General features: G+C 34.0%; 5 protein-coding genes across 9 annotated transcripts in view; 3 read left to right on the forward strand and 2 right to left on the reverse strand.

Moving 5' to 3' along the window:
- Positions 1-735, forward strand: part of LOC120070819 (malate dehydrogenase-like) — a 3,565-nt gene extending 2,830 nt beyond the window's left edge. For all 3 annotated transcript variants that reach the window (XM_039022707.1, XM_039022722.1, XM_039022714.1), the window contains 2 exons: positions 1-56; positions 428-735. The exon at positions 1-56 is cut by the window's left edge and continues 56 nt beyond it. In XM_039022707.1, the coding sequence (XP_038878635.1) occupies positions 1-56; positions 428-522 (151 nt within the window). In that variant the 3' untranslated portion in view covers positions 523-735. The remainder of the gene's footprint in view (positions 57-427) is intronic.
- Positions 736-21,194: 20,459 nt separating this feature from the next.
- Positions 21,195-24,745, forward strand: LOC120082900. 2 transcript variants are annotated; one of them, XM_039038313.1, is made up of 4 exons: positions 21,195-21,528; positions 23,009-23,117; positions 23,315-23,582; positions 24,239-24,745. In XM_039038313.1, exons 2-4 carry the CDS (start codon positions 23,034-23,036, stop codon positions 24,385-24,387), a joined length of 501 nt encoding a protein of 166 aa, XP_038894241.1. In that variant the 5' UTR covers positions 21,195-21,528; positions 23,009-23,033; the 3' UTR covers positions 24,388-24,745. The 2 variants fall into 2 exon arrangements, with proteins under 2 accessions (XP_038894241.1, XP_038894232.1); XM_039038304.1 differs by having other exon boundaries at positions 21,198-21,528; positions 23,023-23,117.
- Positions 24,746-26,138: 1,393 nt separating this feature from the next.
- LOC120067462 (squamosa promoter-binding-like protein 5) lies at positions 26,139-29,337 on the reverse strand. Of its 2 annotated transcripts, none has more exons than XM_039019023.1 (3): positions 28,402-29,333; positions 28,153-28,274; positions 26,139-26,697 (listed from the first exon to the last, which is right to left on the reverse strand). In XM_039019023.1, the coding sequence occupies exons 1-3, from the start codon at positions 28,929-28,931 to the stop codon at positions 26,228-26,230; spliced, it is 1,122 nt and encodes a 373-aa protein (XP_038874951.1). In that variant the 5' UTR covers positions 28,932-29,333; the 3' UTR covers positions 26,139-26,227. The 2 variants fall into 2 exon arrangements, with proteins under 2 accessions (XP_038874951.1, XP_038874955.1); XM_039019027.1 differs by having other exon boundaries at positions 26,555-27,626; positions 28,402-29,337.
- Positions 29,338-39,571: 10,234 nt separating this feature from the next.
- On the forward strand, positions 39,572-40,518 carry LOC120090417 (metalloendoproteinase 4-MMP-like). Its single transcript, XM_039048061.1, has one exon. The coding sequence runs from the start codon at positions 39,657-39,659 to the stop codon at positions 40,494-40,496; it is 840 nt and encodes a 279-aa protein (XP_038903989.1). The 5' UTR covers positions 39,572-39,656; the 3' UTR covers positions 40,497-40,518.
- A 137-nt stretch (positions 40,519-40,655) lies between these two features.
- Positions 40,656-41,363, reverse strand: LOC120090420. The gene is made up of 2 exons (XM_039048075.1): positions 41,133-41,363; positions 40,656-41,040 (listed from the first exon to the last, which is right to left on the reverse strand). The coding sequence occupies exons 1-2, from the start codon at positions 41,228-41,230 to the stop codon at positions 40,812-40,814; spliced, it is 327 nt and encodes a 108-aa protein (XP_038904003.1). The 5' UTR covers positions 41,231-41,363; the 3' UTR covers positions 40,656-40,811.
- Between the last annotated feature and the right edge of the window lie 22,072 nt (positions 41,364-63,435).

A 63,435-nucleotide genomic window follows, 5' to 3' on the forward strand; every position in this document is an offset into this window, starting at 1 on the left:
CCTTATCTACTCCTTTCCAGTCACATGTGAGAAAGGAGAATGGTCAATCGTCCAGGGTAAGCTTTCTTTCTTTCTGGATCAATGGTCAAGGGAGCTGCGAAATAGATTGACGCGATATTTTGATTTCTAAACTTCCATCCTTACTCTTTTTTCGCTCTTCATAGTTTCAAAGTTATGTTTTCGTGCCCAAAATTTACAATACATTTTACATAGATCGTGTATGCTCATATCTGAACTTTAGAAATTGGCGACTCAAGAGTTGTCTGGTCATTTAACGTGGAATATGAAGGATAAAAGTTAGAAGGAATGAGAATATGCTATAAATCTTTATAACATTAGAAATTTCGCTTACGGATTAAACTGGTCTATCTCAATCCAAATCCAGAATGGAACTGGATGTTGAAGGCTTTCTCTATTGCATTTGCAGGGCTCAAGATTGATGAGTTTTCAAGAGCCAAGATGGATGCGACAGCAAAAGAGCTGATTGAGGAGAAAGCTCTGGCTTATTCATGCCTTGGTTGATATGGAGTTGTGCTATTTGAGTCATGGCTTAGCTTCAATAAATCTTTTAGAGTTTTATTAATTGGGTTCCTTTCTTTAATAATTTCTGGAAATCGTACAGAAATTATGGGTAGTTCATTATTTTATGTGACTTAAACATAATAGCAATAAACTGAATATATTATGGTAGTAACGCTCTACTAAGCTGCTACTAGAAAATTCTTTACTTCCTAAGTTATATTCACATTGGTTGAATTGTTTGCGACATATATTCTCACCTCAGTGTGAATATCGTTGGCTTCAACTAAGTTTTCACTCACTTTGTCGTACGAGTGTCATTATTTGAATTGCATGGTGGATGAAAATGTTAAGACCCTCTGTCCTAACTTCGACCTATTCCTCAGATACACTCCCACAGAAACAGAAAATCGAACGAAAGAAGAATGAATAAGCAGATAATGTGAATACTTACTTCCTTAGAACAAAAGTACCCAGTGGGAATTTGAGAGAGCTGAGAAATCTCTCCATGAATTCTCTCTTCCTTATTTTTCTTCACCCCCTTCGGTTTCCGGATGTCCTATTTAACCAGCTCCTAGTGGTCCCTGCCTCAACCGAAATTCTCTCCCACTATTCCTCCTGAAACCGTATTCGTCCCTCCCACTGCCTCCATAACCGAATTTCCTTGCCCATTTCCTTTTTTAGCTTTCAGAAAATAATTGCATGAATGAGAAATTACTGAATTTTAAACATCGTTTTGAAATATGGCCAAGTATCTTTACAAATTAATTGAGGCAATGCAATTAATTATTTCTTATCAAATTAGTCCATATGATTATGAGTTGAAATTTAGGGTTACATTTTGGTAACACCTTAGTTTAATAAAACTTTTCTAAACAATTGATTAATTATAAGGCGATGATTTTAACTTTTAAATAAATCAAATTCCAAGCTTAAAAGTATATCTAAAGCTAGAAGATGAAGGGAAAAAAAAAAAAAACTAAAAATTGAATATTTTTTCAACATTGTCCATTTTTTTCGGTGAAGGCTTCTAGTTCAATTGTTTTAACTTCCTCTGTTTTTATGGTTTGTAGAGTGGAAAAGAGACACTGAAATGACCTCTGTCTAAGGATACAATCGCCAAAATGAAAAATTTTGCATTTAGCTTTTAAGATTGAAAATAAATAAAGTAAAAGTTTTGAATCGAAGATTGCCATTTTTATGTATTTGTAATTTGTAGAAAAATTAGGGTGTATGGCAACATTCTAAGGTTTCATTTGGATAGTTAAGGAATATAGCAAACTCTGGCATCCTTGAAATGAGTTAATTTTAAAATAAAATAAAAAGGTAAAGGAAACAAAATTTTAATAAAATAATAATAAACACTGTTTGCGAAAACTAATATCGAATTCGGGAGTCGTTTGTGTATGAGAAGGTATTGACACCCCATAACAATTGTTTAGAAAACGGTTACCGAATTTTAAAATCTTGAATTGAAAATATTCTTTAAAAAAAAATCATTTTTTGAACAATGAGTCAATGAACAAGATAAAGTATCATCTGACTACCATTCTAAACGAGTTACAGATTTTTTAGTTCCTTATGAAAGGTAATAGACTAGTAGAGAGGTAAATGATGCCTATTTCAGAAAGTTCCACAAGAGTTCATCCTTCTGTTGGGATTGATGTCCTAAATCTCTCTTGTATTCTCGTAGTTTGTAAACTATGTATAAACAAATTGTTATTATTAAAATATTTGTTATTTTATGAGCATAAACTCAATCCAATAAACAAAGATCATAGGTTATTTTATATAATTTAAAGATGTATGTAGAGACATACAGGTGGATCATGTTTAAATGATAACCTAAATGGTCTGTAGTAGATGGATAAGGTTAGGTACCTGATCTTGGTGACACTACGGATACGGTACCTGATCTTGGTGACACTACGGATACGACCCATTTTGTAGTTGCTACAAAGTGTTGTAAAGTACTACAAATGATCTAATCCTGATCATTCATGTAAAGACATATGAGCGAGAGTATCCTATACAAAGAGTTTGTATAAGACCGGACCACGAAATGAATAGTCTCATTATGTAACGTCATTAATAGTAGAGACTTACATTTCATTAGGATGACCATAGGTAGTGTGAACTCTTGCTTATAAAGGCAGTCCTTTGATTTGTATTGGTGAGAGTGGTCAGTTCGCCGACTCAATATATTTACTATTTTGGGAATTTGTCTGATTGAGGAGATGGGACACAGCTACACAAGACGAAATTCACTCATTCCCTTAAGTAGATAAATTGCTCCCTTGAGGGCTGATTCTGGGGTTTGAACACTTGGTTTGAGAAAGGTTTGGTCATAGTTGGACTATGACTTATTGTTTATTAGAGGGATCAATGGTACTTAAAGAGTTAGATGTAACTATAGGGGCAAAAAGGTAATTTTGATCTAGTTGTACTTACGATCCAATGGACATAGAAATATATTTGTAGTGTAAAGAGTGCAATTGCCAGTCTTTAGTAGAGTGACCAACAGTTAATGGATGTTAAATAATTTAATTAAGGTTTCAATCTACATGTCCATAAGATCCCCTGTAATTCAACTGGGATTATTGAGAATTGATTTTTTATTAATTTTAATTGTTCAAATTAATTAAGAGATTAATTATATATGATATAATTAATTAAAATTAATTATATGTGATATAGTTAGTATAATGTATTTTATACATTATAATATAAAGTTTATTTGAGAGGAATTAAATATTTGAATATGATTCAAATATTAATTGTATGCATTAGATTCATATAAATAAATTTATATAGATTTGATTATATTAAATACCAGGATTGATTGAGAAAATTCAAACTACAGATTATATTGTATTTGATACAATTTAAAAATTATAGGTTATGTGTTATATTCGATAGAACATATAGTTTAATATATAATATATGATAAAGCTGGTTATTGCATATATATAAATTTTATTTATTCAATTATTTGAATTTAATAAATAATTTAATTAAGGAGGGAGTTAGTCCCGTTAGAACTCCCTCCCCCTATTTTCTCTCACTTCCATATACGCCTTTTCTCCTTAAATTTCCTAAGTTTTAATCTCATCCCTCTTCGACTCTTTTCTAACTATTTTCTTTAAAAACAGTTTTTTTAAAATAATAATAATAAATAAATAAAATAAAAATAAGGAAGCCTTATTCCTCCACCATGGTATGTTGCTTTCTGCTCTATTTTTCTTACACATAGTTTAGCTTTTTTATTTGTGAATAAAGCAAGAAAGTAAAGAAACTATAGAGGATGAAACATAAATAACAATAAATCAAACAATAACAGTAGATCTTAAAAAAGGATACGCATTTGGAAATAGATAAATATCATATAATGATAATAAAATATATAATAAAAAAAATAAATAATAACAATAAAAGCAAATTTTCTTGGATCTTTTATTTGCATATTGTAGATTTGATAGGAAAATATGGTTGTTTTAAAACTAATTAGAGAATTGTGGTAGTTTTATGTGTTCGAGGCGTTTGTCGAGGGTTGAGAATTTGACATGTGTAGATGTCGAGGGTTGAGAATTCGACGAAGGTAGATGTCAAGGTTTAGAACTCGACGATGGTGGATGTCGAGGATTGAGAACTCGACGAGCGATGGAGACTTGTCGAGTGTTGAACATTCGACCTACATAAGTCGAAAGTTCAAACCCTCAATAAGCTTATGTCTCGTACCATCCACCACTGCCAACCTGTGCTGCTTGATCGAATATGGGCAGCTTTAAACGTCTGTCGTGCTGTCATGCCTCCCAACTACTGCTTTCAATTTTCAACTCTCGTGGGTCGAGTGGTCAACATTTGACCTATGTGATTTTAAACAGCTCCCCTCCTATTCTCAGATCACATCTTTGTCTTTGCCTTTGCCATCCTCACATTTTTGAAAATCCTCTGCCTTCTTCCTCCTCGCGGATCAGAAACTAAATTCCATCTCCTCCCATTTTTTACCTCTTTCCATTTCCATTTCTCTTTTCTATTTCGTTGATACAAATTATTCCCACATTTCTCCCTTGATCACAAACTATATTTGTTTGTTATTCTACTATTTTTATTTTTAAGAATAAATATAATTTTTATTTTTGTTCTTATATTATTTTTTTCTTTAGATTCTAATATATATATATATATATATATATATATATATATATATATATATATATAATATATATATATATATTTTGTAGTTGTTGCCGGATAACAAATAACAGGAAAAAATGGGAAATGTTGTCACTTTGAAGGAAAAAAAGAAACTACCGTCAAATTTATGATTCAAATTTAACTTTTATTTATTAGTAGATTTTTGTTTTTAATATAAAATATATCATTTTTATTCCTTATATTGATGTCTACCATGATAATGTTAATTTTTTAATATTATTTTTTAATTGAAGATCAAGAAGTAATTTTATTTATTTGTCTTTTTTTAATGATATTCTATATTTTATTATTGTTTTTTAGTTAACAAGTTTAGTATAGTTTAAAAAGTTTAGTTTATTGTTATGTTTAAAAAGCTGGTATTTATCATTTAATACAAAATTATTGTGATTTTTTAAATAAATTTCTTATGATATTTGATTTCTTTAGTATTAACTTTGTTGTTTATAGTGTTAAAAATTTTAGTTTTTTGTTATGTTTAAAAATTTGATGTTTATAGTTTAAAAGCTTTAGTATTTTAGTTTAATACAAATTTATTGTGATTTTTTAAATATAATTCTTATTATGTTTGATTTTTTTAGTATTAACTTTGAAAAAATAGTTTTAAAATCTTTAATTTATTGTTATGTTTAAAAAGTTTATCTTCATAAACCTTAATATTTTTAGTTTAATAAAAAATTATTGTTATATCTAACAATAGTTATAAAAAGTATAATTTATTGTTATGTTTAAAAATAATTTTAAAAATTTTAATTTATTGGTATGTTTAAAAATAATTTTTTTAGTATTAACTTTGAAAAATAATTTGGCTATAGTTTTAAAAAGTTTAATTTATTGTTATGTCTAAAAATAGTTCTGAAATGTTTAATTTATTGTTATGTCTAAAAATAGTTCTGAAATGTTTAATTTATTGTTATGTTTAAAAATAGTTTTAAAAATTTTAATTTATTGTTATGTCTAAAAATAGTTATAAAAAGTTTAATTTATTGTTATGTTTAAAAATAGTTTAAAATTTTTTAATTTATTGTTAGGTTTAAAAATAGTTTTTTTAGTATTAACTTTGAAAAAATAATTTGACTATAGTTTTAAAAAGTTTAATTTATTGTTGTCTAAAAATAGTTATGAAAAGTTTAATTTATTGTCATGTTTAAAAATAGTTTTACAAAATTTAATTTATTGTTATGTTTACAAATAGTTTTAAAAAATTTAATTTATTATTATGTTTAAAAATAGTTTTAAAAAATTTAATTTATTGTTATGTTTTATTGTGATTTTTTAAATATATTTCTTATTGTGATTTTTATTGTGATTTGTTTTTGTTTAAGTTTGATAATTAGTAGAACAATTAGTAATATATGTTTGTCTTTTGGACAAATATTTGGGATTTATGTTATTTACAAATGGTAATATGATTGATGGTATTGATGGAGTTGATTATGACCAACCACCAAGTGGGGTTTTAGCACAATTATATTTGAACAATTCATTGAAATGGTTGGGATGTCACCTAGTGTAGATATGAGAACAAATCAGCTATAAATAATATATAAACATCCTGACCTAGAACCATGAGTTTATGTCATTCCTTATTCCGAATGCACAAGCTATGAACTTGATATTCTCAATCGCGATGTCAATGTCGAATTTAGTGCATTTGTATGTAAATGTAAATAGGATAGAGCTTGATATAAACTTGAATGCACCATTTAGTCTGTTTGAAGATCCAACTCAATGTATTGATCCTGATCCGGAGTCAGTTGCATCGCCATGTGATAATGAAGATATGGCGGCTAACAATCAGTATAGAGATTTCAGAACAGAAACGGACGATGAATTTGAAGAGTTGGATTTTTATGGTCGTGAACATGAGTTACCTTCAGATACATTCAACAATTTGAATATGAATGTACTAGATAACATTCAAGAACATGACCCAATTGTAGCCCATGTGGACGTTAACAATACTCAGTTGTATAAAGGGATGGTTTGTCAAGATAAAGAAATGCTACAACACGCGGTCAAATGTTTTGCTATTAAATGTCATGTACCATATGAGGTTGTGGAATCGATACCGACGATTTGGACAATTCGGTGTAAGAAGTGGGAAAGAAGGTTGCAAATGGAGACTTCGTGCAATAAAGAAAAAATCGCATGACTTGTTCGAGATTACTAAGTATGATGAGCAACATGCATGTTTTTATTCATAACTGAGTCAAAGTCATGTGCAATTAGATTCATCAATGATTGCACTAGAGTTCTGTGATGCTGTAAGAGAAAAACCATTTATCAGCGTGGCATCCAACATCCAATCAAAGTTTGGATATCATGTTCCTTACCATAGGGTATGGGAGGGCAAAAGAAAAACGTTGGCTACCTAGGTGGTTGTATATGGTTAAGCAGACCAATCCCAGAACACGTGTAGAATGGAGAGTGAAAAAAACGCTTACTGAAGGCCATGTTATCCTATTTTCGGCATTTGGTCCTTGTATAGAAAATTTTAATAAATGTTGACCGATAATCCAGATAGATTGTACCCACTTATATGGAAAATAACGAGAAAAATTGTTGATTGCTACATCAGTTGATTCAAACGGGCATCTTCTTCCACTTGCATTTGCCATTGCAGATGAAAAGTCTGCAGACTCATGGAGATGGTTCCTAAAACACTTGAGAGAAATTGTAATACATGAAGAGGTTTGTTTAATTTGAGATCAACATGCTGGCATAATCGCAGCAGTGAACAATCCAGCAAATGGTTGGACGGAACTAAAATGTCACCATCGTTTCTGCTTACAACATATCGTCAGCATCTTTAATAAAAAGTACAAATTTAATACATTGAAAAATTATGTTTATCGTGCCGAGTGTTAGTTTCAAATTCAAAAGTTTAATAAAGCAATTGAAGATATCAAAGGAATAAATCGGAGCTGTCTGAGTTTTTTTTTACGACATTGGTATAGAGCAATAGACTCAAGCACTGATGGAGGATTCAGATATGGATGGATGACGACAAACCTATCAGTGTGCATAAATGGCGTCCTCAAAGGAGCTCGAATGTTGCCGATAAATGCTCTTGCTCAAATAACATTCTTCAAGTACGTGAATTATTTCAAGAAAAGAAGAGAAGAAATAAGGGATTCTTTGGAGCGTCAAGATAAATACACCCGGTAATATTATATATATATATATATTATTACCAATTTGTTTCAAGCATATTTTATAATAAAGTGAAGTAAAAATTCATGTATGCACATGGAAAAATAAATAAATGGGCTGCAAGATCTAGTAAACATGAAGTACAATCATACGATCGATATGAAGGTGTGTTTCATGTGAAGACTGGACGTCATAGTCTCAATGCTAAAGGAGGAAATATTCAAATATTGAGGCTAAACAGGTCCGAGCGGTACTGTTCATGTAACAAGTGGCAAACGTTCGGTGTTCCATGCTCGCATTTTATGGTAGTTTGCTCACGTTTTAACATGAACTACGAAGACTTTCTCGAGGACTACTCTAAATTATCAACGTATGCTGAATGTTACTCTCCTCAATTTGAACCTGTATCGCATGAAGATTACTGGATCACGCACCCTAATATGCCCGTCTTATATGCTGATCCATTATTGTTGAGAAAACCTGGTAGACCAAAAAGTTCACGTTATCATATCGAGATGGATTGGACAGAACCAGTCACTTGACAATGATGTGGATTTTGTAACCAGTTAGGCCATAATCGAAAGATGTGTCCTTAGTTACTAAGACGGGCTCCAGACAGTTAGGGATTGAGGAATAATTTTTTTTTCATGTATATTTAATTAAGTGTAGATGATACACATTTATTGTATATTCAATTTTTTTATTATAATTTATAAAGTTGTACATTATTCTTTTAATTGAGAAATAAATACTTTTTTTTATCATGTATATTTAATTAAGTGTAGATATTTTTATTGTATAATCAATTTTTTTATTATAATTCATAAAGTTGTACATCATTCTTTTAATTAAGTTGTACATTATTTAATTGAGAAATAAATATTTTTTTTCCTTTTAGATCATGGCTTTAAACCCAGGACCTATTGATCCCGATGTTTTGTACGACCAATCCATTCATCGATCATCTTTTGTATGGCGAGATCGTACTACTGGAGAAATATCTTGTAGGTGTCGAGAGGCAGTTGTCCAACCCACTATCCCACTCCACCCTCGAATACTATCGCTACTCTGTATATCTGGATTCTATGGGATTGCTAGATTGGGATTTATTCAGTTGGACTGACATCTGATCACAACCTTGATCGAGAGATGGAAATCTAAGACACATACATTTCATATGTTTGTTGAAGAGTGCACTATCACTCTACAAGACATACAAGTGTTGTTGGGGTTACCTGTTAACGGTGAGCCGGTCACCGGAGTGATGTATGATGACTGGTCACAAGTTTGTCAACGGTACCTCGGTGTGACCCTATACTGACAAAATTAAATGATCAAGGTTAAGTTTGATATGGTTAGGAACACAATTCCGTGAGCTCACAGATGATGCAAACGAGAAAACCGTCATAAGATATGCGCGAGCATATATACTACAAATGATGAGTCATTTTGTTCACTTGATGTTCCTGCCACTATTAGCTAACCTCTATGATGCAGGGCGGTATTCCTGGGGTAGATTATGTTTGGCATGGTTGTATAGACAACTATGCAAAACAACAAGACCTGAAGTTCGTGAGATAGCTGGCCTCTAATACTTTTGCAACTATGGGCTTGGGAGCGATTTCCAAGAATGGCTCCATAGCTACAACATGTAAATGTCGTTCAGTTAGCTGGACGAGTCTACAGTTCTCGGTATGTTATTTTAGTTCAATCTAATTTTTATATGAATGATCTAGTTAATTTAGAATCTAAATTATCAATTTAAAAATTTAGGTGGAGAGACAAATTTTGTGTGACTAGGACAACTACACATAAAGTCAGCCAGTACAGATACATATTTGATCTTCTTCAACTTAATCAGGTACATTAACATTGAACCAAATTGATTATTTTATACACATTTTTATTGTATTTGTCTTTAATGTTTTCCAATATAATATTTTGTGTTTCAGGTTATTTGGGAGCCCTATAAAATTATTATACACCTTTTGTCCAATTTCGGTACGAATGGTCAAAACATATGGCGGACGATGAGTCCTCTCATATGTCCCATCGCCTTGTAATACTGAACCCTACTACATATTGAGTTAAGGACTGGAGATTGGTCTGAAAAAGTTGCACATTTGGTAGTGCGATTTAAAAATTGCGCCTAGTTGTGAATTTCAAAAAAATTTATTTTCTATCGTGCAAGGTTTATTGCAGTGGGGGTTTCTATTGAACAGTTTGACAGGGATGTCACTCAAGACTACATTCAATGGTATAATAATATCACAAGGCGCTACGTCACTCGTCCGTAGCAACTGTGGGTCATCTGGTAAATGAATGAATATTATCTAATTATTTTTAATTTAAATTTATTTTAAATATAATCTAATTGTTTTATAATTCACAGAGATCAAATAAGACTCCGTGATGTTGCGAATGATCCGAACCAGGTTCTTGCTATATGTAGTGACAACCAGAGCTATATGAAGAAGATACATTATACGTACAATATACCTATTGTTCCTCCACCAACTCCTAGACGTAAAGGACCTGTTCGGGAAGAGGATGAGTTCGATGAGGTTGCCCACAATGTGGAAGAGTTGCCCCTGTGATGCAGATACAGAGTCAAATTGATTATGTTAGTCCGATGATGATGATGCCGACATTTGGTTCAGGACATTATGACTCAGAGGCTGGTCCTTCGTCTTCATACGTGCATGGACATGGTTGGGGTCGTGGAGAGCATAATGAATATTTATATTATGAAGCGCTTGTAGAGGTACCAGAGCAACATCAAGTTTAAAGTCGACGACGACAACCAACTTGAAATTGACGACGTCCGCCTTGTGGAACACATTGATTTTTGTAATTATTTTTATATAAATGAGATATTTTAATTTACACTTTATTATTTTTATGAGCTATTATTTTTTTAATTTGTTCTTTTTAGAGTTAAATTAAGATGGTTTAAAAATAATAAAAACATAAAAAAAAAATGTAAAATGGAATATACTAAATAATAACATAATAGAAAATTTAAAAAAAAAAAAAGAAAAAATGGAGGTCGAATTAATGAAAAATAATAATAATAAAAAAATAAAGGTCGAATCTAATTCGACCTTTGGTTGGTCGAATTTTGAAGACTCGACAACATAAAAAAAATACAATATTTTTATAAATAGTTTGAAAACAACGCTATTTTTATAAATAGTTTTTAAAACAACAATATTACTCTAATTTACCCAATTTTCCTTATAACTTTTTCTTTCTCTCTATTTTTTTTAGATGTTTAAGAGTGGAGAAAAATATTGAAGGTTAGGATCCAGATCAGGAAGCAGCTCATTGTTTGAGGTGTGGATCCTTGGAACAAAACGCCCTAGCAAGAGCAACCTCCAACGAAACTAGACTTTTTGCATTATGGAATTTTGATTTTTTTAGAAGATTTTCGGGTTGATTTTTGTGTGTGAAACTCACATATTTTCTCTTTGTTTCCCTAGGGTTTTTTCCTTTGTTTTTTTTTTTTTGTTTTTTTTGTTTTTTTCTGTAAATCTAAAGGGTTCTCTCTAGGTTTCTTCTTCAAATTTTGCTCACTGTTCCCCCCTCTGTTTTTTTTTTTAATTATTATTATTATTAAGTAAAAATCCTCCCTGAAGAAGAAGATAGTTTTTATAGCCAAAATTGCTTCCCCAAATAGCCTAAAATTCTACTGGCAATATTTTGAAATTTGAAAACAATATCAAACTTGACTTAAACCTAAAGGGGAAATGGATTTTTGGCAACCAAAACTTAATTCAAAAAATTACCTTTTTAGTTTTTTTTTCCTAAAAAATTAATTACTCTAACTAACCAATTTAGTTATTCTAACCATACTAACCACAAAAGTTTTTTTTTAAAAAAAAGTAGTAAAAATGTGTATAAAAAAAGGTGGATAACCATCCAAATTAAATTAGCAAATTTAAGGTGAACTTAATCTAAAAACATAGTTAATTAAAATAGATCCGAATAAAAATATGTGGCTACAGCCTCAACCAAATATTTAGTGTAACTAATTTAATCCTGTTGATTTAAATTTTAGACTATCTTTTCAGTTATGTGTGGATGATCGTACTAATCAGAATTTGTCAAAATCTAAGGAAAAAATTATGTCGAAGTCATTTGCAAAGTGGTAGCTGCAAAGAACCAATATATACAAAGATTCATGACTATGAGTACACATCAAACAAAGTAAAATTCGATACCAATATTGATATTTAGTTTACTTTGTCTCTTAAAGAGGTAGGTTGATATACTGACAAATCTATCAACATATCGCAAGATACAAAGGGTACATTAAGAGTTTATTAGGAGTTGTCACTTTCCCTTCCCAGTGATAAGCTAATGCATGGTATATACGAATAAAAATTGATTTCATGTAACACTCAATATTTTGTTGGTTTTTTCCTTTCTTACTGAAATATAGTGTATTTTGTTGTAAAATTGAAGAATACAATGAGATACAATCGAAAAATATAATATAATATATTAAAATAAAAGAAAACAATAAAACAACAAAATTCTATGGATATTAGGAAATTTTCTCCGAGCTTTTTGGATTTTTCACCAATCTTTAATCTACAAAGACCACAAATGGTCACCATTTATAAAGATTTTGGCAATTAGAATATAGCATATTTAGACACTAATCATGTATAATTTTATGACACATAGGGACATTTGGGGCAAGGAGTTGGTTATTATAGTTAGGTTATAATAGTTTATGTTTGGGTTATGGATTACTTTAGTTTGAGTTATAATAATATGTGTTTGAGGTATAAACTATTTTAGTTTAAGAAAAAAATAATAAACACTATAGCAAAGATTAAAAAATTGAAGAATATAAAACAGTAAAAACTGTAATAAAAAATAAATACTATAACAAATCAAGATTTTAAAATAGTGTTGACAATAGGTAATTGGAAAATACAAAAGAGTATTTATTGTAGCAAGAGGTGGTTACTATAGTCTTATGATAGTTCTGCCCCAAACACACCCATAGTCTACACATGAGGTAGTTGGCAAATGCCACATGGTCTTTTGACACTAAGCATGGCCCATTGGTATCTACATTACACATATATTATGATATTTATAATATTCTCTCACATATTATGATCTAAGTGTGAGGTGGATGATTGGACCTCTAATCTCGAAGTCGATAATAGAAGCACTATGCTAGTTGAACTACGTTTATGTTGATAAATGTTGTGGTACATTTGAATTTGAATATTCAAATTGAGGTGGTTGACTTTGTTGTGCATCATCTATTTTATTATAATGGAAAAATCATGAGATGCTCTTGTAATGGTGTGTTTCAACAAAGTATATAGTGGTATTTATTGAAATTGGTAGATGGATTTTGAATTCTTGTGTGAGTCCACTGTACAATAACGGACAATATTACAAGCATTAGGTATGGTTCATACATTTCCACCAATAATAAAAGTAGCTAAAATGTTCAACAACAATTTTTATATTATTCGTGTACAATTGAATTCTTAATGTATGCAATTTGGTTACATCTGCCACATTTATATAATATAGGAGCTTGAAGATTGACGAAATTCTCTTTTATTTTTTTGGTGACCAACTTTTGCTTCCTACAAAAATAAAAAAGAAAGAAATTAAACTTCAACAATCTATAAAATATCTTGCAACATCTCACATATATAAATCAGAACCTACAATTATATCGTAAAGCTTGCTAAAACGGGTGTAAACCACCCAAAATCATCTCAACACAACTATAAAAATGATTTCAAGTTGGTGGATTTCAAGTTTAGAAGATGAAAGATAGTTGTGAGGTATTGCGAGATAAAGAAAATAGTGCCTAAGAAACTATCTAAAACATGTCGAAACCAATTATAACACATATAAGAATGATCTGGAGTTGGACATTTTAAATTTAGAAATTGGAAAGTTGTTGAGAGATATTATGATATGTTGCAAGATAAAAAAACGATGAATAAAAAACTATCTAAAACATGTCAAAATCGATTCTAAAACACATAAAAATGGTTTTGGTTGGACATTTCAAGTTTGGAAGTTGAAAAAGTTGTTACGAGATATTGCGAGATAAAAAATCTAGAAAAACTATCTACAAACATGTCTAAATCTATCCTAAGTCATCTAAAACATATATAAAAATGATTTTGGATTAGGTATTTCAAGTTTGAAAGTTGGAAAGTTGTTACGAGATATTGCAAGATGTTGCGAGAATAAAAAAAAAAATCATGCCTAGAAAACTATCTAAAACTGATTCTAAAACACCTAAAACACATGTAAAATTGATTTGGGATTGGACAATTAGAATTTGAAAGTTGGAAAGTTGTTGCGAGGTATTGTGAGATGTAACATTATGGATACAATCCACTTTATAATTGTTACTAATGTGGTAAATATTACAGATGGTTTGATCTAAATCGTTTATGTAAATACATTCGAGTGGAGGTATTCTATATAATGAGTTTGTATAAAATTGGACTGCAATATATTTAATCTCTCATTTTAACACCGTTGATCGAATAGATTAATATTTCATAGGATAATCATGTAACTCGATCTCAATCTTGAGTGAGTTATGGAATTCTGTCCATGAGGACAATCATTTGATTTATATGGGTGAGAGTGGCCCAAGTCGCTGACTCAATAAGTCTACCATTTTAGGATATGTCCAAGTAGGGAGCTGAGAATATAACTACACAAGATGGAATTCACTCCTTCCCACCTTTAGGGTAAGTAGATGAGTAATTCCCTTAACTGTTGATTTCAAGTATTGAACAAAGGGTACCCGTCCCTCTCACTGGCTCGAGAGGGACTCGGTTTATGGTAAGACCATAAATAGATTGTTCATTAGAGAGATCTGTAGTACTTAAAGAGTAAAAGGTAATTACAGAGGCAAAACGGTAATTTCTTCCAGTTGTAATTACGAATTGCTTGCGAATGATTTTTTGGGAATGTCCTAAAACTCGCAATTTGTATTTTTGCACATATTCTATTTTGCAATAAAAGTGTTATTGAAATTACATTATGTTATAAAATCCAATATAAATGAACCCATGACTATAGTATGAATACTTTAACTTTATGTAGATACATAAAAGAGGATCAAGTTTTAGTTTATAGCCAAAAAGGTCTAAAGTATATTGATGAGATTGGGTACCTCATCTTGGGGACACTATGGATGTAGCCTACTTTGTATATTGATACAAACGATGTGATCCCGAAATCGTCATGTGGAGACATGCGAGTGAGGGCATCTTATGCAAAAGATTTTTGCATAAGACCGGACCACGAAATGTCACCTTTCTTTTAATAATCGTTTACTGTTAAAATTGATTATTTCAAATTGATGGCCTAAGGTAACTTAATCTTAATCTTGAGCTAACTATGAACTCATGTTTATTTAGAATTATCCTTTGATCTGCATAGGTGAGAATGGTTCAACGCTCATAAGCCTCCTATTTTGGGGATAAAATCAGATAAATAGCTGGGGACATAGTCCTCAAAATGGAATTGACTCATACCCAACTTAGGGTTAGCAGATAGATTGTTCCCTTAAGTATTGATTCCTAGTCTTGAACAAAGGGACCTCACCTTCTCAGGACAGAGAGGGATATGGTTTATTAGTTGGACTATAAACTAATTATTCAATAGAGGATCAATGGAGACTTAAGGAGCAAGATGTATTTGTAGGGGTAAAATAGTAATTTTGATCTAGTTGAAAATACGAACGACTTGTGAAGAAGCGACTTACTAATTATGGTTAAATCAAGTGGATAAAAATATATCTACAGTGAGGAGAATGCAACTATTAAGCTATAGTTGTAAACCCCGTACTCTACTTTTCCTACATAAGTGAGTAACAAGTGTGTTAAGTAAAATTATAAAAGGAGGTAAAGGAAGTAGGCAGATGGAGGAAGAAAATTCTAAGTGTTAGAAATACTTAGTCAAAGGTGAGTTTTAGATAATATAACAAGTGAAAATTTGGCTAAATGTAAGGTAAAAAAGGACCCATGTGTTAAGTGTTAGAAGACATTAACGCATAAGATGAGAACGCAACCATGCGTCTGTAAGGTTAGACGCATGATTGGCCGAAGTATTGGCAAGAAGCGTTGTCAAGAGTTGCTCATGCGTTGGGTATGTGTGAGCAAGAGCGGAGAAAGAGAGATTGAGCGCAAGGCGATGGGGCAGACGATCGTATAGTAAGTGTGCGGCGCTACACAATGAGATAGGCGATCGTATAGGCAGACGCTGGACGATCGCATAGTAGAGCGGGAGCTACACAATGAGGTAAGCGATCGTATAGGTGGGCACTGGGCAATGATGCAAACGATTAGAGGATACATTAGACGTTAAGGCATCAACACTAAACGACGGAGGTAAACGATGCTCGCAGTAGCTAGACGATAGACGTTAGGCGCTAGACGATAGGTGCTGGGCATTAAACGATGGAGTATGCGATGCACGCTAAATTTATATTATGAAGGAAGGGAAGGAAAAAATAAATTACTTGAAGAAACTCACTAATGGGAATTGGCCGGAAGCACTAAGTGATGGATGAGGTGGCAGTTTAACCATTAAACAGGGAAGGTGGAAGGAGGTATAAAAGGAAAAGGAATTTCAGAAGCTCGGTTTTGGAAAATGACTTGAGTAAATTAAGTGAGATCGGTGCCGTTCGAAAGCTGAGAGAATCTAGTTTTTAAGGTTGTTTTACCGAAGAAAGATCTCATGCGAAAAATAGTAAAAAGTGAAGAATTTACAGAAGAGACAGATTCTCGGATTAATCAGAGCCCGGAGTGAAGATTGGAAGCTCCATGACAAACTACAAGAAATTTTCAGCTGATATTTTAAAAGTAAGAAAGTTCACTCAATTCTAAACAAGTTTTCAGAAGGAAGTTTCTTAAAAAGAATTCTGGATTTTGAGTTAAGAATTTTTGAAATTGGAACAGGGAATCGGTGCGTAAGCAGGCAGCTGCTTGGGAAGATTAAGCAGGCAGCTCACCACAGTGAGCGAGAGCAAGCGAGAGATAAGAAAATTAGCGAGAGTGAGCGAGAGATAAGCAAGAGGAGGATCTCTCTAAGGATGAAGATCTCACTAGAAGTGGTAAATCTCGCTCATAATGATCATCTTACTAGTAATGTTGTTTTGTTGGTGAAAGTTTCATCAATAAGTGAGCTACCTCAAGCTTTTTGCTAAGAATTCTAAGGAATCTAACCAGGGATTATGTCATTTCAGACCGAGAAGAGCTAAAAGAGGCATATAAACCATTTAAGAGCCCTGATGAGCTGTGAGTGATGGTTATTTTACAAGAAGTTCCAAGCAACACATTTCTCTATAGTTTATAAACGCATGCTAGTTACAAAGTTTATGAAATATGCTTTGGTACAATGGTTGAACCATGATAATCTTCAAAAGGAGATTCTATGACATGTTTATGTTACAAGTATTTGTATTATGTTTTAAAGCATATGTGCTCTTAATGTTGTTGAGCATGCGTTAGGGTTAAAGATAAGGTTGAATGAAGCTTGATGTACTATGTTTTAAATACCTAAGGTTATCAAAGTATATGTGTTGGTATTCCTAAACACAATGAAAAAGATATTGAAGGTAGGGAAGGTATCCTAAAGAGATTTCTATGTTATATTTGAAACTATTCTTTTTAATGCTCTTCGAGAACTTGATAGCTTAAGTGAGCCGGATACTAAAGGTAAGGAAGGTATCTGAGTAAATGTATCTAAGGTGTTGATGGTACTTAGAAAACTCCACATGCACATAGATAGTTCAATAAAGAGATCGACGTAGGGGTCTCTCCTAGCCATAGTTCAGAGGTCAAAGTAGGGGTCTCTTCTGGCCATGGCTTGACGTTAGGAATTAGAGCGATGGATGTTCATTCTCAACTAAGATTCAGGTTTCAGATACAATGATTTTAAAAGTTTTATGTACATATTTGCTTGGCATATTTTAGTTCCAGTATTATGTTTTCGAGTTTTCAGTTTAAGCATGATATTAATGTTTTTATTAAGTTACTCACTGGGTGAGTAGCTCATTCTTTCAAATGTTTTTCTTTTCCCATGTAGTGGTCATCTCCCTAGAGGTTAGTTGTTATCCTGCTCTGCCACTCAGGGACTCCGGTTAAAAGTCCAAAGTCTAGAAAGAAGTTTTATGTGTTTACTCTGTAAATGTACTCTGTATATATGTGTTGCTCATATTAGGGACTAGTAAAGTATATTGAGACCGCTGAACTCTGTATGTGTTAATATGATGTAATTATGTTGTTGTTGATCCCTGATGTACTGAGGTTATTTTTAAAGTTTCATTAGTTTGGTGAATGTTATATATGTATTCCAGAGATCTAAGTAGGTTAAGGATGTTAGTTAAGCAGTAAGTGCCACAAAAAGGTTGGTAACTACTATCGTCACATTCACTTCTGGATTAAGAAGGGTAATCTGGGAGGGGTGTGACAATAGTAGTATGTCTCGGTAGTTAACGAATATTGATTAATTAGTTTAGCCAATTAAATCTCAAATAGTTGAAGCTCATGATCTGTAGGTTCATAAGATCCCTCTACTAGCTCGTAAAAGATTAAACCTTGAGTTAAAATATTGAGTGAATTTGAAATGTTCAAATTCAGTTTTAGAGTTTGGATAATTATACTCGATATAATTAATGTTTAAATTTATTGAAATTAAATGTATTTGGAGAGTTTAATATATTTAAATGATGATTTAAATATTGATTACATGAATAAGATTCATGTTTGAATTAGGTGTTTTATTAATTTAATATTTGATATTAAATTATTATTATTAATTAATTAATTAATTAAATTTATTTAATTATTTATTTAAAATCAAATCAAATTTCAATTTCAAACTCAATTTCAGAAAGTGGTTTTTAAATTATGTTTCATTTAATTATAAATTAAATGTAATTGAAAATTGAAAATGATTTTTGATTTTTTGTGGATTCATCCATTTTCTGGATTTCTTAGTGGATTTCACCCTAAATCAACACATAGGCCACTTTGATAATACATTTTGAAGTGTCAAGATGATGTAATTGATTAAATGCTTCAAACTTTCTGAGATTAAGAGGATGCATGCTGAATTTTTTGGAAATTCTGCTAAACTTTTTTTTTTTCCTCTCAAACCCTCTCCAAAAGCCACCAAAATTCTCTCCCAACTAGAGTTCCACCACTCAATCCAAGACTGAGATTAGTGGAGAAGATTCTCTTTTAGGATTGATTTACTGTTGTGGTTAAATTCATGGATGCATAAATATTCCACAGTCAATGAATGTTTATTAACATAATTAAAGAGTTTAACTAGTTAATGTCGAATCATTTGAGATTCCAATATGTAGATCTATTATGTCTCTCTATTAGCTTAGAACCGATAAACAAGAACCAAGAGTTTTTTAAAGAATTTGAATGGCTCAAATTAAATAAAAGAATAACATTAATTGTACATGATATAATTAATATAATGTATAAAAACATTATGTATAAAATTAATTGTGAATATATTTCAAAATTAAAATTTATAATAAAAAGAGATTTAACATATTCATATGATTCAAATATTAAAATAATATGAATTAGATTCATATTAAAACTATTGGTTAAAATTTAATATGAAAGAGATTCATATTAAAACTATATGTTACAAGAGAGATGCATTTGAATGTGATTTAAATGTACATTTAATTAAATATGAGATATTTAATTAAAATATTAATTAATTATTTATTTATTTTAACTAAATAAGTTATATTTCATATAATTAAAATTAAAAGAACTCGAAGTTATTTCAAATTAATTTCCACTTCACGTATTAAGAGGTGGGAAGTTTATTTACGAGTGTCGTTATTGTAGAAAAGTATTTCTCCCTCTCAATTCTCTCAAGAAAATGTAATATTCCCTATGTCTTTTAAAAAGTCGGTTCCCACAAACCAGTCAAGAGAATAGTTGGGAATATTCGATGGTGGCATCTTCGTACTAAAATTCGATGGTGGCATCTTCGTACTGTCCATGGAAGATCAGTTCGTTGAGGAAGAAGAAGATGCAATTTTTTTTTAAAGAAACACTTGTTCAAAGGTGAATTCTTTCTTCTTTTCTGTAAAATTAACTTTTATTCTTTCTTCTTTTCGGTAAAATTAACTTTTATTCTTTATTCTTTTCGGTAAAATTAACTTTTATTTCATGTTTAACCTTTACTGCATCGTGGATGCATGTTGTGTTTTATGTTATATGTTAAAAATTCTAAAACAAAAACCAAAAGCAAGATATTTACACCAAAACAATCATGAATTAAGAAAAAATTAAATCTGATTTTTTTTTTCTGGGAAAAACCACACTTTTCAATACTTTCAATCTAAACTAAGAATCTTGGAAGAATAAACATTGACTAATAAAATTATACAAAACCAGAACCAAAACATTAAAAAAAAATTGCAAAAATTCATTTTATCCCAATCAAGAGAATTTAGAACCAATAATCCTTCTAACAAAAGTTAACTATTCAAATAAAGGGAAAGGGTTTACGTTTTTTTTTTTTCTTTCTCGGAGGAAAAACTTAGACTACGTCCTTTTTTTTTTCTTTTTGTCGTGAAAGACCACTAAAAAATAGAGTTAAGGTTAAGTGATCTTTATAAAGAAATCATGGTCTAAACCCTAAAGGCTCTTTGTTTTATTTTTTTAAAAAAAAACTAATTAATTAAATAAAAAGAATTTTTTATCCTCTTTTTAAACAAATCTATGAGTGTTAAATGAAATCTTTTAAATTAAAAAAAAATATATGATAAATATATATATATATATCTTTAAAAAACCAATTGTTACCATAAATATATAATTTATCTGGAGTTCAACATTTGAATTTTGAGAGTTGTGAGATATTTGCAAGATGTTGCATGATGAAAAAACAATAATTAAAAAACTTCCCTAAAATATGTGTAAAACCATCATAAAACCTCAAACTAATATATAAATGATTTGGGACTAAACATTTGAAGTTTGGAAGATACGTAAGATTAAAAAAATAAAAAAAACTAAAAAATTTGCTATAAAACCATTATAAATCACTTAAAATAAATATAAAATTAATTTAGGGTTATAGATTTCGAGATTGGACATTGAGGAAATTAATAAAATGATTTTTTGTTTTCATTTAAGGATAATATGGTCCATTCACATCTAATTTGTCCCAAAACTAATTTTTAAAAAGGGTCCCAAAAATCCTTAACACCCTTATTTTTAAAATTTAAAAAAAAAAAAAAAAAAAAAATCTATTTTTAGCAATTTCCCCTTCATCTTCAACGTGAAAGGCAAAGGGGGAAGAAGAAGGGCAGCCGCAGAAGATAGAGATAGAGGAAAAAACAAAAAACCACTCAGCAACCAGAAGAGAAGAAAATTGCAGCGGGTCACCGGGTTTAGAAGCTGAATCGCGACTTTGTGGGACTCTGCGTAGAGGACCATTGTGGGTATCAAGTCACTGACGTTTCCCTTCAACTTTTTTTCTGCTTCACGCCTTCTTCCCCTCTCTTTCAGCAGCTCACTGTCGCTGCTGCATCTCCCCTGTTCAGTGCTTCTGGCTTTGCCCCTTTTATTGTTACTGGTATTCTCTCAATCTCTATCCATGTCTTCCTTCTCACTTGAAAAACACAAATTAGGACTGGTCTAACGCAAAAATGGAGGAGTCCGACGACATTCTGGCTAATTGAGCCTTTTCGAACTGCTTTTTGATTTTTTGCATGTCTTTCAAATGATGAGGCTTTGATCATTTGTATATCTCTTTCGTATTCGCAAAAAAATGCCTTATTTATGCGATTGTGAATTTTCCAGCTTCTCCCTTCTTCTTTACTTCTCTACAATCAGTTGAAGTGTAATCCTTGCCTTATGAAATTCTCTTTAATACCTAGTTTATAGGAGTTATTTTGATTGACTGAACAACCTTAACCATATTCGTATTTGTGGGTTTTAGTTGGAAGAAGACAATGAGTATTTTTTGAAAAGTAAAAATCTTGAACAATACAATTACCAATGATACTTTGATTGTATCTGAAATAGGAGCCGTCTATATGGTTTTTACTTGATGGGCTTGATTTAGAAAGGTGTAGAAAATATTTAGAAGTGGAAGGGTGAAAGAGACCTAAAAATTCATTCATCTCTTAAAGCCATTTTTATAGATAGTATGGATATAGATATGGATGTAGATTATAGATATAGTCATAAAGAAAAGAAAAACGATTTTCTCTATACACAGTTGAAGAAAAAACCAAATTGATTTATATTCAGTAACTGGTTAAATTTATGACAGAAAATTTCTGTTTGATCCCTTTCTAGGTTTCTCTTTAGTTCCTTCCTCCATCTTGTATTGTTGGATGGTTGAGGGATTCTTCTGAATAACTGCGCCAAATGTTCTTCCTCCTTCGAAATTTATTCTTGGAGTTTGGATGTAACTGTAGAATAATTAAATTAACCAAGCCAAGCAAGCAAAGTCTAGCAGAGGACGCATTCTGCTTGATGCTGTACAAGTGCAACACTGATCAAAATCTACGAATATTTTCGAAGAGACAAAGTGGTTTTCCTTTGGTTTACCTTTCTTTGTTCTTTCCAATTTTGACTGGTTTTTTTAGTAATTTTGCGCAAGAGCGATTAAGAAGAGTGGTTGTTACCTAAATTTGCAAGCCCTCTTTAGGTAATGGCACGAGCTATCATTAGTGAAGTCGGTGATTCTTGTTTGTCTATGTGAACTTTTGTGAACTTTTTTCTTCTTAATAATAATAAACAATTTCATTGATGCATGGAATTTACAAAATTAAAGTATGATCCATGATGGTTGCAAAAATCTTTCCCGATTGGAAGAAAGAGTAGCATAACTACTATAGGAAGCAAAGATGTTAGATAATTTACACCATAAAATAGCATAATAAATAACCAGACCAAAGAACACTACAAAGATATGTACGTCCATAAGAATGCTCGGTTGATGTGTACCCATAGTAAATAACTTTCATTTTTTTCATATTTGCTTTTGGAGTCTGAAAGATTATCTCTTTGTATTTCATGTTTAGACGTTATTGATGATGTCTCAGAGTGAACTATTTAGGTTGGAATAAAATGAATGAGACAATGAGACAATTTCAACAGAGTTTAATAGAGCTAGAAGCTGAAGCAGAGCATCTCCTCCTAGCCCGCAACGAAGTAAGCTTATATATATTAGAAGTTTGGCAACTTGGCTTACAAGATTACATGTAGTTCCTACTTGCAATATACTTTCTTCGTGGTGAAAATTGGAATTGCAGTGTCACAATTTGTCTATCATTGAAATGAAATTGTTCTGTAACTTTGAGACGTAAAAAGGTAAAGTGACCATCGTTGTTTTGGCATCAAAATGTCAGTTGGTTGAAAATGATAGAGTGAGAAATGGGAATAGAGAAGCATTGACTGCTTTGAGGAGGCAAGCGAGAACAACAAAGTCTAGTGTTCCATCACCTTTTGAGTCAATAATGAAGGAGGTGGGGGGTTCTGAATCGAGGCCACTGGTGAAGGAGATTTGCACTACCTGTGGGAATCATGATTCTAATGAGCGCACTTGGATGATGTTCCCAGGAACTGATTTGTTCGCCAGGGTACCATTTCATGCTTCTCATACAATCCTGGAGACAGGTTACTGCTGGGACACATTTTTTTTTTTCTTTTTCTTTTTCTTTTTCTTTTTTTTTTTGTCTAATGCTGTTAATTTTATGTCATTTATTAGTGCATGGCTCTTTAAGAAATAATCCATTAAAATTCGTTAAAACATATGCAGTTCCATGTTTGTTTACTTAACCTGTTAATGGCTAAAGTTAAATCCTCGGAGCTTCGGGTTGAATAATTTCGTGGAAGCTGTTTGTCATTATAATCTGCAGTGGCCAAAGGGCTTCTCTTAAGTTGAATGGGGACATGGCAAGGGTGGTGTATACTGTTTGTGGTTTTTGTGGAGATTTCCCTTGTGTTCAAAAACAAGATGGATTGAAACAGAGAATTCTCATTTTTCAAATTGATTGAATTTTTTTTGTTTTTGATGAATGATTTAGTAGTTATGAGAAGCATATATGCATCTCTCATTTTGAACTAATGAAGCTCCTCTCCCATTTTTAAGTGCTATACATGTGGGTTTCTTAAATTCATTTTATTGTTATTATTTTTTTCTTAAAGAATACAATATTCAGTACCATTTTCTACCGGTAACATTGATTTCATCCACTTGGAGTTTGTAGAGCTTTCACTTTATTTTGACAGTTGAATTATTGTTTCTGGTGTGTATCCCTTTCACATGGCAGATCAGTCGAAACTCGATTTTGAGGCAAAGAAATTACAGAGTTACGTAAAAGATCAGTCCCTTCTGATTTCAGAAAAAGGTGCCCTAGCTGACAAGATCAGTCCAGGGGTGCTCAAGTCATTGGTGACATTGACAGACAAACCAAAATGATTTTCCCATTCCTACTCCAATGTGAATGATGAGGAGGTGGGAATTGTGTTCATCCAGGAGCCTTGTTGCTGATGGAGCACTGGTTCTCCTTCAAGTGTCAAAATGAACCCAAGTACATTCTTTTTCACTTGTTACTGTATTCTATTGACTATTCAAGTTGTGCATGCTGGGTAGCCTTAGAATGGATAATATCTCCAAGTCTTGTTTGTGTGACAGTTTTGAATATTACATCCAGCTCTGCATTGGTGCTAGCAGAACTAGACTAGTAGCATGTAAGAATTTAGTCTGAACTGATGGGATTCTGGACTTGTCTGATTGTCTTATAATGATACATTTGCTCTCTAAATTATTCTGCCTACTGGATTGATGTGTAGTAATCTGCGTTACAATTTTGGCCTAGCCCAAAAATTTTAGCATTGCAAGCTCGATGATTATATTAATTCCATGGTTTGATTTTATGGGGGCAAAGATGGAACCTACTGTCAGACTTTGCAGCATGTTTATGTCAATTTTACTGCAATATTAATATAATTAATCAAGTCAGTTGAGTTTGTTAAAATTTAAATGCCAGTGAGATTGTATGTTTGTAATGTAGATATGCTTCTTTAAGAAAAGAATAGTTCCATGTGTCGATGTTGCGTAAATATATTTTGGACCTGTCTCATGTTTTAGAATCACAACCATTGTAACTTAAGGAAAATCTGTCATATGAGGAAGAACTTGTACAAATCTTAGACGGGAAGGAGTAAGTATTGAGAAACAAGACGATTCCACTAGTCAAAGTATTATGGAGAGACCATGCAGTGTAAGAAGCAACCGGGGAAAGCGAACAATAGATGAGAGCCAAATATTCTCAGTTTTTCTCTGATGATTTTTAGCTAAATTTTGAGGACGAAATTCATAAAAAGGGGTACGGACTTGTAAGTCCTCGTCCCTTTTCCTCTTGTTTATGTTTAAGATTAACCTAAATAAGTGAGTTTAGTATGTACATAAATGGATTACTTGGATTGTATGACCTAAGAAAGTTTTGATGCTAAATGTTGAAGTTAAAGTTGGAAATTATTTGACAAATGCAAGTTCTTTTAGAAACATATTAATGCTTGTTATTGTTGGAGCAACTTATCATGATTGGCACTTTGACTGGTGAATAGAAGTTGTGTTTGGCTAAGTGTTACAAGGAAAGAAAGAACAAATTTTGTGGGAAATACAAGTTGGTCGAGACGGAGTTAGACTAATTTGGCTTGGAAAATCATTTTTGAATTAATTTCCTAAAATCTAAAATTAATTTAGTTTAATAGGTTATTTAAGGCTCCAAAGGATAAGGAAAAATGAATAAAAGTCACTTAGTAGGTTAAGTAAGCAGCTGGTTGGATGGTTTTGATTGGAGGAAAAAGTGTGCAACTTAAGAAGATTAGTTCTCCTAAATCATTTGTGCAAAAGCTTCCATTTTTTAACGAAATTAAAGCTAACCTCATACAATCATGAAGATTCCTACACCTGTATAGTTCACTAATAAATTATTAGTTCAAAAATCTTATATTAGCCTCATAAGGATGTGTTCGGTCCAATGAATTAGAGTCTGGAAGTTGAGTGGTTAACTCTACTTATTATCTAAGGACTTCATAGGTTCTACGATTTAAAAACATTAATTAATTAGTGTTTACAACTAGTCAACTTTTAATCAATTCAAACATAATTATGTGGATGAATGAAAAATAAAAGAGTAGAAAAATGGGTGGGAAAGAAAAGAATTGATGCGAGTGATGAAGAAAGAATTATAGAACTTCGAAATGTTAATGATTCCAGAGCATATACATTTATAATTAATTATAACATAATTTTAAACAACATGAGAGTCGTGGTCGTTGAAGGAGTTCCATAACTCGCAACATTCTTCATCTTCTTCCTTCGATTTCCCTCTCATAGACAGCAGCCCAAACGCCGTGCTCGGCGCCTGCATCAGATCCAGCGTCACGTGCGAACCGCCATTTTCATCCATCCTCTCCCAGCTCTGTTGCTGCTGCTGCTGGCAATACAACCCCTGCTGCTGATGGAATCCAACGCCTCCGCCTCCAAAATCATCCGCCGCCGCCGCCGCCGCGTGGTTTGAGTGCCAATCTCTGTCAAGAATCAACTGCCGAGCGAGGATGGCGGCGCGATTCTCCGCTATCAGTTCCCGGAGCGCTGCGCTCGACCTCAGAGAAAGCTCCGATGAGTTGGTCCATGAATCGTTCTTCGATGACAGAAGAGAGAGAGCACGTCCCGTCGGGGATGGTGTGTATGCAATTCCACCTGTCATCGACTTGTTTTCTGCAATTTCCCCCCCGTTTTTAAGGGCAGAATCAATTTCATTTCCGTTATAATCCCATTAAAACCTTTCTTTTCCCCCCTTTGAGTGCCCCATTGTACTCGAAGGAAATTTCTAAAAAATAAAAATAAAAATAAAAATAAAAAAACAAACAATCAAACCCAAAAAATAAAACCCAAATATTAAAGGCCTCTTTCGGTATCATTTGGATTTTGCTTATTTTTCTTATTATAAACACTACTAAACGTAGTCTACATTTTAAAAATGTTTTCAGAATCTAAAATTTGAATTTTTTAAAATAAAAAAATCCAAATATTTGCATTGGAAATAAAAATTCGAGTAAGAAAATGCTGAGAAAGAAGCACAATTTACAAAAAATTAAAGACTAAAGACATGTTTATTAATCATTTTGTTTCTTATAAATTAAGTTTATAGACAGTATTTTCATCTCTAAATTTCTTCTTTTGTTATCTAGTTTTAGTTTAGAAAACTAAGTCAATTTTTAAGACTAAAAAAATAGCTTTTAGATTTGGCTAAAAATTCAAACATGATAATTAAGAAGAAATGAAAAGAAAATAGATTTAATTTTCAAAAACTAAAAAGCAAAAAACGAAATAGTTATCGGACAGAGTGTCATCTTCAGGGTCGAACACGGGCTCTAAATAATTACTAAAAAGACTCTAAAATAAAAGATTTGGTTTGTTTCCTTCCAAAGTTTTCACATAAACACTTTTTGAAACTTGTAAAACTAAAAAATTTGTTTAGACACAAGTTTAGAAGTGTTGGATTAAGGCTGCAATTTAAAGCTCATAAAAAGTAATTTGAAAAATATGAAGAGCAGTCCTTTTCTATCGCTTTCAGACTTTAAAAGTTTGATGTTGAAGCAGAAGGAAACTAAAAAATCATCTTTCTTCTTCCTTTCCTTTATTCCCTGTTGTACAAAAGAACAAAAGATAATAATTGGGATTGGGGAACCATTCTTCTTTAAAGCCATGATTAATTGCGTTTCTTCTTCAATCATTATTCATCAGCATGCTTTACTATTTCAACAAATGAACTTCAAATTCCATATTCTTTACTCATTCTCTTTACTTTTTTTGTTTGCCTTTGTACTTCCATTACCAACCACTTTTATAAAATACTTACATAGAACCTGAAATTAAGATAAAAGCCTTTTTAGACCATATTCGATAATCATTTACTTTATGTTTTTCCGTTTTTGAAAATTAAGTATGTTTATATAGAAAAAAAATCACGAATAAGAAAATTCGAGAAAATAATCACAATTATCAAAAACCAAAAACAAAAAATGATATGGTCATCGGACATAGTCTTAAAAATTAACGATTCTCAAGACATTTTTTGTTTTTCCTTTAGATATTGAGAGTTTATGGTCAATTAGATTATTGTTGAACTATATTCACGTTAGCGAAGTGAAAAATAAAGGAGATTGGTACCTTGGGTAGAGTTCCTAGCTGCAACAGATTCATGAGAGCTCTTTCTTCTTCTTTCATTGTGGCCTGCTAGTCTCCTCCTACAGCTCCTCTTGGAATCATCAAACTCAGAAATCACATGAAACCTAAAATTGTCCAATTGTTGTTATTTAGCTGGTATTAATAAATCAAATTTAATTATATTATTATTGTTGTTATTATTATTATTATTATGTAAAAACTAACAACAAAATGAATTGAGGGGAAGAGGACCTGCTACACTGCTGGCAGAACCTCTGCTCTAAGCCAACAACCACAACTTTGGGAGCCTTTGAGTGCATCTCGCAAACCCTATGCCTACGATGGTAGTCCTTAGCATTCACGAGCGCCACGTGGCAGCCCTCCACTTGGCACCGTGGTACGGTCATCGGAACTGGGCCGTAACCCCCTCCATCGGTGGCGTATAACGCCTTCCCTCTCTTCCCCACGGCGGAGAAACCTCCCACGACAGAGGGAGCGTTGGCGTCCTCGAAGTAGTGCCTCTTGCCGAGCTTCAAGCACATCAAGTGAGGGTCCGGGTGGAAATGGCCGGGCTGATGTTCTCCGGGGTAGAGAAACTGGCGGTGGTCGGCCTCGTGGGGTTGGAGCCAAAGGGCGTGAGGAGAGGAGGAGATGGGTTCGGAATTGAGCTCCCAAATGTTGGTATTATTATTGGACCAAGAAAGATTAGTGGCGGCGTCGGGATTGTGGTCTCTGGTGGGATTGGAGTGTCCCATCAAGTTGCCGCAAATCTCCATCTCCATTTTAGGGAACTGCAAAAAAGGATGAAGGAAGAAGAAGGAAAAGAGAATAGTGAATGATAATGGTGGGGTTTAAGTTTTTGAAATGGGGATTGAGTGGTATGGTTGGTGACAGAAGAAAGAGGGAGATGGGGTTGGGGAATTTATACCAAAAGAGGGAAAGAAGAGGTTGATGTCGGGAAAAACAGAGTCAGAGAGAGAGAAAGAGAGAAGCAGTGAAGAGTCTTCTTCTCTGATATAATTGTAAATCCCCAATGGGAAGGGTTAAAGTGGGTGCAAGAAAAGCTGCTGCTGCACCATTGCACACAGACAGAGTAGAGGCCAGTAGAGGGGGAAACAACTAATGCCTTACCACTAACAAATATCCTCAATATGTGACTTCCTTTCAATTTTTCTCAAATGTGGGTCTAAAAATTCTATATGTTTTCTAATCAACCTTAAATATAAATTTAAAATATTTTCAACTTTTCTCAACAATCACGATAAACGATAGTGATTTGAAACTCGTATTACAGTAGTTAATCGTACATTACAATAGTTGGTTGTAATTGGAAGTCCAAATAATCGATGGATTATTCTACCTAATTAAGATAGATTAATTAATTATAGTGGATGGATTATCTTATTATCAATAAATTTCAAAACAAATCTAAATTATCTAATAATATACCTCTAATAAATGTTAAAAACTGTATCAAAATAAATATATATTAATTGATATAGTGTTATATTAATAATCTAAAAATAAAAGGTTCCATTGTCCATTTTTTTTATAAAAAAAAAAAAAAATACATTATAGATTGAAGGGAGGTTTTCAAATAATTGCTATCTAATGGCAGAGTGTGGCACGTGAGGCTACTGTGTTGGCTGTTGGTACGCACGTGGCAATAGTTAAAGTGGACCATCCTTTTGTATTAGGATTGGAACAGTCCCAACCAACTCAGCTAAGAGAGAGGAAAAAAAAAGTTGAAAAGACTGGATAAGCTGCTCAGACATGTCTTAGTATTAGTACAAGAGAGAGACTAATACTAAGTTTTTAATTCTACTAAATATCGATATGTATAGATATTTCTAAAAAAAATTATAAAAACAAATCAATCTAAATTAATAAATAAATCTTTTATGATTAAACGAGTTAATATATCTACTATAATTTATATTAATGTATTTTATAGGTTAACTTTTATGTTTTGTGAATTTTTCTACGATATAATATAAATTTTGGTTCACCTCTCATGTCGATATCAAATCTATAGAAACGTGGAAATATCAATATGTCGACGATAATATAATATTATGAATTGTACTTTACACTATGAAAATTTATTACTTACTGATAGTTTTTCATTTTTTTATACATATATGAGAGATAACGACTTCAATCTTTTTTTCTCATACTTATTGGAAGTTTAAAGAATTTGAATCCATCTATAACGATTATTATGAAATAGTCACATTGGGAAGACTTTATCAAATAAATCAACCAACTATATTAGTGACATTTAATAAATTCAAAATACTTTGAAATTTCCAACATGACGTGAAATGAACCTTATATCCTCACCTTCTTTCTTGACTTGACTTGGGTGACCAAGTGACGATATTTCCACACAAGGTATGCCTAATTCTCTTGTGTGCCATTAGCCATCTCTTCCAATAACTCTCTCATATTTTTTCTTCAAATTAGAAAATTAAGATAAAACATTCTAAATAGGTAAATTCCTTCCTTTTCATGTTTAGATATATATAATTTATTTTCATCTATCAAGTTAAGTTTCGAGTCAGTCATCAAAATGAGCATAAAATAATTGGTATAATGCTTGTAGTATCAGCTTTAAAGTTAGAAGTTCAATTTTCTCATCCTACGTATTAAAGAAATGAAAGAAAATGTTAAAGTTATTCGATTATTTAGAATGATGTCAAAGCATATGATGAAGGTAAATGAAGCTTAGATTTTTTAAATATTATTAAATAAATTTGTTTAATTAGTCAATCAAAATAAAAGCAAATTATTGCTATTATTACATTAAAACGACAATTTTATATTTTCTAATCGTGTTTGGTTTGTTACCATTTCATTTACAATGTGTCCATTTTCTATTAATGTTTTTTAAATTTAATTTCTAAAACTAAAAATTAAAATCAAATAGTTATTAATTTGTGAGAGAGAAAAAAAAAAGTGTAAAATAGTTGTTTGGAATAGGTTCATTAAATGCGAGGTGAGAGAAAGAGAGTAAAGTGGAGAGAGAAAATAGTGAAAAGGATATAGGCCATACACGTGTTAAAGTTGGGGCCCACCTGAAGATCTTCCCAAAAACAGCAAAGATTGACCCAGAGTGGCTGATTGTGACCACTCCTCACCATTCTCTTTGAAGCCCCCCCTCAATTCCTTTTCTTCATTTTTATACATGTGAAATTATTATTATTATTATATATTTTTTTTAAAAAAAAAACCTTCATAGAGTCTCCAAAGTCAAGATGATCCAAAATTTTATTAGAAAAATTGAAGACCCTATGCGTCTCGTGAACTTTTGAATTAGAAGAAACAAAATAATCAATAAAAATCCAGTAGCGGATCAGATTACACAATTAACACATCGATTTCAAACAAGGTATAAAGGGGAGACTAAACATAAATTCCTCATCAAGAGTCAATCTCTTTTAAGTGCATTCTTTCCCTCAACGAAGTAAGGCAAGTAGTTGTTAATCAAATTAATCACTTTTTAATAATTAGATTCAACCAAAAATGACAGTGGAGAGGGAAAACGAAGAGACGAGAATGCGTGATTTACTTTTAGGACAACCATTATTTGAGGCTCTTTGATTTTAATAGTAATATTCATTTGACATATAGTGAAAATTCAAACTCCAGTGCTAATAAAAATAAATGATATATTAGCCACTAAACAACGTTGAGGTGATTAAAGGTGTTTATGGGTTGGATTTGGTTGAGTTGAAAGATTTTTTAGACCAAACTCAATTATTAGATTGTAAATTTCTTCAATCCAAATAACCCTTATTAAAAAATGAACCCAACCTAACCCAATCATGAAATATTTGGGTTGGGTTGGTTCGGGTTAATCGGGTCCTTTACTTAAAATTTTGTTATAAAAAGAAGCAAAACATAAACATGTAAAAATCCAATTTAATTATTTTCATATATTGAATTAAGATTAACAACTCAATTTCAATTTATATAGTGAAAAAAATGCAAATAAACTACTTTTAAGAGTTCTTGAAAAATAAATTATTAAAAAAATATTTGAATTAAATAAAACTAAAATCAATGTAGGTATAAATAATAAACAAAATGTGTATTTTTAAAATTAATAATAAATTCAAGTTGATTTAGATTATATTAGGTGAACCCATGAACCAATCCAATACATAAAGTTAATAATACATATATTAGATTATCAGATTTTTTTGACTACCCTACCGGTGATAACTAAGGTTAGCGTAACATAATCTATAAATAGATTAGATGGCCCAATAAAAATGAAATATAAATTAAAAACTGAGCAAAGGGGACCTAAAAGGTCTGATTAAGCAAAATGAAAAGAAGAGAAATGGGACCCAGAGAAGAGACATGAAGTCTGATAGGATTCTGCCACGTGTACGGCGGGAAAGCAGCAAAGACAAGTATATCTTGAGAGTACATGTCCAAAGATCTCTCCAATCTGATTTGCATAACAAAAAATGTCAAAGTTGTTTGTGTAGTAAAGGGGGGAAATCGTAATTTTGTTTTGGGAATGAGTTAAAGTGGGTGTTTGACACGTGTACCCCTTTTTCTTTTTTATTTCCTTATTTATATATATTATAACCCAAAAAAAAAAAAAAAAAACAAACAAACAAACTGCAAATGTACTCCAAAACCCAGATTGGTGTATGATGAGATTAGGTTGTTTCTTTTAATGAAACAGATGAGATAGATTTGGATTTCGCAAACTCTCATATAATCTTTTTTTTTAATTTATTTTTTATTTATATTTTCTGCCCTCCATATTTGAAAGAGGGGACCGTTAATCTCTCCAAACTTATTTTTACTGTCTTGTGATTTAAAAAAAAAAAAAAAAAGATAAAAAGATAAACCAATGGTAAAAATTAACTCTAAAGTAAGGCGTTAATTGTAATTATACCCACAAAATTTTAAAATTTATAGAATGTTAAAATTGAGCTATCAAACTTACATAATGATAAAAATTGTAACAATTATATAAGTATGATGGCTCAATTTTTACAACTATTGAAGTTTGAAAGTTCAATTTTAACCTTTAATTTTTTCAATTAAAAGTTTGAGGGTGTAATTGCAATGGTCACTATAAGGTGGCTTTGACATTTTTTTTTTTAAAAAAAAAAACTCCTAAATTGTAAGTTGGTTGAAACCACTACAAAATTAAAACATATTAACAATAAAATTTTACTGAGTACCCAAAAATTAAAGGCTTGATTGGTAAGTTCATCCATGAAATGTAAAAGAAAAAGTATTAAAATAAAATAAAAATGATGAGTTTAGGGTAAAATTTACATTAATTTTGTAAAACTATAGATGGGTGGGGGGGTGTGTGTTAGGGTTCCATCAAGCTGAGTCAAGATGGGCCCCTAAATTTTGGTTTGTGATGGGTGAAGTCATAAAAAGGAAGGAGGGTGGGTCCTGATTCTCTGCCAAACTATTTACTCTTATCTCTCTCAGCCTTTGCCTTTGCCTTTGCAGTTCAACTCCAAATTCTCTCTCTCTTCTCAATTATTTGCTTACCCTCGTCTATGTCTCTCCCCCACCCATTTATTTTCCATTTCTATCTCTACCTTTCCAACCAACAACAATTCACTTCACTTCCCTTCCAATCCAAAAACAACTTTTACCCACTCATAAAATCATATATATATATATATATATATATATATATATATATATATCCAACTACTATCATCACATGGGTGGAAAATAATAACTTAATACACTAGCATATCCTCAACTAGAAACAATACGCTCAGTATATAATATTCAAACTCAAACGTAAGTCATATGGTGTAGCAATGCTTAGACATGGAAATAACAAAAGAAAATTGAAAATATCTCAAAATTTTTGGAGATTCAAAACACAATCAAGACATGCTTCTGATAAGCATTGTCTTTAATATAATTATTCGCTCTGCATGGGCTACAAGCAGACTATAACGACTGTCTCAACATCATACAACAACTAATTTTGGTAGAACTGCAACCTCGAACTACTCGGATCTTGCAGATTTTTTGGATAATTGCTCTCAACTCAACATCAAAATAAATAAATAAAAGAGAGAACTCTTAGATTTGGAATGTGATGTTAAGAATGAAAAACCAAGTTGTTATTTATAGGCCAACAACTTTATATGTTTTTTTAAACAACTTTCATATATGTTAAGTTTACACATGAAACATTATCTAGTTTGAAATTTCAATCCAATTTGAAAGTTTCTACTTTTGAATTTAATCTACATAATTAAATTTAACTGTTCATGTTTCAATATTCAAACGTTTCAGTTTCTTTTGTTATAAATATCCAACACATACAACCAAATAGAGCGCATCTTCACTGACATGTGGTATGTCTCGATGATCAAGAGGTATACGGTTCAAATTTCTCTAATACTATTCTTGAATGAGAAATTTTGGACCAATCACAAGTTGTCACGTCATTTACTAAATTAATGACGAAATTCCAAATCATTAAATTTGAGATCAATTAGGAGTTGACATATGTCAGACAAATTTCGATGACGCCACGTGTTTTTATCATGACCATTGAATCATATAAGATTAATTTGGCCCAATTTGATATTATTATTTGGGTCAAAGTCCAACTAAGCCCAAAAATAAGTTGAATTTGACCCAAATGTCAAATCAGGCCTAAATCCGATTAATTGGGACCAAAGGCTAGACCCATGAACCAATTAAGCTCAAGTCCAACTAATTGGGCCCAAAGGCTAGGCCCATAGATCAACCGAGCCCAAACCCATCTATAAACTCTATAAATAGAGAAGCTCTCCTCATTTGGAGAGGTCAGCAATTCCATACTCGAGAGAGTTTATAGGGAATTCTCTATAATCAGAAGACCCTTTGACTCTTGAAGCTGACCATGCTTGAAGACTGAAGTCCTTTGGAGATACAAGCATTCTGAAGACTGAAGTCCTTTGAAGATACAAGCATTATGAAGATTGAAGTTCTTTGAAGATACAAGCATTCTTACCACGTTTGAAAACTGAAGTCCTTTGAAGATACAAACATTCTTCCAAGACTCGAAGCTTAAAACATCCACATGCCCCACTTCTAAACATCAAGCATACACATTCATCCGAGAGAGAATCAGAGGATCAAGTACTAGAGATCGAACCACATCGCATCAAATCAACATCAACACCAACTTAAGTTAACTCCATGAAAGTTTTTACAGAAGCCTTGTGTGAACACCTTAAAGAAGATCAACAAGCCCAAAGAGTAGATCATCCAAGAAGATCAACAAGCCCAAAGGCCGATCATCCAAGAAGATCAACAAGCCCGAAGGCAGATCATCTAAGAAGTTCAAAAAGCCCAAAGGCCGATCATCCAAAAAGATCAATAAGACCAAAGACCAATCATCCAAGAAGATCAACAAGCGCAAAGGTCGATCATCCAAGAAGATCAACAAGCCCAAAGGCCGATAAGATCAACAAGACCAAGGATGATCATCCAACAAGCCCAAAAGCCGATCCTCCAAGAAGATCAACAAGTCCAAAGGTCAATCATCCAAGAAGATCAAGAAGATCAACAAGCCCAAAGGCCGATCATTCAAGAAAATCAACCAACTTAAAAGATTATAGTTTATTTTGAAAGCATCCTATGTATTAGAGATTGTATTCACTTTCTACAAATTAATACAAATACAAAGTTCAAATTCCACGAAATAAATTTTTCGTGCGAACAACTATTATATTAAAAGAAAAAAAAAACTACCCAACGATAAAGTATATAAGATCCGATTCCTTTTTTCTCTATGACGATGTAGAATTTAGGAGGGTGGACAAATAGGATCGATTATGATGTATATAAGTTTGAGATAAATTCAAGTATTATAATATTTATTTAAATGACGAACTTGTAAATAGTTTTGGTAAATGGTAGTAGAATAGGCCTACGGAAGTTCTCAAGAAAAGGAAAAAAGGCATAAAATGTTAGGGACGCATTACTCATGCTTCAACTGAATTATTGTATGTTCAACTCCAACATGGTTCGACTAGTTAAAAATATATACTATTTGACTAAAAGAGGTTGAAGATCTAAAATATTGGTTGAAACAATACAAAAGATAAAATACCAATCTACCTTATTATATAATCCAAAAGCCTGACACATTCAACCGAGAGAGAATCAGAGGATCAAGTACTAGAGATCGAACCACATCGCATCAAATCAACATCAACACCAATTAAGTTCAACTCCACGAAGGTTTCTAACGGAAGCCTTGTGCGAACACCTTAAAGAAGATTAACAAGCCCGAAGGGTCGATCATCCAAAAGATCAACAAGCCCAAAGGCCGATTATCTAAGAAGATCAACAAACTGAAGACCGATCATCCAAGAAGATCAACAAGCCCGAAGGCGGATCATCCAAGAAAGTTCAAAAAGCCCAAAGGCCGATCATCCAAAAAGATCAATAAGACCAAAGACCGAAAGTTCAACAAGCCCAAAGGCCGATCATCTAAGAAGATCAACAAGCCCAAAGGCCATCTAAGAAGATCAACAAGTTCGAAGGTCGATCATCCAAGAAGATCAACAAGCCTGAAGGCGGATCATCCAAGAAGTTCAAAAAGCCTAAAGGCCGATCATCCAAAAAGATCGACCAAAGACACGAAAGATCAACAAGCCCAAAGGTCATCCAAAAAGATCGACCAAAGAACCGAAAGAACAAGCCCAAAGGTCGATCATCCAAGAATCTACAAGCCCAAAGACCAAGAAGATCAACAAGCCCCGATCGTTCAAAAATTAACCAACTTAAAGATTATAGTTTATTTTGAAAGCATCGAAATACTAGAGATTGTATTCACTTTCCAACAAATTAATACAAATACAAAGTTCAAATTCCACGAAATAAATTTTTCGTGCGAACAACTATTATATTAAAAGAAAAAAAAAACTACCACAACGATAAAGTATATAAGATCCAATTCCTTTTTTCTATGACAATGGTAGAATTTAGAGGGTGGACAAATAGGATCGATTAGGATGTATATAAGATTAGAGATAAATTCAAGTATTAGAATATTTATTTAATGACGAACTTGTAAATAGTTTTGGTAAATGGTAGTAGAATAGGCCTACGGAAGTTCTCAAGAAAAGGAAAAAGGCATAAAATGTTAGGGACACATTACTCATGCTCCAACTGAAATATGGTCCGACTAGTTAAAATATATACTATTTGATCAAAAGAGGTTGAAGATCAAAATATTGTTGAACAATACAAAAGATAAAATAACCAATCTTACCTTATTATATAATCCAAAAGCCTGACCCTTTTGTTTATCCCATATGAACTATTTATACTATTAGTTAAATATAGCAATTAGACTCGGAGTGTTATCAAATCTAACACAATGCAAAAAAAAAAATACAAATATAGCAAAAATTTAGATTCAATTCTCATAATCTATTAGGAGTCTATCAATAATAGATTCTATCACCAATAGATTTTTATTATAATTAAAATTCCTTTAAAAAAATGTTACTATGTAATTAATTATTAGCCTTAATAGGGTTTATTATCCGTGACAATTTTTTATTTTTCTAAGGATTTTCAAGGCTTTCAAATGGACTCGGTCAAGGAGAGACTACATGTGCAAACAACCCAAATTAGTGTAATGGGCCGAATAGAGCGGCCCAGTATAGTGTTGCATTTTCCCTAAAACACCCCTATCGGGTGGGGAGAGTTGGGAGAGACTTTTCCAATAAATATTGTTAATTCAGACCCAAAATCGACCATTTATATCTTTTAAACGATGAAGCCTTAAGTTTAATTTTGAAACCTATGCACTAAATTTGACACAAAATCTCAAACTTTGTAGATAAAATGTATAATTCATCCAAAATTCACAAGTTTGAGATAACCGTTTTAAAAAGACTTACATAGCTAAGGTGTTGAAAGCACCATTATTTATTTGTTTTTGTTGTATATTTTTCTTTAGAATGTTTTCACAATACAAACCAAATGATGAACACCACAAAGTAGTTTTATTTTTATTTTTTTTAAATGATTGTATAATTTTAAAATTTTGGTTAATAATTCCAAATCTTTAATTATGAAATATCAAAACTATTATGGATAACCATTTAAAAAACAAAATGACTATGAAACAAAGTAAAAAATAATATAAATATTTTAAAACCATTGCATACGTGGTTACCTTCATAATAATTATTATCTGAACTCTAAAGGTGAAATTTAATATTTGAATGTCTTTCCATAACTAATTGTTACAAATTTAAGGTATATCTAATATTTTCTCGTGTATTGTAGTGGTAGCATGCCACAAATGGGATGACGTAAAAAAAATTTTAAGGATGCGTTTGGGATAAGAAGTTGATTATTATAATCATAAGTTATTATAATTGGGTTGTAATAGTTTGTATTTTGGGTGTAAATTATTTTAGCTTGAGAAAGAAATAGTAAACACTACAACAAAGAATAAAAAAAATGATGAATGTAAAATAGTAAAAACTATAATAAATAGTAAATACGGTAGCAAATGAGGTTTTAAAATAATGTTGACCGTAACTAATTTAGAATTTTGAAATAGTATTTACTAATTATTATAATCATATGATAGTCTTTTCCCCCGAATGACTCATAAAACTTTGAGTCATCTTCAAGAAGGGATATATAGGTGAGGTTACAAACAGAGTAACAAGAGGAAGCAACCATCATAAATCCTAACAACCTCCAGTCCTTTGCTTCCAACACTTCAACTTAAACTAACTCACACACATCCTTATCATTTGTTCTTTGACATTTCTCCCATTACCAAACCACCACCTTTTGGTCTTATTTAGCTACCTTTTGAGTATTTGGGCCATACATTTGCTTTATATGTAATTCTAAAGATATAAAATCTAAATTCACTATTTACACTTCACGCATAGTTTCGAAAAAAAAAAAATGGTAGTCGTTGAATAAAAATTTGCCATGTGATGGTTTTTTTAATTACTTTTTTTATACTTTGAATAAAATGGGTTACATAGATATGAAGTACAACATAGACGATGCATAATCATTATCCTTAATGTACAAGTAGATTATATAATTCAAAATATGCTTTTAAGGTAGATCTTTTTTAAGATACGGTTATGCGTTAATTGATAAAACAAATTCTCCCCTTTTTTCTTATTTATAGTATATCATTTATCGTCCATTGAGCTATGTAATAAAAAAACATATTTACTTATTTGAATAAGATTTTAAAAATATAGGAAGGAAAAAGAAAAAGTGAAAGAGAAGGTTGTTCCACCAAACTACGAATGTTTGTCAAAATTCAATCGTTACGTTTAAAGAGCAGAGAAAGATGAACATCCAACAATATAAGATTAATATTCACTTATTGAGAATCCAAAAAACAAAATAATTTTACTTTTTCTTTATATGTATAATATATATATAACAAACAATAAGCTTCCATTTCTCTTAACTGTCTGTATGCCAATGGTCTCACCGCCACCGCCATGTTTCTTCCCCTTCTGTTGCTCCTCTTCTTCTTCCTCTGTACGCCGCCCTGCCTTCCATCCCCAACAACACTCCCCCAAAACCCCACCGCCGCGGTGATTTTCCGGTCAAATTCCACTTCAATGCGGTGGCGCGTGTCCGACACGTTGCACACACCCCACGCAACGGCGCGTTATGTATTTTTCCCCGGGAAGCCACGGTGGACGCGGCGAATGCCAATGGTGCTGACGTACGCATTTTTCGAGGAGAATTGGATAAGCAACTTGAGTTTAAAAGATGTGAGAGCCGTATTTCGTAAGGCGTTTTCTAAATGGGCCCACGTGATTCCGGTGCGTTTCGAGGAGACCGACGACTATGGGTACGCCGATATCAAAATCGGGTTTTACAGAGGCGATCATAGCGACGGGCAGGCGTTCGACGGCGTATTGGGGGTTTTGGCGCATTCTTTTTCGCCGGAGATTGGGAGGCTCCACCTGGATGCGGCGGAGACGTGGACGGTTGATTTCGAGAAGGAGAAATCGGCGGTGGCGGTTGATTTGGAATCGGTGGCGACGCATGAGATTGGTCATTTGTTGGGGCTGGGTCACAGCTCGGTGAGAGAATCGGTGATGTATCCAAGCTTGAAGCCGAGGGAAAAGAAGGCAAATTTGGAAGTGGATGACGTGGAAGGCGTGCAAGCTCTGTACGGATCGAATCCGAATTTCAAGTTCGAGTCTTTGGCATTGGAGTCTGATACTTCTGCCAGTCAGCCACCTGTTTCCACGTGTACAGTGACATGGCCTTTTTCCCTCACCTTCTTCATAATTTTCACCTCCCATTTCTATCTTGTTTTTCCATAACGATTGATAACAGATGTAAAGAAAATACTTTTCTATTTATTTATATATATATATATATATATAGATTTATTGGAATATTTGAAGCACAAATCTCATCCTTTCTAAGTAAAATTAGGTACTCATGAAACATGATTAAGTTGAAGTAATCGAAAACGCCTTGATTATAAATTACAGAGCCATGTAGGTTATTGATAATTTTGAAAAGCGACATAGACGATTAGATTAAAGATACATGTGTACGTAAATAAGAAAATGAAAATTGATAGAGGTATTTGATTGGTTTGGAGTTGACGGGTGGGTTTAAAGTTTCATGTTTCAACACATGACATCCTTGAGAAGCTTGTAGCGTCGTGGAGCCGGGCGAGGCGAAGGCAGTCCGGCGGCAGAGCTTCTTCTCTCAGTAATTTGATTATCACTGATTTTATGATCCTTTTGGGGTGTAGTTGCGGAGCCAGGGCGGCGGGTTCTCTGATCACTCCGGCACCAGTCGCAAACTTTAATTGTTGCATCCCCTGATTCCCCGCAGTAATAATTACTGCAATAACTGAAGAATTTAACATGATATGAGAACCTAAGTTAGAACAAAAAATATGTACATATGAAAAAAAAGGAGAGGGGATGTGTTGTGGGGGTTACGAGTGCTGGAACCGGTTGGAGCAATTGGAGCAACGGAAGAGGTGGGCTGAGAAACCGACGTCGCCGCACAAGCAACAGAGGGGGCGATTGAAATCCATGGGGTGGGTGCATGTACTTGGAGGAGCGGAGCAGAGCAGAGCAGAGCAGAGAGGAAATAAAAGGGAATGGGGAGAGAGAGTGTGGACCTTTCATTTCTTTGTTGCCAGCCTCAACACCTTCACTTCCCTGTTGTCTTCCTCTGCCGACCTCCTTTTTCTTATTTATTTCAAACGTACATTATAACGTACACGCGGAATGCCTTATTTGAGATTTGTATATCTACATTACCTCTGTTTTCCATTACTCTGTTTGACCATACGTCTTTCATATTATATGATGACCTCGTACATGATTCTAACACAAATTATGAAGTCTTTGCCAATTTCTTACGGGTTTAGAAGGTTAATTACAGAATTTACTTCACGTAAAAAATGATTTCTACCTTTTTCTAAGGTTATATCCATCATCCGTGGTGTCGATGTAAATTTATTATAAGTTGATTTGAATATTTACTAGTGAGATGGGTGTATTTAGAAGAAAAAAGGAATTTTAAACGCAAAGACATTCTGATGGGTGTAATTAGAAGAAAAAAGGAATTTTAAACGCAAAGACATTCTGATGGGTGTAATTAGAAGAAAAAAGGAATTTTAAACGTGAAGACATTCTGATTAAATGAATTCACACTTTTATCATTGTTGTATTATGTTTTTGTTCACAAATATAGATATAAAGTTTTATTTTAACACGTGTAGCAATGACTCCATTGTTAAAGCATCCTAAATCATGGAGATATGAACTTACTTCCCTAACTTTACTATTCTCATTGTTAATTTTTTTTTCTAGTGTAAAGATATTTTTGGTTGGTAATTGTTAGGGTTGGCAAATCTTGGGAATATTCGGTTTGATCGGGGACAGGGTGAGACGGGAAGCATATATATATATATACACATATATGTAACAGTAGCTTTTTACTATTTTTATTTTTTTTTAATTCTTTTTCATAATTTTGTTATATATATATAGTAATAGCTTTAAGCTATTGTTTTTATTTTTTTCATAATATAATTAACATCAACTTTTTATTGAATTTTAAAATAAAGAAATGTTAAAATATTTTTTATTATTAAATTAAATAAATAAAACAATAATAATACTAACTTGTTACCTAAAAAGTGTATCATTTCAATAGAAATACAAAAAATATTGATTTTAAATAAAAAAAATTAAAAAGAAAAACTAGTGGGCGGGGAATTTTTCCTTGCAGGGACCCGATCCTCGAACAGGGATTCCCTAACCTTGACCCCGACTCCTCAAAATGGGGAATGGGGCGGTCCCTGTCTCCGCCCCCACCCCGTTGCCAACCTTAGTAATTGTAAAATGAAAATTCGTAATTGTATGATGACTCCAGAATTTTATTAAAAAAAAATCCAACCCTCCATATCGTTATATGATCATTTACTCACATAATAGGAATGGATCAATATATAAAGATAGTGCATTTCTCGACCACCTTATAATTCGTCTTTTTCTTTGAACCTAGTTTTCAGGATCTTTGATTACTAGGTGGATATCCTATGGCTCATAATAATTTTAAGGGCTTCAACCTCATCTCACTCGATGTGTTCCAAACCTTTTCTCTAGTTAAGGCCATTGTTAATGGACCTACAAGATTATCATGCGATTTAATGTAATTTACATTAGTGATCCCATTACTCAAATAAGACCTCACTTCTTCTTATAAGCATGGATTTACCGTTATAAAAACAACTTGTTACTCTACCAATTGTGGCAGTGCTATCACATTTTATCAAGATAGGAGGTAATGGTTTCTCCCACATTGGAATTTCATATGATAAATCTCTTAATCAACTTGCTTCCTCACTAGCTGAAGCTAAAGCAATAAGCTCTACTTCCATAGTGGAGTTGACAATAATTGTTTTTCTTTTAGATTTCCAACAAATAGCACTACCTCTCAAGGTAAAAATATACTCTATAATAGATAGAGAATCACCTGACAATGTATTTCAATTAGAATCAGAAAAACCTTCAATAACGATGAGATATTTTTTTATAAAGTAAGCCATGATCTTTTGTTCCTAATAAATATTTCATCATACAATCAATGACATGCCAATGCTCTTTTCCTTGCTTACTTGTAAACCTGCTAAGAACTCCTACTGCATATGCAATGTCAGGTCTAGTACAATCAATTGCATATCGTAGGCTAATAATCACACTAGCATACTCATTTTGACTAATTACATCAATTTCATTTTCAATAGGAAATAAGTGAACACTTGAATCAAATAGAGTAGAAACATGTTTATAATCAAAATAATTATATTTACTGAGTATTTTCGCGATATAATGTGATTAGTCAAGAAAAAATCCATCTAGATTTTTTGTTATTTTCATACCCATAATAAAATTAGCCTCATCAAGATCTTTCATATCAAAATGATTGCTTAACAATTTTTTTGTTTCATTTATAACAATTATTTGAGCCAAATATCAGTAAATCATCAACATATAGGCTAACAATAACATGATCAGAATCTTTCCATGATTTATGATAGATACACTTGCCACATTCATTTGGTTCATAACCATCATTTAGCATGCAAGAATCAAAATTTTCATGCCACTGCTTTGGAGCTTGCTTTAAGTCGTATAGGGACTTAGTAAGCTTACACACTTTATTCTCTTGTCCAGGCTCGATAAAACCTTCAGGTTGGTCCATAATCACCATTTAGAAAAATTGTTTTCACATCAATTTGATGAATTTACGTATAAAAAATTATAACAATTGCAATTAACAAGCTAATGGATGTGATTCTTGTAACTAGAGAAAATGTATCAAAGAAGTCTAAATCTTCCTTTTGTTTAATACCTTTTGCGACAATTATAGGTTTATACTTATCTATGCTACCATCCAATTTCAATTTTTTTAGAATCTATTTACACCCAATAATTTTACAATGAGGTGGTAGATCAACTCATTTCCAAGTTTTATTAGAAGTTAATGATTTCATCTCATCATTTACCGTCTTTTTCCATAAAATTGCATATGGAGATGTTAAAGATTCTTACAAAAAAAAAAATTGGCATTTTCTGAACATTATAAACATATAAACCAGGAGCAAAATCTTTCACGATTCTAGCTTTTTTACTCCTATTCAATTAAACTGTAGAATTGTTGTGATTATTATCACTAGGAGTAGAGGAACCAAACTTAGAAGTTTGTTCACTGCTTTAACCCCCACTATTTCTTGACTTGAAAGGAAATTGTTCTTTATGAAAAATTACGGCCCCACACGGTAACTATTTGGTTTTCTATTTTATTTTTTAAAATTTAAGCCTATTTCATCTACGTTTTTTACACTGATTTGCATATTTTTTAAGTACAATGGTTCAATTATTAACCAAATTCAAAAAAAAAAAAAAAAAAAACTTTTTGAAAGCTACTTTTTGTATTTCTCAACAAAAACAAAAAACAAAATAGTCACCAAACAGGGTTTACATTATTTGATTAAAAAATCACATTATGTTCAATATTAAGAAATCTATAGGCTTGACTATTAATTGCATATCTAAGAAAACAGAAGTGGTAGCTTTAGACCCTAATTTCAGTCTTTTAGGATATGTTAGCCTTACAAAAGCTAGACATCCTCAAACTCTTAAATATTCCAAATTTGGCTTATACCCTCTCCATAATTGAAAAGGTGTAATCTTTGTCTTTTTGTGTGACACTCTACTTAACACATGACAAGTAGTCAAAACTGCTTCATCCCAAATATTAAAGGATGCACCTTCTTCTAGTAGCATAGCATTGGTCAAACTAATTAAGATTCTATTTTTCCTCTTTGCTACTCTATTAAAAGCGGGTGAATATAGGGGAGTAGTCTCATGAATTATTACTAATGATTTAACAACATATGAATTGAATTCAAATGAATCATATTCTCGACCTCTATCACTTCTAATTGTTTTAATTTTTCTCTCGAATTGATTTTCAATTTCAAGGAGAAATTTTTTAAAATTCTCAAAAGCAACATTTTTATTTCAATAAATAAAAATGAGTATATTTTGAAACATCATCGATAGAAGTGATAAATTATCTATTTTCTTCTCTAGTTAAAATTCATTTAAATTCACAAAAATTAGTATGAATTAATTCTAATAATTGAATATTTCTTTCAACACTTTTTTAGGTTCTTTTATGGTCTTAACTTTGTTGCATACTTCACATTTCTAAAAATTACTTTTTAAGCTATGAATTAATCCAAGACTACTCATCATCCTCACATATTTACTATTTATATGACACAAATGAGCATGCCAAAAATTTAAAGAAGATAGCATGTAAATTAAACTGGTAGATGCTTTATTGATATTTTCAATGTTCAATTTGAACATTCAATCATAGGCATAACCTTTTCCAACAATTTTTTTTTTTATCACATACTGATCATATTCCATAATTTGTTTAAAGCCAACTTTATTAAGAATATAACTCGACATTAAATTCTTCCTCATGGAGGGTGTGTAAAGCTCATCTTTCAGAGTTAATACTTATTGATGCGGCGGATGTAGTGCCACCGCAAGATTTGATGTTATGATATATGCGATGTCTTAATCACGCTTCCAGATAATATATGCGATGCTACAAAATTCACTGTAGAATGCGTTCATGCAGTTTATGCGTGTCACAAGTTTTCTTGCGATGAAACCAAGTATAATTCCACCGCAAGTTTCTCAAAATGATCCAAGGTCGAACATGGGGATTTGCGATACTAATGCAACAATGATGTGATATATGCGACCGTAATCAAAATTAATATTGTGAGGTGCTGAAAAGTAAAATGCGATGATAAATGAATAAACAGGTAAAGAGTAAAATGCGATGATAAACGAATAAACAGGTAAATAAATATAAAGTTGTGAAAGTGTGTGTGAGAGAATGCGATGGCAAGTCTTGTGAATTGAATCAGAGTTAGAACGGGTTTGGGGAAAGAACATCGCAAGTCTGTCAATTCTGTTGAGGACGCAACTAAGGTTCCGTTTTCCCTTGGCTTACAACTCTCAGTGATCACCCGCATCACCATATCTCTATGATGATCAGGGATGAACGCTTGCGAGCGCAAGGTTGTTTCCATCTCTGGAAATACTTCTTGTTTTAGTTAACGCATTCTATCAACCTTTTTTCAAGAGGTGGATTAGTATCTTCACTTCTGCTCTCACAGGTGAAGATACCATTGAGCATGTGTTAACTAAACTTAGCTGACTTCTTCAACATGGATTGACTTACTCGCTCAATCTTCCCCCGCACCCTGGAGGTTTAGTTACTCATAGTGAGAGAAATGGAAGATGAATGCATTACGGTGAATAGAGAGATAAAGATGAACATGATAATGATATTAATTGGTAAAGATAAAGCGTTTGTTACAGAGATATGAATGAAAGACAGGACAATGAACAACAATCGATGAACGGAAAGTAAGAACAAATGAGAGCAGCGTGTCAATGTCTTGGCACGGATCCCGATCGTAGCTATTTGCTTGCCGACATGATGGAGGAATGAGATGGAGAACTTCCTTCTCAGGAGAGTTCTCGAGGGAAGAATGACACTTGCACAGAACTTCTTTTCGTTCTTTTTCCGTGTGTTTTTTTCTTTTCTTTTGCTGAGTGTTGATGTTGCTATTTATAGACCTTAGCACCTTATGCGTCAGTGGTCCCACTCTAAAAGGTTACTTTTTCCAGTCAAGGTTTAGTGGGAATGTCCGCTCTGCTCCACGTTCAATTTGTCAGGTCGTACATAAAAAAATCTGTACAATTTCAGAAATCCCCGAGAATGCGTTGCTCTTTTTGTCCACGAGCAATCGTCACATGCAGTGATACAAAATCTCCGAGAATGCGTTGCTCTTTTTGTCCACGAGCAATCGTCACATGCGGTGATACCTGTTACCTGCAAAAAAAATATTTGGACATCCTTTTTGCCCTCGCAATGCGGTCAGTGGGTGTGTTTCCAATACTGATATTAACTGGTAAAGATAAAGCGTTTGTTATAGAGATATGAATGAAAGACAGGAAATTAAACAATAATCGTTGAACGGAAAGTAAGAACAAAAGAGATCAGCGTGTCAATGTCTTGGCACGGATACCGATCAGAGCTATTTGCTTGTCGGCGTGATGGAGAAATGAGATGGAGAACTTTCTTCTCAGGAGAGTTCTCGAGGGAAGAATGACCCTTGCATAGAACTTCTTTTTGTCTCTTTTTCCGTGTGTTTTTCTCTTTTCTTTTGCTGAGTGTTGATGTTGTTATTTATAGACCTTAGCACCTCCTGCGTCAGTGATCATGCTCCGAAAAGTTACTTTTTCCCGTCGAGGCTTGGTGGGAATGTACGCTCTGCTCCACATTCAATTTGTCGGGTCGTACATCAGAAAAGCTGTACAATTTCAGAAATCCTTGAGAATTCGTTGCTCTTTTTGTCCACGAGCAATCATCGCATGCGTTGATACAAAATCCTTGAGAATACGTTGCTCTTTTTGTCCATGAGCAATCGTCGCATGCGGTGATACCTGTTACCTGCAAAACAAAGATTTGGACATCCTTTTTGCCCTCGCAATGCGGTCAGCGAGTGTGTTTTCGATACTTCTACAATCTTTACGTTTCTAAGCCAATTTTAATATGTTTGATGTAACTTTTCCTTCCTATTGCAGCATATTCTAAGTAAGATGATATAAATAACATGTATTTCTACAAGTTATCAATACCATACAAAGGTGAATTTTATTCAACCTCCTCACTTCCCAAAATTTGGGGTGGTGTGAGAATCACGAAGCATTATTATTTTAGACTCCTCAAAAGGAGTATAAACTTTGAACCAATTTTTGTCATAGCAGACATGTCTATTGGCTTCAGAGTTAATGCACTATGCTTCAACACTTTGAAATATACATATATCACTTATCGTAGCCATAAACGACTCTTTAGTAATATTAGCCTGTGGTAGAGGTTCTTGTTTTTGAAGTCTACAAACTTAAGCAATATGCCCACTTTTGCCACAAACAAAATAAATTGGTTTGGAGTGTTGAGGATGTGTTTGGTTCTTATTCACTTGGTTTGGATATCTCATCTTAGAAAATTGAGATTTATTATTATTATTTTTCATATTATTCTTCTTTGACTTTAAATGACTATTATTAACAATCTGACTATTAGTTAAATTGTCATTAGAAGAGATTAGGTTTACCTTTGTGAGATTTTCATTACCTTCTTGAATCAAAGCATCTTGCCCCTTGCCTCTTCTTCCACACGAATGCGAGTAATTAATACTTTCAGAGAGATTTCATTTTGCGTATGACGCATATTTTTCTGAAATTCTCCCCATGGCGGTGAAGGTTTATCAATTATGCCGGCAACAATAAGATTGTCATCAATATTAATTCCTTCAAATGTTGCTTCAGCCACTATCATCTTAAACTCTTGTGCTTGCTCTACTACATATTTTCCATCCACCATTTGAAAGTGAAAGAAGCGACTTGCAGCATATTTTTTTCACACCTGCTTCTTCAATATCATATTTACTATGTAATGCTTTCCATATTTTCTTGGCAGATGTGAATATAGTATCATAATAATATAAAATTGATTAGCAAGATAATTTAAACGATAATACCGATATTTGTACTAATCTTTCTCATACTTATCAATTTTCTCTTGGTGTCCCATGAACTCTTCAAAGTCCATGCTTTCAACATCAATCTTCTTTGGGATTTTTTTTTCTATGAGGACATAGGCCACTTTGAGAAGATTAAGGCAGAACAACACTTTCCCTTTCTATCTTTTAAAGTGTGCTCCCTTATGTCGAAATGACTTGTTGAGACCTTCAATATTCTCTTTTGATTTCTTAATAGTAGACTCCATCTTTGAATCTCCTTAAAATTGATGGAGAATTATAAATAAAAGAGGAAAATGGAGTAAAAATAGAGAAACAAACACGTAAATAATTAGATCGAGACACGAATATCTCACTCTCTTTAAGGAGATTCAAGTCCTATGTGATGTGTATTGAATTTCTTCATATCAACCACCGGTGCAACAGATATTATGTGGCCCATCTCCTCTAGGATACAACAATAGAAATGAAACGTTGTGTAGCTCAAACTACTATGCACTGAAAGGTTGAGCTCAAAGCTCTACAACTAGAACACCCTCTTTTTTGGCCAATTGCCCATAAAACAACTAACAGGAGAAAGTAAGAGAGAAAGTAAAAGAGAGAGATATATAAAGTATTGGTTGGTGTGTGTTTGACAACAGAGTGAGAGACTTATTTATAGTAAAATTATATATCTAGATTTACTATTTAATAAACAATAATTCGTTTAACATTCAACCAAATATGTTTTCCTCTTTAAAAATTAAATCTTTCTCATTATTTCTTCAGAGTGAAACTTTAATTTAGCAAAACTTATCAAATATTTAAAAATGTGACATTTGGAATTTTTTTATATAATTTAAAATTGAAGTTTCACTTTGGAATAGAGGAAAATGAGGTTAATGTTGAGAAAATAGATACGTTAACAATTACGTTGAGGCGGGAATATCTCGTTCTCTTTAAGGATATTCAAGCTTCTGTAGTGTGTATTGTATCTCTTTATATTAACTGCTGGTGCAACATATATTTCTCTGGTCTGCCCAAGATAATAGTTATATTAAATAACAGAAACGCTAAACATGTATTTTATACATTATAACATTTTATAATATATACATAATGCATATAACATGTTTCCTATGGTGGGATTTTAAATCTAAATGGCATACTATATGTACAAACATGTTTAAATTTAAATACAACATGCATTACGTGCATAATTATTTAAATTATACGGATATGGTTCAACTTTGGCATCCTAAGCAAGCAAAATAACTAATTTATTACAAAACAGGTCCAAAACCAACTTCAAATTGGTGTAAAACCACCCAAACCAATCTGAACCGGACTTGAACTGCTCGAAACAGACCTTCAAAGCATCAAAATGGGTTGAATCAATCCAAGAATGGTTAAACCAGACCGAATTGGGGCTCAACCGATCGAACCAGAACCTTTCCTACACGAATCGACTCGAACCGCGTGTTGCTTAGTTGGGATGAGCAACATTGCAATGCTCATCCCAGCGTTGCAAAGTTGTCCTCCAGAAGCTGCTCAACGATCTTGCTTGCTTCAATCTCCAAATCACACCCCAATTTGGACTCTAATGACTCTAAATAAATTACAGACTCTAGAGCATACATATAAGTTCATCAAATAAGAGCTAATTACAAATTTAACTTTGAAATCAAAGAGAAATATAATACCAAAGCTAAAAAACCATCCATATCAGTCCAAAACATGCAATTTCAGAAATTCACCCATCAAAACTCAAATTAATGTCAATTGAGTGCTTAAATCCCACTCTAATACTAATTGATATTCAATTTTAACAATTCAAATTGATATCATTCCAAATTCACTCAATTTATTAATTCAAGGTGTTTATATTTTACGTGTTAGTAGAGGGAGCTTATAGACCTACAGATCATGAGCTCCAACGATTAAGATTAATTGGCTAAACTCTTTAGACCAAAATAATCAGTATTCGTTAACTATTAAGTCACATCACTATAGCTTGATAGTTGCACTCTCCTCACTGTAGATATATTTATGTCCACATGATTTAACCATAACTAGTAAGTCGACCCTTCACAAGTTGTTCGTAATAACGGCTGGGTCAATATGTTGTTTTACCCCTGATATTATGTCTTGTTTCTTAAGTTGCTACTGATCCTCTAGTGAACAATTAGTTTATGATCCAATCACAAACCATATCCCTCTCAGGCCAATGGGAGGGTGGGCTCTTTGTTCAAGACCTGGATTCAGTACTTAGAGAACAACCTTTCCCCTATCCCTAAATCGGGTAGGCGTGAATTCCTTATTGCACCCTATATCCCCAGCTATCTACCCGGTCTTACGCTTGAAATAAGAGGCTTAGTGAGCTGGCACTATTGAGCCAACCCTCACCTATGAAAATATAAGGATAATCCCAAATAAATAGGAGTTCATAGCTAGCTTAGGATTAAGATTGAGTTACCTAAGTCATCTAAGCGAAATTGTCAGTCTTAAACAGTAAACAATGTTATAAAGTAAAAGTGACTAATTTATTGGTCTGATCTTATGCAAACTCATTAAATAGGACGCCCCTACTCCTCATGTCAATACATGAACGAATTAGGATCACTTCGCTTGTAGCACCTTTACAACAACTTGTAACAACTACAGAGTAGGCCGCATCCAATAATGTTACTAGAATAAGGCACCCAACCTTATGCTTATACTATAGACCGCTTTAGCTATTTACTCGAACTTGATCCATTTTTATGTCTCAATATAGAGTTATGTAATAGCCATGGATCTTAGTTTATTGAATTTAGACTTTATGAATGTAATTTATTGATTAATAACAACTTTATTGAAGAAATATTGAATAACATCTTTATTGATAATAGAACGTGTTTAACTTTATAAACTATGAGTTTTAGGACACATAATCCAATAGAGTCTAATGTTGTTTTTCTAATTTTTTTTATAGAAAACAGTTTGAGAAATGAATGTCAAAGAACTCAACCCAGAGCCTATGAAACGGGTGGAAATGATGAAGGTTAAGCCAGTTACTCTCAGGAACAAGTTATCTCGGAGGAACAATATTTAGATAGGTTTGCATAACGATTGACATAGAATCTTGGGGCAATACATTTAAACCCTGAAAAAATATTTGAAATTGACTGATTTAAATCCTTAGGAGCTGGTACTTTTGAAGGAACTACAAATCCCACAGATGCTGAGGCATGGATTACTCAAATTGAAAAATGTTTCAGAGTCATGGGGTTGTCCTTAAGACCGAAAAGTCACTCTAGCAACCTTCTTATTGCAAAGGCAAGTAGAAAATTGGTGGAAGATGATTGAAAATCGAATAAGAGGAAATAACAAACCCACATGGATAGAATTTTGAGAAAATTTTTACGAAAAATTCTACCCTCATTCATTTCGTGATATGAAATGAAATGAATTTCTGCAAATTGTCCAAGGGAACACAACTATAGCAGAATATGAGCAAAAATACACTGAATTGTCCCGTTATGCACTAAACATTATAGATGATGAAATAGAACATTGCAAGAGGTTTGAAGTAGGATCATGACAAGAAATCCAAACTCCAGTAACAGCCTGCACTGCTTGGGAAGACTTTTCCAAACTTATAGAAGTAGCTATGCGAGTAGAAAGAAGTCTACAAATTGGAAAGAGTAAAGAGTAAGATATTATGATAAATAAACAATGAATTAAATAAGGAAGTGGGAGGTCTACTCTAGGAGTATCTAATAAAGGAATCTTTAAAAATAAGGATACTTCAAAGTTCGGAATAGGATATACAAACCAACACTGCTCCAAATCAATCACTAGCTATAATAGGAGGCCTTGGTGTCTAAAATATAATCAGTATCATTGGGGTAATCAATGTCCAGAAAACACAAATGTTTGTTTTCACTGTGGACAAATTGGACACTTTAGGAGAGAATGTCCTCAATTAATGACAAACGCTGGGAAGACAACCTCTCACACAATTCATTAAGAAGTTAGACCAATGAGATAAGGTAAAAGACGACCAAGGGAATGGAAGGGAAGGGAAACAGGCGAATTAACCCAGCATTCGGGAAGAATATACGCTTTCACTCAAAAGGAACCAGAGCCAGAGGACAAAGGAAAGACTCCAAAAATATGAAATTGTATATATTTTCCAAATACTTGGAATAAAACATCTTTTTCTTGCTAATTTATAAATTGGTTGATTAAGAATTTGGGAAAAATTTTGAGGATGAAATTTTCTCTAAAGAGGTAGTAATTGTGAAACCCCAAATGTTTGTCTATGTAATTTAAAGCTTGGTTAATTAAGAATCTTCTAGGGGAATATAAGAAGAGGTGAATTCCTTAAGAAATGGGGGGAAAAAAACGTAAAAGACTAAACGTTAAAGTGGAAGTTTTGGGTAATAAAATTTAACTAAGTATTGAAACAAACAAACACCTAGTATTGATATGTTGTATGTTACCAAGGTCAATTGAAGTTTAAATATGCTACTTGGCAAGGCCCATGTTGGACGCGTGAAGACCCCATGCGTTGGTAAGAGGCGCGGCTAAGCTAGGCGTCATGCATTCAAATGTGATGTTTGGAAAAGCAAAGTGTGAGCACCAAGTAGTCGTGCGATGACATGAGGGCAATGACCAAGTGTTGGCGTGAGTGGGCTGCTCATGTGGTGGAATGTGATTGGGCATTAGCAACAACTTAAAGCAAAGTGACGAGTTAGGTAGGCACTAATCTAGTGGCATGCGGACAGGTGAGGTGCTGATGGACGCGCACGAGCAGGCTTGTTGGCGCAAGGCGATGTGCGCAGGAAGTGAGCGCTCGACCGCACGCATGGAGTCGCGCGAGCAGAAGTGCAAGACACCGAGTGTGTAGCGTTGCACGGGCAGTAAACGCATGGTTGCACGGATATGAGTGCAAGGCACTAAGTGAGCGATGAAGCCATGCGATGGCTAGGTTATTTTAAGGTGAGGGAGACCTCCTGAGTGCATATAGCAAGAGTGGCCTAAGCGTAAAGGTTGCCGTTGGATGTGTGGTATGCGATAGCCTAGGTGGAGGAGTTGAGCGCATAAATATGTGATGATTGCCATCATGCACCAATTAGAAGCCATCGTGCGTCGAGAAAAGGCTATCATGTATCGAGTAGAAGCCATCGCACACCGAGTAATAGCCAGACGCGAGCAAGGAAACACTTGGTTATTTTGTATAAATCTTGAGAAATCAAAGGTTTTGAGCTATTAAATTGTGATTTGGGTGACAAAAGGTGGGTGATGCACCAGCTAAGTGTTGAACGGATTAAAACGAGGAGCTGTCAGTTGGAAATTGAAGGGTGGAATGGAAAGAGTTGAAGTGGGCGCATGAGAAGACATACAAAGTACGTTGGCTAAGGGAAAGGAAGATACTTTAGGCCCATTGTGGCAAAGGGTTGGTGTGGGTAGCATGAGGTGAAGTCACATTAACATGCAATTAGGCTGTAGGTGTCAAACTGGGAAGAACTTTGGATGCCTAAAAATAGGGCAGGTTGGGACGAACAACTCTTACAATCCACTAGTGCCATTTGAGTGATATTGGTGATAACGGGCAGAAATGTACGTTATTATAATGCAAAATCATAAAACAATGTAGGATTGCGATGGTAAAAATATACAATATTGCGACCAAAAGCATTTAGTACACAACATTACGATTGCATGCATCCATTGATGCTTGATTTTATGAAGTGAATTATGGATGATAAGTGATGATGAGATTGCATTGAACACTCAAGTTTCCTCAGCGGAATCCAAGTGTAAACCCCACCGAGTTTCCTGGTAAGTCCAAGGTCAAACTCAGGGACTTGGGAAAACAGATTGTGATGGTAATTTTTATGAAAACCTTGTGGTAACCGGTAACTCAATTAATTATTGGTTTGTTGTTGATTGCGTTAATGAAAAATAAGCAAATGTGGTGGATTTGAGAAAAGTCAGTTGTGGGATAGATACACTGAGTATGCGGATGAACGGGTTGAGAAGGTCTTTAGCTAGCATTACTTGGGAATGCGTCAGACTATGCGATCACTACAACCATGCACAATAAGTCATTTTCCAATGCAAATACTATGCTCCTAAGTCTAGGACGCATGTGTTGAATGCAAAAGTGTCCATAGAGCTTATTCCTAAGTCTCTACTATTTTCCTATGCGATGATGCAAAATGCATAAAGGCAAGGTGACCGCATACAATCATATCCTATCTCTAGGATGCATGTGATGCGTTAATAGCGAATAATGCTTATTCCTAAGCTCCTATTTCTTGATTATATGTTCTAATCACGCTCTCCCGAGCCTAGATTCTAACCTGACTTTCCCAAGCCTAGGTTCTGTCCTTAGACTACCCTCCCGAGTATCTCTAATGGACGAATGAAGCATACATAATATAAGATAATCACATCGAATGAAGATTCCCTAGTTGTGCCAACTGAGTGCTTCTCAACTCATTCAACTGATTTAGCTACTCATGCGTAAATAATAGAGAGTGAACAAATATAGAGAAGTAGATTCCATTTCGATAAATGAGTAGAGTACACAATAACAATGGAAGTTAAAGGTAGAGAGCATGGTAGCAAGTTCTTGCTGAACGAGGCTTTTACACTGTAAATCTCTATTCGGTTCCAAAGATGTTCCTGCTTCCGCAGGCGTCGACCCTCTCTCTGTCCTTGAAGCTTCCAATGCTCTTCCAAACTTACCGAAACGATCTATCAGCACAACCTCCTCTCTCGCGTCCGCCTTCAAGTAAAAGAAAATCTAAGAACCAGGCTAAACTTGAAGATGGTGAACTCGTGAACTGGTGGTACCCCTTTTCTGAAGGATGCTTTTGGTATTTATAGAACTTCCAGAGCAAATATTACGAACACAATTACCACAAAGCCTTGCGGTATTGCTGCGCTCGACCAATGATTTCCTATGATCGCAATTTCCGCCTTGTGTTCACGCATAATCTGCATAAAAACACAAAAATCAACTGTTCCTATGCGATGAACGCATGCGACAGGAATATTATGAATGTGATGCTTTTTGGACGCAATTTAACATATTTTATCAACACAAGCCAACATTGTTTAAGAACTTAGCACTATGATAACGTGCATTTCTGCCCGTTATCATCCATCGCATTAAAATAGCTAACATATGTATTTTTGTGCAGAAAATGCGTTGACGCAAGGTGGAAATGCAATCCGAAGAAATCATCGTCCAAGCGCATTAAGAGATTGCGGTCGTAAGGCTATGTGATCATTTGCATTAGTGAATATCTGCTCAAGAAGGTGGCCTCATAGAGCTGACGCATCAAGATGGGTGCATCTGGGTGAAAGCTTAATAAATCACGATGGGACAGACAGCTGATGACGGTCGATTCCGAATTAAGTTGACAAGCCGTTAATGACCTACTGTAGCAAGTACACTCAACTTTTCAGTGAAAATTATACGGCGTATCAGATAGAGAACTAATGCCATCCCATCAGTGCAATCATGAGAGAGAATAAACTTTTCACCCTGAAGCTCTATAAATACTGCAAACCACCTTCATTGAAGAAGATCGTGCAGTTAGTTTGTTCACCTAGTCTTAGAGTTCTTGTTCTTAGTTTTATTATATTTAGAAAGCGGAAGCGAGAGAAGGGAAAATACGCTGGAAGATCGTCCTGGTCAGCTCGAGAAAGAACCTAGGGAGCGTGGAAAAACAGAGAGAGGGCTGACTCTTGCGAGAGCAAGAATATCTTTTGAGCAGAGTAGAGAAGAACAATGTAAAACCCCTGAGAAGCAAGAAATTGCTACCTGGCTCTTTATTCTTATTGTGCATTGTCATTCTGTACTTCGATTATATATATAATGGAACTTAGTTTTCTATATCTGTTCACTCTCTGTAAAATACACATGAGTAGCTAAAATTGTCGAATGGGTTGAGAAGTACTTAGCTAACATAACCTAGGATCTTCATTGCATGCGATCATCTTGTCTTATGTTGTGCCCATCACCCTTTAGAGCTACTCGAGAGAGAGTCTACAGAAAGAACCTCAGACTTGAGAGAGCTAGGTTAGAATCTAGACTCGAGAGAGCAAGAGTAGATCTACATAAGCAAGAGATAGAGACTTAGAGATAAGCTCTGTTTGCCATCATACATCGCATGTACCCTAGAGATAGGTTAGGATAGTATGCGGTCACCTTGTGTATCTGTGTGTCGTTCGCCATCGCATAGACAAGAGTAGAGGCTTAAACGTAGGACCTATAGATACCATCGCATACATCGCATGCGTTCTAAAACTAGAAGCCATAGCATTTGCATTGAGAGTTGATTTGTTGTTGTATATATGTAGCATGATCGCATAACAATGAACGCAATCCTAGGAAGTGTTAGCTAAACCTCTTCTCAACCCATTCCCCTGCATATTCATCACATCTTTCATATTATTAACTCTTTTCTCAACTCCACCGCATACATTTTATACTGTAAACAACAAACCAACCAACCCTTTGATTTATTTGTTACCGCGAAGTGATCTCGAAATTACCATCGCATATTGTTTTCCTTAGTCCCCGAGTTCGACCCTGGGCTTACCAGGCAACTCAGTAGGATTTATACTTGGATCTTGCTGAGAAAACTTGCAGGCTCAACGCATTTTCCACCATCGCATTCTTAACCATTATTTCATCGCATAACAACACGCATCAATTGGTAAGAGAGTCCTTAGAAGAAAGTATAGTGAGAGGTCTCAGGCTGTCATCTGACAACTTGTAGAAATACAAGTTATTTATGTTGTTTTATTTAGATTATGCGGAAAAAAGAAGGAAAAGTTGTATCGATAGTATAAGAATTGGCTGAGAAATACAAAAATTATAAAATGTCGCAAACAAACCCACAAGCCCATTACGATGGCGAAATGGAATGTCCAAGTCTTTGTTTTGCGGGAAATAGGTCACCGCATGCGTTAATTGCTTAAGGACAAAATGCACAACACATCTACACAACATGCGCCAATCGATCTAGAATAAAAAATGATCAACGAAAATGCAGCGCATGCGACGATCTATCATGGATTCAAGCCATCAACGCATTTTCGGTAATCAAAACAACTACACCGCATGTGGCGATCGATCGAAGATGTGAAGAGCAACGCATTCGCGGGCAATTATGACAAGTGTACAACTTTTCAGTTGTACGATTCTGACAGATTGATCGTGGAACAGACCGAACATTTCCACTATGCCATAGCAGGAATTTTCAGAATTTACACAGTGAAACCACTAATACAAAGAGCCAAGGTCTTGTCTATAAATAACTTCCTTGAATTCATTACAAGAGAGGCTGGTCTGAAGAGAGTTTACAAAGAAAATCTGGGAGAATGACGAGACAAGGCTGAAAGGTGAGTCTCTGAGCAAGAAATTCTTTCCATTCCCGAAGAAGAAGCTCTGTGCAAGAGGTCACTTCTACCTGGGAAGAAAGCCTGAGAGGGAAGCTTTCCACTCCATCTCATCCACACGCCAGCAAGCACAATGTCTTCGATCAGGATCTGTGTCAGGACATTGACACTCTTTCCGTATTTGTTTCTATTCTTTCATTCATCTTCTTTAATCTTTAATTTACAAATCATGTATCAAACACTGATATTTAGATTTAAATATCATTATCGTCATCATTATCATCTCTCTGTTCTGTTCTATACATTTATCATCCATTTTCTCCATCTTGTGTCCTAATCCCCTGGGTAAAGGAGAAGGATTAAGCGAGTGAGTTAATCCTTGTTAAGGTAATCGACTAAGTTTAGCTAAAGCATGCTCCGCTGTGAGAGCAGAAGTGAAGATTTCATTCCACCTATCGAGAGAAGGTTGGAAGAATGCGTTAACTAAAGCGAGAAGTATTTCTAGAGATGAAAACAACCTTGCGTTCATTACATTCATCCCTGTTTCACCATAGACGTATGGGAACACAGCCGATCACTGAAAGGTGTAAGCTGATGACATGCAGAAATGCATGCCATCTTAGGCCTTTTACTTAGAATTATGAAGGTTGTTAGGCAGAATATGTGTCAATCATGTTAGGAATTCACAAGAAAAAGAGTTTACGTCGATCAACATGTTGAATCTCAGCTAACCCGTTATTTTGCGTTATTATGCGTTCAATATTCTATTTTTGTAGCTAAAACAGGAAATTGACGCAAACGCAGAAACCAGACCACTCCATCGCAAAGGCAAACACATCGATCAACGCATGGATATTGCGGTAATCTGTCGTATGCGTCCATCGCATGGGAGTTGCGCTCGTCAAACGATTGTGGTCATCATGTAGAGTTGCGGTATTAAGCGAATGCAGTCATTGAATGATTATGGCTACTCGACAACGCATTCTAATGGGATCAACGCAAGGTTGGTAGAATGAACGCATCAACATATCTACCTCGAGAAATACTAAAAGATGATGCTAACATTTCACCTACCACGCCATTAGTGGAAGAGGATCAGAAAGGATTAACACGCCGAACGTTAGACTCAGAGCAGTCCAATTAATGCTGTCGGTGACCCAAACTCTATAAATAGAAGTAGATGAGCAGAAATTCAATGAAACCAAGGTTTTTGCCTGAGGTTCGCCTAGGACAGATCCTTGCAATCTATACAAACGTGTGAGAAGATGGCTGGGAGTTCTTCACCTCTTTTATCCATTCCAAGTGAAGATCGGAGCCTTCGATCAGAGCTAGATCTTGAAAGAGTCAGTTCCTTCGCCCATCCATGGAACTATCTGCAGCCTTGACGCACATCCACTGGGAGCAAATCTTTGCTTCCAACTGGTCATTTCTTATATTATATTGTTTTCAATGCATTTCTCTGTTTCTTCGACTTCATCTCCATCTTCTTTACTTAGCATCTTTACTTTCATTACAACACTTAGTGGGATTGCCTGGGTATCACATACTTAGTCATGTGGATTAGGGATACGAAACATGTAGTAACCCACCGAGAGGTGTGCATTGCGCGAGTGTGAAGCTGCTGCAATGCCTGTCTATAGGCTAACGCATTGCTTGTCTATGAGTGAAGTCAGCAACAATCAACTACCCGAGAGGGTAAGTGGTTGGACGCATTAAGCAATGTATGCATTGTTCACAAGGGATAGTAACAATCTTGCATCAACCAAGTTCATGTGATTGTCTTGTATTATGTATGCTTCATTCGTCCATTAAGGATACTCGAGAGGGTAGTCTAAGGACAGGATCTAGGCTTGGGAAGGTCAGGTCAGAATCTAGGCTCAGGAGAGTCAGATTAGAACACATAATACAAGAGATAGGAGCTTAGGAATAAGCATTGTTTGCTATCAACCCATCGCATGCATCCTAAAGATAGGATACGATTGTGTGTGGTCACCATAGCATTGTGTGCATTTTGCATCATCGCATAGGAAAAGAGTAGAGACTTAGGAATAAGCTCTATGGACATTTTTGCATTCAACACATGCGTCCTCAACTTAGGAGCACTGCATTTGCATTGGAAAATGATTTTCCGTGCATGACTGTAGCATGATCGCATTGGCTTGAGTTGACTAAGGTTGGCCTTGCAGTCACTCTTAAGGGTTGCAATGAAATCATCTCCGCATTTTATCTATTTCCCACACATTTATTTCATGTCAAGGTTTGTCGTATCTCTATCTTTCATGCATATTCTCGTTGCGTTGTCTGTTAGATAGAAGTAGGAGTAGGATTAACTTAGCAATATCCCTTCCATTCTTTTATTTAAACCGCCGCATGTACATTACCGCATACATATAGCTACAAGTCCCTGTGTTTGACCTTAGATTACCCGAGAAACTTGCGTTCACGTTATACTTGGCGTGAGTGCAAGTAAACTTGTGGTAGGACACATGGTCATCGCATACATTCATTAACGCAGTATCAGTCCAACGCATGACCACCGACGCTTGACTATCAACGCATATCTTAGGAACATGCATCGCATACCACGTCCACGGGATTTTGGTTGTCGAGTAAAATTGACTTCTAATTTTTCGCCATCAATGATCCACTTGTATATCTGTCTCTTATACACATCTAGATGTGTATAACATCATAAGCTAAGGGAAAGCAGAACCTCAACTGCGTCCTTAACGGGATTGACGAACTTGCGATGTCCTCTCCCTCAGCTCATTCTTTTTCTGATTCATTCACAAGACTTGCCACCGCATTCATTAGATTCTTTTGTACAACTTCACAGTCAGTCCTCACCCTGTAACATTTGTAGTTTAGTCATTTATTTTATCATCGCAATTTACTTTAACGCAATTTATTTTCATCGCAATTTACATTTTCTGCGCAAAACAAATTCTTTATTCTTTATGATAAACCGGTCGCATCTACCACACTAGTATCGCATCTAAACAACAATAATCCCCACGTTCGACCTCAGGTTATTCTGAGAAACTTGCGTTGGAATTATACTTGATTCCAGCGTAAGAAAACTTGTGACACGCAATACATCATCGCATACTACGAAGCATATTACCATCAACACATACACTTAGAACGTAGTATCGCAACAATATCTTTTATCGCAAAGTACTTGAGCGCATAGAGCATCATCATATTCATATTCATTCATGAGCAATGCATAAGATAAAGAGAGAAATACAAATTTAATATTACAAGTTTTTGGCGCCGTTACCGGGGATAAGAACTTCATTCATTCATTCATCAGTAGTGCATAAGCGATATAACATAAAATCATTTCATCATCTTTTATTATATTCAACAAGTTTATGGCGTCGTTGCCGGGGATTGGTAACGGTTTAGTGTTGAATATTCTTGTGGTATTTTGCAGGACAGATCTTTGCTGTACTGTCTGTTTATCGCGAAGAGCAGGCTGACGGTTTATGAGTACTGAGACTGATCCAGAATTCAAAGCCGACCCAGAGATCGAGTGTACTTTTCGCGCAAGAGCATGTCAGAACCGACTTAGGCAAAGAAGAGCAAACATGGCTAACAATGAGAGGCCCGAAGGGAATCAAGGGGCGAATCAGCCAGCGCAAGATCCTGTTTTTCTTGCAGCCGACCGCAACATCCCGATGAGGAACTATGCGGCGCCGAATCTTTATGACTTCTCGCCCGGATAGTTCCTTTCAAGCCTTCTGGAATCGCACCCAGGATTAACCAACACCCTCCATCTCCTTGCGTTAACGGCTGGCTAGGAAGAATTCTTTCATGAATCGCCCTCTTAACCAACTGGTCCGAATGTTTCAAGGAGTAATATAATTCTTGCGGCAGCTCCAAAAAGAATTAACCTCCTTTACCTCATCCCTCCCCCAGTGTCTACGGGAAAAGAGGTACAAATTCTAATTCCCCTCAAAGTGTATCTCAACCCGAAGCTGGGCAGAATGGGGTGTGGGGTACTTCACCCTTGCCATTTCTCCAATTTGTCGCATTTTTTGATCATCCTGAAGAATTACCGGCTTGATGAGGGTGATCTTCATATACCAATTTAGGTTAACACTTGGCGAAAGTATAATTGGTCGGGGACATAGCTCGCAGGATATCGCATCTAGGAATATGACTCTATACTCTCGATTGCTTGTGAATATACATCAAGCTCTGAGAAGACAAAACAACTTACTCTTTCATGGAAAAACCATTAAAAAGGAAAGATATCAACACTTTGATCTCAAGTTTCATTAAGTGACAAAAAAAATTGTCTGATCGGGTCGGAATGTGGCCCATGATGCTTAGAACCCAAACAGAAACAATTCGAACAGTTAGCTTCTCGACTAACGAATCGGATGGTTAGCGGACGGACACTAAGCTGACCTACAATCACCCCCAACAGAATAATGCTTCTGTGTAAACATTACCTATTCATCCCTTGGTCCCAATTCAAATATACACTCTTATTGCCTAAGTCAAGGATCCATGACATGTGGGTCTTACGCGGAATTTGACACTTCATTCTCTACGTCCTTGAAATTTTCGGAATCTAAAAAATCCCTCCAGTACTCATAAACCGTCAGCCTGTCTTCGCCGGAAAATAACAGACGTTATCTTCGACTTAATCCATTCTTTGTCTCTAGCATGCTTGCACTCACTTCAATATTATTTCTCCCACTCTACTCCCCTCGTTACCAATCCGCGCAACGTACGCCCATAACTTTGTTTTGGATATAATAAAAGATGATTGAAATGATTTTATGTTATACGCTATGCACTTCTTGAATTCGAGATGAAAATCGTATTATTGAATAAGCACAAGTTCTATATGTCCACTGATTGATTGTCCCCTCTTACATATTTTTGGTACTTGGGCTGCTCGCAACTAATATGTGTAATAGTCTAAATTATGTATTCTCTGTCTTTATCTTATGCATTGTGGTGAATGACATGAATATGAATATGATGTTGCTCTGATGCGTGCTCAAGTAAATTTGCCGATAAAAGATGTTGTTGCGATACTACGTTCGTAAGTTGTATGTGTTGATGGTAATATGCTTCGTTAGAGTAGTGCCGATGATGATATGCGCTGTTCAAAGTCTTTCATTTTACTGCCTGGAATCATAGCTTTTCAAACGCCAAGTCTTCTCCAGACATAAACT

Source organism: Benincasa hispida, chromosome 1 (assembly GCF_009727055.1).
Source record: "Benincasa hispida cultivar B227 chromosome 1, ASM972705v1, whole genome shotgun sequence".
In the NCBI taxonomy this organism is placed as follows: Eukaryota; Viridiplantae; Streptophyta; class Magnoliopsida; order Cucurbitales; family Cucurbitaceae; genus Benincasa; species Benincasa hispida.

What these genes read in the sequence shown, in the direction of transcription:
- LOC120067462 (XM_039019023.1), bottom strand. Translation starts at nt 28,931, where the DNA reads ATGGAGATGGAGATTTGCGGCAACTTGATGGGACACTCCAATCCCACC. An exon ending in TTCTGCCAGCAGTGTAGCAG is followed by an intron (nt 28,275 to 28,401) that starts GTCCTCTTCCCC and finishes GGACAATTTTAG; the next exon opens with GTTTCATGTGATTTCTGAGT. An exon ending in AGCTAGGAACTCTACCCAAG is followed by an intron (nt 26,698 to 28,152) that starts GTACCAATCTCC and finishes GGGAAATTGCAG; the next exon opens with AAAACAAGTCGATGACAGGT.
- LOC120082900 (XM_039038313.1), top strand. Translation starts at nt 23,034, where the DNA reads ATGAATGAGACAATGAGACAATTTCAACAGAGTTTAATAGAGCTAGAA. An exon ending in TCCTCCTAGCCCGCAACGAA is followed by an intron (nt 23,118 to 23,314) that starts GTAAGCTTATAT and finishes TCAAAATGTCAG; the next exon opens with TTGGTTGAAAATGATAGAGT. An exon ending in TCATACAATCCTGGAGACAG is followed by an intron (nt 23,583 to 24,238) that starts GTTACTGCTGGG and finishes TTCACATGGCAG; the next exon opens with ATCAGTCGAAACTCGATTTT.
- LOC120090420 (XM_039048075.1), bottom strand. Translation starts at nt 41,230, where the DNA reads ATGGATTTCAATCGCCCCCTCTGTTGCTTGTGCGGCGACGTCGGTTTC. An exon ending in TCCAACCGGTTCCAGCACTC is followed by an intron (nt 41,041 to 41,132) that starts GTAACCCCCACA and finishes TAAATTCTTCAG; the next exon opens with TTATTGCAGTAATTATTACT.
- LOC120090417 (XM_039048061.1), top strand. Translation starts at nt 39,657, where the DNA reads ATGTTTCTTCCCCTTCTGTTGCTCCTCTTCTTCTTCCTCTGTACGCCG.